We start from the raw sequence: 72,089 nt of genomic DNA, 5'->3' as shown, positions 1-72,089 counted from the left end.
AAGTAACATATTTTAAATAAACAAGTGTTATGTTATAAATTTTTTTATTTTAATGCCTATCTACAATACTTTTTGTATTTTTTTTTACATCTGTCCAATAGCCTACTACTCTCCATTATCAGAAGTTATATATTTGAGGAAAATATGTGTATGTTATTATAATTAAAACAAATTAAATCCAGTGCACGAAACATACTGAAATATTACTTTATACATAAATTTATTAGTTCTCGTAATCTTTATCTCAGATAAATAAAAGAAACCTTAGGTGTCTGATATCAGCCGATCTTCCCCTCCTACATACAGTCACACGGCTGATTATAATGTACACACACACACACATATATTTATATATGTATATCTTTATCTTATATACAAAATTCTCGTGTAACAAAGCTAGTTACCTAGGAGTTACCTTACTCCTCTGAAACGGCTTTACCGAATTTTACCAAATTTTATATGCATATTCAGTAGGTCTGAGAATCGGCTACTATCAATTTTTCATACCTCGAAGTGTTCAGGGCGGTCCACCAATTAAATTTAGATCACAGTTTTCTAAGCGCCTGCATATTGGAAACTGCAAATACGGACAGTTACGTTTGTTATATAGCCATACAATATTTGAAGGCGCTAAGTTAAGATGTGTTATATTTGTGTTTAAAATAAATTGTCTATGGTTGTACTTAAAGCTTGAATTTTAGACCACTTTATAATAAAGTACATGGACATGTACCTTGTGTCTTTTAAATTTTGTTGTTTTTTGCAGGACACCTCAGCCTAAAAAAAAATTAATTCTTCTATCATTCAATTTTTAAATATGAGCAGTAGTTACCATTATTAAGTAATTTTAATTATTTATTAAACGTTACTTGAATTATTATGTGTCTGTAAAATTAACTTGATTTTTTATTCAACCATAAACTATTCAAACAACTGCGCTGAAATTTGACATGGAGATTCTTAAGGTCCCTGGGATGAATATATGCATATTCTTATTTCTAAAAGCCCTCCGGGTTACGCCCCACTAGTCTTTAGTCTAGTCACTAGTCTTATAAAGTAGCAACATAATCCCTCTAAAGTTCTGAAATATTAACTAAAAGAACATTTTTAATCAAATATTAAGTATTAGATCTAAAATATAATGTTACTATCTAACAAAGTAAATTAGAATAGCCATAAATATAAACGTTTAACACCTTTCCTTGATAGTGGCAACAAGGTAAACTGAAAATTGGCGTCAGAAATAAAATTCACTCAAACCAGTAGTGGTCATACACGTGCAACGCCTACTAAATTACATGCAAAGGAGCAGGTAACTACTATAAGTGCAGATATAAGAGACATTGTAGTCTGACATTTACTTTACATTTAAAAACTGTTATTAAACCGAAATTATTTGTCTTTTTTACAAAAGTGGGGTTATCAGAGCTGTGTATGTATATTTTTTTTTTTATCAGAAAAGAGGCAAATTCAACACTGGAAAAAAACACTAATATCAAATTACAATGACCATAAATAAACTAGGTTTAACATTTTTTCTTGGTCTTGGGAAGAAGGGAAACTCAACATTAGCATCAGAAATATAATTCACATGAACCAGAAGTCTTCATACAGGTTTGCATCGTAGGTTATAGAAAAGCATCCATGTAGAAGTATTGCTTTTCACACGGGCAATTATATGTGGCATGCTCTCGAGTGGGCAAACCATTTAGTTTGTTTGTGTTAGCTAAAGATTGGCTAGCATAAAACATTGTAGAATCCATTGCGTTATGGGATTGATGTTGTAATTAGTAATATTATCATATATGATAATTATCTCTACAGATTAAATTATATTAAATGAGAAAATATGATTGTTTAATGGTTTGTAATTTTTATATTCCGTCATTGTTTACACCGCATTTGCACATACTAGTAAGGATTTATATGGCAAAACGACATTTGCCGGGTCAGCTAGTCACCATATAAATTTTGAATCATCAAGTGTAGTTTATAAAGCATTTTCTGGGCTAAAAGAAACAAAATTGAAAGTGCATGTATGACAGACAGGTCTTGAAGTTTCTTTAAGTTTATTTTTTATTGACTAACTAAGACCTTTAAAATTATATGTTACAAGACTTTAAGTGCTATTTAAAATTTGGTGTTACCCCTCACCCCAATTTCCCCTGAGGCTAAAAAATTTGAAAACTATCATTACTAGTGTAGCCCTTTGTAGCTAGTAAGATTGCTGTAAACAGATTTCAAATATATAAAATAATAAAAAAGTTAAGATAGGGGTGCAACTTACTTTTAGAATTATACGTTTGGGGTGCAATATTTCTTTTAGAGAGTGTCTGATTGCAATTCTTTAAGTGTATTTTTTATTGACTAGCCAATATCTTTAAAATTATATGTTACAAGACTATAAATACTATTTGAAAATCTTGAGTTGTCCCCCACCCCCGTGGGTCAAAAATTATTTGAAAGCTATCATTATTAGTGTAGCCCTTTGTAGCCAGTAAAATTGCGGCAAACAGATTTTATATATCTAAAATAACAAAAAAGTTAAGAGGGGGTGCAACTTTTTTTCTATCACCCTGTGTGTGTGTGTGTGTGTGTGTGTGTATATATATATATATATATATATATATATATATATATATAAAGATATTCAAAGTTTAAAAGTTTTAATGGCCAAAGATAATTTCATGATAATCTTTTCAGTAACTGGCCTTGTTATCATAAACATTTGAGTCAAATTTGGTATATTTTAATTTATTACTTTTAAGATATTATTTTTTTTATAAAAAACACATACAGACAGACAAATGGAAACTAATCTCTCTCTCTCTCTCTCTCTCTATATATATATATATATATATATATATATATATATATATATATATATATATACATATACCTCAGTAACTCTCTGCACAAAGATATACCACATTATAGCTTAACTCAAGCCAAACATATTTCACCATATGAACATGGGTCTCTGATGCTTAGTTTCCCATCTGTCTCAAGGCGTTTTTATAAAAAAACTAAATATTTTAAAATCTAATGAATTAAATTGTACCAAATTTTGGCTCAAATATTTATGATAACAAGGCCAGTTACTGAAAAATATATCATGTAATCATTTCTAGTATTTTCCAAATGGCGGTCATTCAAACTTTTAATATCTTAAGGATCTATACATTTTCTCAATAATTACAAAAATAACAGTTTTTAGAGGATTTTATCACAAATCTAATGACTCTGAAATTATTTAAATCTAATAATAAATAACTGATTTAGAGCAGATTTTTGTGACAAAACATGACCCACATTTTTGTTCTCAGTGAATAGCCAATCTTGTGAACTACAACAGTTGCCCCATAGAGTTATTCCATATCTTATAATAACTGATTTAGACCAGATTTACTGTGACAACACATGGCCAACATTGAGAGCTGATGTTAATTCAGTGTTTGTATTGTTGGCTATTCACTGAGAACAAAAATGTGGGTCATGTTTTGTCACAATAAATCTGCTCTAAATCAGTTATTTATTATTAGATTTAAATAATTTCGGAGTCATTAGATTTGTGATCAAATCCTCTAAAAACTGTAATTCTTGAGAAAAATTGTAGGTTCTTAAGATATTCAAAGTTTAAAAGTTTTAATGGCCACCATTTTGAAAATACTAAAGATAATTTCATGATAATATTTTCAGTAACTGGCCTTGTTATCATAAACATTTAAGTCAAATTTGGTATAGTTTAATTTATTACTTTTTAAGATATTAATTTTTTTATAAAAAAACACATACAGACAGACAGATGGAAAACTAAGCATTGGAGACCCATGTTCATGTGGTGAAATATTTTTGTCTTAACCTGAGCAATAAAGTGGTGTATACCTTTGTCCAGAGAGAGTTGGACTATTTTGTACTCAAGGATGAAATAAAATGCCAAGGTTAAGGAATGCTATTCAGTGGTGCATAACCATAGGAGGTAGAAATTGAAAACCTTTTGACGCCCATAAGACAACAATTAAAAAAAACACACAATCGCCTGAATTTAATATAAAAATGTTCAACCAAACCATCAAACATTTGTTAGAGAAGGAATGCTTATTTTTGACATTCAAGACACCCTGTATTTACGTTAAACATATTCTTATGGTAAGAAGTACATAATAATTAATGTAAGAGTTACAGAACTAAAGATAATACTGTATCGACTCTCCCCCTTATACTGTTTATAAGTCCTTGCCATACGAACAGACAGATAAGACTTAAAAGCAGATCGGTTCTCGTTTTTTGAAAAGAAAGAAATAAAGAAAAGAATTAGTACATTTTAAAAATTATTTAACATTGCTGATTTAAAAATAGCATATTAAAAGTGATCAAGAAAACGTAATACAACCACCATAAACAAAATTTTTACGACGACAACTAATTATGTAAACTAAACATGACTAGCACTTACATAAAATAGCAAACAACTACTAATTCAACATTCTGTAGTAGTCAGGCCATTTTGGCTACAAACAATAAGAAAAGAATTAATTATGAAACCTAATGGAACGATTAAAACTATATCAATTTACATCTCCTACTGGCATTAAAATTCATTAGGATTATTAGAACAAATGGAAATTTTAAGCGACTAAAATTTATTGCTGTATTTCAAAAAACTTACCTCAAAACTATCATGTACAAATTGAAAAATTGTGAAAAGGATTACATTATTATCCTCTTTATAGTAGTTACTGTGATAGATTTTGGATAAAATGTAGTCCCCTAAATATGATTAGATATATAAAAATCAATTATAACTAAACAATATCTATTTAGTATTTGTTCTTTTAGCTATTTATTATTAGCCATTTTATTCATGTATTAGTTTTATTTTTCATCCAATTTATCAATAATTATTTGAGTTTTTGAATTGTTGTTCATGTTCTTTGTATTTAATTGTATGATCTTTGTATGATCAATCGTAGTAATTGTATTTAATAATGCTAAATCCAATAACGTTTTAATTTGTTTTCAAAACTATATGTATTAGAATATCTACATATTAAAATTATTATTTTGAACCATTTCTAAACATAATATATTCGTCTGTGTTTAAAATATATATTAAAATTTATTAATATATTAAAATTACTTCAATTGTTATTTTGAACCCGTTCTAAACATATTATATTTGTTTGTGTTTATACATAAATATTATATATTATATTATATATTATGCTCATATACACACATGGTTTTATATACATTTTCTACAAAGAACTTTCATATTCATTAATAGTATGTATTTAGTAAATTTTCTTTTAGTAATTTATTACTTATTATTAGTAATTTAATTCATGCATTAGTTAATTTTTTATTCAATTTAATAATCATTGAGTTTTGGAATTTTTTGAATTGTTGTTCATGCTCATTGTAATTAATTTTATGGTCTTAAATAATGCCAAATCCAATAATGTTTTAATATTTTTTAAAAAACTATATGTATTAAAATATCTATATATTAAAATTACTTCAATTATTATTTTGAAACCGTTCTAAACACATTACATTTATCTGTGTTTATACATAAATATTATATATTATATTATATATACATGCTCATATACATACTTACACACAGACACAGACGATCTTCTATATATTTTTCTACAGAGAACTTTCCATATTTATTAATGGTAAGTATTTAGTATTTATTCTTCTAGTAAATCATTATTCATTACTGGTAATTTAATTTAGGTATTAGTTTATTTTCTATCCAATTTAATAATTTTGGAGTTTTAAAATGTTTTGAATTGTTGTCCATGTTCATACACAAAAATATATACATAATAATCTTCTATAGAAAACTTTCTATATTCACAAAACTAAAACAGTTTAACATACGTAACAAGTTGATCCATATGGGACTTCATATCCATCAAGTTTCCACTGCTTCCTTGTTTCACATTGTAAACAACTGATTTCTCACAAGTGTAGCTGTGATTAAAAAAGAGGAAGAGTGTTTGAAAGGATGTGGTTCTATGATACCATTGATAATAATAAAGCATGGGCTTCACAACCGTACATTCAAACAGTCACATCTAGATTCAAGCTGGCGGTCATATCCAGTATTGAAGCTGGCATGGGCCCAGCGAATCCATAATTGATCATTCCATTTATTTCAAATCAAAATCACATTAATTTCCTTTAATATGAGGTGATATTTTCTAAGAATATTATTTCTTATTCATATGTTCATACTGGTAAAAGATGACAATCATACAAACAGTACAAAATCAATTCCATAATTAATGGTCAAATAAACCTGTGCGTGTGACGAATCTTAATTTTGAAAGGTGTATCCACGGATTATTTAAAAAATTATACTTTGTAAACGTTGAAATAAAATTCTAAAAAACATTTACCCTGAGACTAAAGTAGCAATAAACAATTATAATACATCACCTACAGACTTTAAATTACTTTTTTTACTATTTTTCAAAATATGGTAAAATAAAAAAGAATGTTTTTGACGGATTGAAAATGAACTAGATACAAAAAATATAATAGTAAATAAGTTGGGATTATTTTTAAGGTTATTTATAACAATCCGGAAGAGGGGATGATTAATCACGGCAATGTAATAGGTAAATTGTGCAGTCATAGAGAACACAGAAGTGACATATACATTACTCTATGGTACAACAAACACAGTGAGTTTAGGGTCAACCTCCTGAATAAGACAAGAATTGTGTAAGTGGACATCGTGTTCAGGGTCAACCCCCTGAATAAGACAAGAATTGTGTAAGTGGACATCGTGTTCAGGGTCAACCCCCTGAATAAGACAAGAATTGTGTAAGTGGACATCGTGTTCAGGGTCAACCCCCTGAATAAGACAAGAATTGTGTAAGTGGACATCGTGTTCAGGGTCAACCTCCTGAATAAGACAAGAATTGTGTAAGTGGACATCGTGTTCAGGGTCAACCTCCTGAATAAGACAAGAATTGTGTAAGTGGACATCGTGTTCAGGGTCAACCTCCTGAATAAGACAAGAATTGTGTAAGTGGACATCGTGTTCAGGGTCAACCTCCTGAATAAGACAAGAATTGTGTAAGTGGACATTGTGTTCAGGGTCAACCCCCTGAATAAGATAAGAATTGTGTAAGTGGACATCGGAACCTACAAGTCCCTTAACTGATAAAAAGTTGTCCAGAGTTGTGTTTCTTCTTAGGGAATTAAGAAACTGTATTTCTGCAGATAAGTTGTTAATGGCTTATTATGCATTTTCCATTCCCACATAAGATATGGAATAACTCTATGGGGCAGCTGTTGTAGTGCACAAAATGATTTCACATGGCAAAAAAGGATTTAAGAGCAATCAAAAATGTTTCTGATAGAGAGTCATGTTTATCAATTTTCAAGGAATTTAAAATAATGACTCTTCCATACGTCTTGTTTATTTATTGCTGTTTGATCGATGTTAAGGAATCTTTAAATACTCTTCCTACAAGAAAACAAACTCATGATTATTTTACTAAGAAAAACCATCTTCTTGACTTAGCATTAGTAAGATTAGAAAAAAAACCAGAAGTAGTGATATATGTATGTATGAAGATTAAATTATTCAATAAACTGCCTAAGAATGCATGGAATGTGCCCTTGAAACAGTTAAAAAAAGTAGTAGATAGATGGTTGAAGGATAATATTTGTTTACTCCATTGACAAATTTTTGGCTTGTGATATTAGTACAATAAGTTTTTAACGTCTGAATTGTAATTATGTGTTTGTCTCATTTTAATATCCATTATATTATATGTCTTTGTTGTTATTGTAACTTTTATTTTAGTATTAGTATTTTAATCTAAAATCACTTTGTTGTCATTGTGTGTGTGTGTGATCAATGTGTTATCTGTAGAACAAAGTCTATAAAATATTTTAATTAGGCCATTGTTATTTTTAAACCACATTTTATTGTTAACTTGTGATTATTATATTGTATGTTAAAACAATATATCATTGTACGTTTTAGTAAATATGAACAAAATAATTATGAGCCTATGACTTTTTCAATTAAACTGTTTGCGTTTAAAGACAATAAAAAACTTTTCTTAATTCTGATGCAGAATATTTCTGAGCAAAAATGTTCGGTGTATCAATACGATTTAAGTTTGTGATTTTACTACTTTGGGAGCCCACAGACGCAGAACTACTATCAATATAATAAATTAAAAAATATTATACAGGGTGTCCACAAATTACTCTATCAAACTTTACCATTTCATTTGTCAGGTCCAAATATGTAAGAAATGTCATATACAACTTGTTTAGTTTATCGTCTGTCTGTCTGTTTGTGTTTTTATGAAAAATATTATATTTAAACTGAATAAAGATATGAAGTTCAAACTTTATAAAACGTTTATTCTAATTAAGACTGGTTTTTTAAGTTAAAAAATCATATCAGGTTTCAAAATGGCGGCCATACACAATTTTCACACTGTTAAAACACAAACACGGGGGGGGGGGGGGGAGTTTTTATGAAAAATTTACAAGACCACTAATTTGTTAAGACAATTGAATAGGAAAGTTAATTTTCATAAAAATGTATATAGGTACTTGTTTATTTTTGGTCTGGCTCTTACTCTTAAAAAAGTACACGATCTTATCACTTTTATAGTTGCATCGATCATAGGACTACCAAATCCCAAAGTAATATAAAATGTTATTGTAACAACACCATTTTACTAAAGTTCTCCCTGTGATGTGTAGTGTGAATGTTTACTCTAAAGAATTACCAGGATGTTTAATCTTGGGTTCTTCATAACTCAATAGAAGGAGTTATTCTGAAAGCTTTAAACTAACAAGGCAGGCAGTTTTTACAACTCAGAGCCGAAACATAGAAAAAAAATCTCTCATTCATAACATAACAAGAGTACAGATACAATGCAGTACGGGCACTGTGATTCTTCTTAAAACTCAATTCAAAGTTGGCTATCCATATAATATAGTTGATGTGACAGATTTTATAATACGTGTAGTTATTTATTGGATGCATTTTTATTATTATTAATATTATTATTACTTATTTGAAATGTTTATTTAATTTTAAATGTTTTATACGTGACAAAGCTTATTGGCTGAAAAATAGGATTAGTGACGCGTGTCATACAATTTTGTATAATTGTTAAATAATATGGCCAGTATTTTACAAATAGTCGTTACTGATTTTAGCTCGGTTTCGACGACAGCGTTTCAAGGTTTATGAAAACTTCACAGTACTCGATGATTTGTCAGGAAGTGAATAATAGCTGTGGTGACACACTGCTTATATCATGCCAATGCTTATTGTCTGACATTTCCCATTCTTGTATCATTCAATGCAGGCTTGATTGTCTTTATCTGTTACATTTTCTATCACAAACAATATGGTGTGTAATGCCTAGACTGTAAAAGTACTAGGATGATGCTTTCAGCTTACCAGCTGGTGAGGTAATAATATAACGATAGTTCAGAGTACACTCCAGACGGGTGAACTCACATTCTATACTTGAAGGGTTTCAACAACACCGGGATATCGGAATAATTTTAAGAAATCACTTAAGTCATCATTTAAGTATCACATACTTAAATGATACTATCTGATAGTCAGGCTGCACTAAAGGCACTTGATACCTGTTCGTTTGACTCGAAAGCAGTCTGGGAATGTAAGAATGCCCTAGCTGAGCTGGCAACGAATTACAGAGTTAACACTCAGTTGGGTGCCTGGCCATGAGGGCATTCATGGAAATGAAAAAGCAGACATCCTCGCCAAAAAGGGGCTGGAGTCCACAATGGTGGGGCCTGAGCCAGGTTGCGGGATAGCTTTCTCCAACAGCAAAGCTCTTGTAAAAGACTGGGAAAAGAATATAAGAAACATTAATTGGAGTAGAATCTCAGGATTAAGACTATCCAAAATGTTTATCTCTCCTTACGCTAAAAGGTGGGCAGCTCTCCTAGATCAGAGTAAGGAGGATATAAGACTGATATTAGGGATGTTGACAGGACATGGCCCCCTAAGGAAACATCTTATGAGAGTAAGCCTTAGCCAGACTGAAAAATGTAGACTCTGTGGAGAAGAGGAGGAATCAGCAGGGCATATTTGGTTAAATTGTCCTGCTATTTCAAAAATTTGGAAAAGATTCCTGGGAGCATATCTCCTCAGCCCCAAGGATATCAGAGAACAGGAGCCATCAAATCTGACAGGCTTCTGTAAAAAGTCTCGAACTTTGAGGACTCAAATTTAAGTAAAGGAGGCGCAAAGGTCCTTTTAGGACTAATCACGGGGACAAACCGTCCTTTCCCTCAGGACAAAAAAAAATCACATGGTGTAGCAGATGTTCTAAAACTGAAACCAAAGTCTGGGATATTGGCTTACGGGATGTAAAATAAATAAATCTGCGGATGACCAAATCTGGCACAGGTGGTTACCAGCCATTGACCGCTAAGGCTGAAAGTTTATTAGGAACCAGTAGAGGTCTACAAGCCCACCAACAGCCAATGAACATCGAAGTTAGGATCTAGGAAGGGAAGTTCTGCCCCTAGCCCTCGGAGAGAAGGATGGCCACACCCCAGTATTTGACTTCGAGATTCAAGATGCCTTTATTAGTCAATAAGCAACATAATAAGTTACAATAGACTTCGTCAAACTATTGGGCAGTAGTAATTAAAAAATAATAATTTTAGAACTAGAGACTTATTTTAAAATTAACAGGAACGTTGTAAAAGACATAAGAACTTACAAAACTACTAACTGGTGTAAATAGAGAGTGGTTGTAGGAAATTATTAAAAAATAATGAAAGCATTGAATGGTAAAAAAACTAAAAATACAAATTGAACAAGAAACACAAAGAACATATACAATTAAAACTCAATTCAAAATGTAACTATACTATATTTAAAATATGTAAATCAGGTGGTTAAAACTTAAAATCTTAAACTATACAACAACAGTTAACAGTTGAATAGATAAAATTAAAAACTTAAAAAGCTAATATCACAGGCCAAATATTCATTCACCTTTTCTTTAAGCCATTTGCTTACAACTCTTTTAAACCAATTTATATTTACAATCCACCCTCCTTTTGGTAATTTATTAAATAGTTTTATTTTCATATAGATATGACTACCTTTTGTTTTTTCAAGCTTCGTCCTTGGCAGCTCTAACATGTACTTTTTCTAGTTTTATAAGTGTGTATGGTTTCTCTGTTATGATTCTGATTTGAGTTTGTTTTGGTTCCGAGCTTTAATTTTGAGTCTTAGTTGTCCTGAGTAAGCGGACTAAGACGGTGTCTGGTAGTTCAGGTTTTATTTTAAGATAACCGTGTTCAAGTCAAATATGGGCATTGTCGATACATTGCTCATGTTGAGTAAGTCAGACAATTGCTCCTCATAAGGTATATTCCAATCGAAAGAGAAACCTCAACTTCCATTAATTAAAACTAAACATTAAGATTTATAATCAACTCACTAAATTTTGTAATGTTTTCTTTTGTTCACTAATAAACGAGTGCTCTTCATACGCGGGTAGTTGCTCACATTATTTTGCCATCCTGATGTTGTAAGACTCTTGATACATGCTAGCCGTACTTAACAAATATTTGAAAAACCAGGACTCAGGAAGAGCAATAGCTATTTCGTAATAAAACTATAAAGCACTTGAGTGCTTTGTAAAATGCTCTTTTGTTACTAGTATAAACATTTAATTCTGTAATTTATTTTGTCCTGATGCAGTTGGCCAACCTTTTCCTTCTATATATTACTCTGTCTAAGACATCAAAACTCTATACATCAAAGATATGGAGATCTGGAACATCAAAGTTAGTCTGTCTTCTAAAACTGTCTTTTCATGTTTGCAATCTATGTGCAAAATAATAAATAAAGAAGTAACTCTGAACATGGAATTTGACTGGTTGTATAATGTCAAATAAGCTCTGATCCCAAAAAGTGTGTGAAATATTTAATAATTATTTTATAAATATTGCAAAAAATCCTGTTGTTCAAAATTTTCAAACTGTAAACTACAAGGTATGAGTACACCATGTGTTGTGTAATAGGCTTCATTGAGGCTGCATGTAAAATTTCTCAACTTCTATTTTATAATTAAAAAGCTACATGTATTACTGTCACATAATAAAGCTCAATTTATTTATTGTGCAATTTTCTCATTACTATCACGGTTACCCATAAGATTAATGTAAAAGTGTTCACTAATGTTCAGCTAAATATAATAGAGTGATACCATTATCAAACTTGTTGTCTAAATAGAAATTTCAAGTATATAAGTCAATTTGTTTTTCTGAAATCATACGGACAGACAGACAGAAGTGGAAAATTGTTCAGTATTCGCTAACGCTCAGCCAATAATAGTAATAACTCTATTGCTTGATATCCACCTAATCAGCAGTTTCATATAAATCTTTAAAAGAAATTGAACTTGATAAAGTCAAACCATCTTTCAAAAAATAAATGTTTTACTAAGTATTACAAAGTCCCTAAGCCTATAATTACAAATGCAAAGTACCACTTGATTAAACAATTAATGCATATTAACACTTCTTTTGTAATAGGAATGCCTCCAAATAGACTAAACACTTTCTAAAATAAAAAGTCTTTAAGAAAGGTAGTACAAGGATCATTCAATAATTAAAGAGACAAACAGATACGGAAAGAAAACTGTTGGTAGGGTAATTTTGGTACTAACTTATAACTTTAATTTCGAATCACTGGGATAAGCCCTGATTGATTAACATTGTTGTTTTTGTAAACTGAAAAATATATTTAATTATGGCAAGTCGACTTGAAAATTCCACTTTAGTTGAAAAACGCTCTGTTATTAGATTTTTACTTGCTGAAGGTGAAAACCACTGAAAACTCTAGAATGACTAAAGTGTACAGTGAAAATTGTTTAAATCGTACAAATTTTTACAAGTGGGTAGAGCAGTTCCAGGATAACGAGGATGTCAACAAGTTTGTGGGAAATTGGCTCAAACACCAAGATAAAAAGTTCTTTGCAGCTGGTATAAAAAAACTTGTGGTCCGTTGGAACAAGTGCATAAATGTTCCAGAGAATTGTGTTGAAAAGTAATAAAAATGTGGTTTTGTAAAAATAAATTGTTTCCTCTCTAGACCTGTTTGTTTCTTCAATTATTGCATGATCCTCGTACAATTGAACCTATTAATCACTGCCCTTTGTCTACACTACATTCATTCTCTAAAATATGTGAGCGTATAATGTATTCTGGTTAGTTGACTTTTTGGAAACTACAGATCTTTTTGATGGTGAACAGCACAGATTAAGTTTAGGCAGGTCTCTCACCACTGTATGGTTTCTAGAGTCAATTTTGGATGTAATAGACCAAGGTGATTATGCTATGGACCTTTTAGACCTCAGCTAGGGATTTGACAGTGTCTATTATAGTAACTTAGTATCCAATTTAGGGTTGAACTGGTTTACATCGTACCATAAAGACAGAAAACAATATATAGAACCACTCCACTCAGATAATGAATGTGGATAACTAATCTTTGCTAAATCAATAATGAAAATTACGGATGAGTTGATTCCGATTATTGATTCTTTGAATCTTAGTAGCATCAAGGTATCAACAATTCTTGATACCACAGCTCTTTTCACTCAATCCAATTCCAACATTTTAAAATGATTTTGTTACAAAATATTAAAATTATTTTGTTACAAAATAATAAAATTATTTTGTTATGAGTATTAAAATTATTTTGTTACGAAGTATTAAAATTATTTTGTTACGAAATATTAAAATTATTTTGTTAAAAAATATTACAATTATTTTGTTACAAAATAATGAATAAAATTAACAGAAAAGCTTAAAATACGAATACTACTATTAGTGTAATGTCAGTATAATTATCTCTTGGGTTGTGTCAAATGATTACACTCAATTAATTTACAAATTTATTCATTCTGCGATTTTCTTATGCCGTCACGGTTAACCATAAGATCATTGCAAAAATGTTCACTAATATTTAGTAAAATTCTATGGAGTGACATGCACCGTAATCATACTTGATATGAAATGCCTATTTATCGTTAATATACTGCTCATGTTGAGTAAGTCACTCAATTGCTCCTCATAAGGTATCTTCCAATCATAAGAGAATAACTTAACTTCCATTCGTTAAAACTAAACATAAAGATTTGTAATCAACTCTCTAAATTTTGTAATGTTTTCTTTTGTTCACTAAATAAACAAATCAATATTGTGCACAATTTCAAGTCTATACCTCAAGTAGGTTTTGCATTATTGTTTGGACAGACAGACAGACAAAGGTGAAATTTTTCAGTCCTTCCAGAGTCGTAGCTTAGCTAACGGTTAACCAATTACTCTTTACTACACAGATTACAATAACAATAACTAATTATTTTATAAAAGAACTAATAACTATGGAAACCATAATTTTGGAACATGATTGAACTGGTCAAAAAAAATCAGGAAATTAATAATAAATGTATTTATTTACAAACAATTCTATAAAAATAGAATAAGTAATAACAAAACAACAATTCTAAAAAATATCCAAAAATAAAACCAACAAACGAAAAATTAAAAAATACATACGTAAAGTTAAAACCTGTACAGTTCTATTAAATTTGTTTTCCAAACTCTACGAAAACATTTTTTCATACATCGTTCATATTGAAATCTTCATGAAGCAAGTTTACCACATCATGATGAATAATGAGAGGATTTCCATGTGAAATTTTAAGTTCGGAAATAATATTAACCCTTTAAGGAGTATGGACGTCATATGACGTCTTCTTTTGATAAGCTAAAATGAGTAAAGGATGGAATCCAAAAAATTACCAATAGAAGTAAAAAAATAAAAAACTTTAAAATCTCTTAAAAAATGTTTATTTACATTTTAAACTTTAATAAAAAAGGACTACATGTTCCACAAGTCAATATTTCAGTACTTTTTTAAAATCAAATGTCTTATTTCCTCACTACGATAGCCTCGATCAATATTGTCTGCCATTTGGACTACAGTAACAAGCTAGATGGTTGAATATAAGTCAATCTCACAAGATAAATATGGCCACAGTATGCAGTATACAAGGAATGGCTATTATAATGTGGCGGCATATACTGATAGCAAAGTAATGCGCACTCAACGCGACCTTGAGTCGGTGGCTTCTATCAGGTGGCTACTGCAATCTGGTGGTAAAATCAGATTACAAGTGAATGCGAGCACAAACATGGAAGTTAAGTATGTTGCCGATAGATGGAACCACTTTACAGACAAATATAGTTCAGTAATCAGTAATAGCATTGCATTTACAATAATACAAAAATACCGAGGATAAACGTCATATGACGTCCGTACTCTTTTGGGCCACTATAAGAATATAAATCATATGATGTCCTTACTCATTATGTAGAGTTTACACAGACTCCTGAAAGGGTTAATTTTCTTTGCGTACAAGTCTCTCAAATGAACAGTGCCGTTGGAAGAAAAACCAACGGATCACCATTCTCTCTTTCCATTTTCTTTCATGAAGAAAGAAGGATCCCAACTCTAGCTATGATCTTCAATGTTTTGTACAATCTTCATGAAAATGCTTATTTAATTTGAACAATGCTGTTTTTATTGCATCATATCAGAATGATATCTAAAGGTATAGGATTTCAGGTGGTAGTTTATCAAGGAAAATACAAATTCTGTCAGTCGTAGGTGGTTGATTGACGAATGCAGACGTATTGTGACCTGTATTCTGCAGTTCAGTTTTAATAATTAGTGTTGTGTTTAGTTTTTTGTTAAGTGCATGTTTTAGAGTTAGTGAAGTTGACACACAACATGGTGTTGTGATTCCTGACAGGCGTGTCACAACGCTCTGGTATGATTTGTTTTGTTTAGCCTAGTTTGTAATTATGTGTTAGGTTAGTTATTTACCTGAAGAAGAGATCAGATTGCATATCTCGAAACGTAGTGTTATTGATTTTTTGTTTCACTGTATGATGGCAAATGTCCGGAAAAATCCTGTTTCCTTCACAATCCTTCCATTGCCATAAATGAACTTAAAACAAAGAATAAATGTTGATCTTGGCATCTTGCTCTAAATGCACCAAAACAAAATCTGACAAAGATCCATACATTTTTGAAAAAAAAAAAAAAAAAAAAAAAAAAAAAAAAAAAAAAAAAAAAAAAAAAAAACTTACATCTCTGAAATGGAGTAACAGAGAGAACATTTTTGTTCACTGAACCTTTGCTCGAATACAAGTGAAGATACCAGGAACTAGTTGACTTAACCTCTAAAAACCACATGAAAGACATTCACTTCACAATATGTTAAAATTACCCTCCAAATTAGCACATTATTTTGCCAAACCCTTAAGTCTTGTGGAAATCATTTACACCAAAATGCCTGTTTACCTTCCAAAACAAATTTTAGAATGTCATAAAAAACATTAAAGTGATAAGCAATAATTAAAAATAAAGAACTAAATGTTACTAATAATAATAATAATAAATTTATTTCCAAATAACAACAAATAATTACAATAAATCCAACAGTAATACAATAATTCAAAATAAGGTAAACATTACATAGCATATATAAAAAACATAAAATAGCATATACAAAACAAAAATGATTTGCTCAGGCTGACCAATTAATTTTACACTTACCAGTTAGTTAAAAGGAAAATACAATGAACATTATTTTTGTTGGTTGTTTTTGGAAAATGAAACCTCCAAGGCAAAGCCTGATTGGAGGAAATAACGTGTACTTATTGGATAAGAAATTGCCGTCAAGTAATACAGGGCTCTATATTCCAGTATCATTGACCCAACTCCCTAAGAATTAAAATAGTATATGAAATTTGAATTCTTATAAAAGACATTATTATGAATTATATAAACAATTTAATAAGTAGGCCTCATTGAACAATATAATATGAGAGACCTAGCAAAAAAAGTTGTATCTTGAGTTAACAAAATTAACCGCTTTAACTAAACGTAAATATCTAGAATATTAACATTAATAAATAAAAAATCCGACCTATACTCAAGCACAAGAATTCCTTCACAAATCTCACAATAGAATATCATCAATATGTATCCTTATATTCACTAATACAACTATGAACATGTACACATACATATTCTCAATACACACATACATTCACATTACACTTGCATATTCACAAAAATACATGCACACACACACCCTTGCATACAAATAGTATAGAATAATTTATAAAAATCACAGTAATTGTAGAAGTAATTTTTCAACTTTGGATTTCAAATAGCAATTCATTTATATCTTGCACTGTGATTAGCCAATCTTTGAGTTTTCTAATAAATTTGTGTGAAGTATCTAAAATTTTTATTTCATTAGGCAATCTATTGAATATCAGAGGGGCTAAAAAGTTATATGTTTTAGTGAAAAAGGTTTTTGATGGTCTAGGTACAGCTACATTATCAGAATTTCTTAATTTTCCTTTATATGCATTATAACAATCATGACTATTCCTACTTCTGTTAAAAAAAACCTTCATAACTTTATAAACATACATATTTCTTATTGGTAATACCTTTAATGATCTAAATATTGGCCAAGAGGAGTCATATTTATTTCCTTTAGCTACTATTCTTACAAAATACTTCTGCATTGTTATGAGTGGTTTTAAATTGGTTATGTAAGTTCCACCCCAGCACTCTATACCATAACTTATTCGACTGTGAACTAAAGAAAAATAAAGTGTCCTCATTAGGCCATTTTTACTTAAAACGTTGATGGAATGGAGAGCTGGAATAATTTTTAACGTCTAGCAGTAGACATTAGAGTTTGCAGTCTGGCAATGCCCATTCCATTTTCACAGTAGTGTTGTTCACTGAAAGTGACTGCAGACAAGAAGGATCTGAAAAAAAAAACACGTTAAAATACAGTGGTAAATAGTCATTTAAATGAAAATATACTTGCTATTTAAGATTTTATATACATTACCATAAACATACATGGAAATCAGTGAAAAACAAATAGATGATAAGAAAAATCAGAAAAAGAACAACCAGCAAGTAGCAATGGTGTTGTTGATGCTCTAATACTTCCCACAATTAATCATCCAACACTCAAATGGGCGGGCAGCAGACAGCAGCCTGCAAGTAGGAATAGTGATGATGCCTGTAATACTTTCCATGAAAAAAATCATCCAAGCTTTTCACATGGGTGGGCAGCAGCAGCAGCCTGCCAGTAGGAATAGTGATGATGCCTGTAATACTTTCCATGAAAAAAATCATCCAAGCTTTTCACATGGGCGGGCAGCAGACAGCAGCCTGCAAGTAGGAATAGTGATGATGCCTGTAATACTTTCCATGAAAAAAATCATCCAAGCTTTTCACATGGGTGGGCAGCAGCAGCAGCCTGCCAGTAGGAATAGTGATGATGCCTGTAATACTTTCCATGAAAAAAATCATCCAAGCTTTTCACATGGGCGGGCAGCAGACAGCAGCCTGCAAGTAGGAATAGTGATGATGCCTGTAATACTTTCCATGAAAAAAATCATCCAAGCTTTTCACATGGGTGGGCAGCAGCAGCAGCCTGCCAGTAGGAATAGTGATGATGCCTGTAATACTTTCCATGAAAAAAAAAATCATCCAAGCTTTTCAAATGTGTAGGCAGCAGAGCAGCCTGTATGTAGGAATGGTGATGATGCTGTAATACTGTTCATGATAAAATCATCCAACCGTCTCATATAAGAATAATTTATTCACACAATAGAACTCAAAGGTTTTTCTGTGTAAGTCAAAATATAAGTATTAAAAGTAATTTTAAAAAAGCAACAGAACAGCATACAATTTAAAGGTACAATACAATAAATTCTTGTAAAATTTTAAAGTTATTCCTACTAAAAAAAGATCGGTCTAATCAAGACATGGGTATCACGAGAGCCTCATGGAGTCTGTAGAAAGCCTTCACAATAAAGTAAGTCTTTAAATAATTTTTGAAACCGTTTACATTAGTTTGAATTTTGATTACATTTGGAAGTAAATTGTACAGTTTAGGACCAAAACAAAAAATTGAGTTTTTGAAAGGTTGATTCTGAAACGGTCTGAATTAGGTAATTTATGTGCTATGTGTTATGATCATGATTTAAATGTGGAAAGATTTTTATTTTGATAAAAAAACATCGTCGAATGAAAAATGAGAAGAGAGGCCAAGATAAGGATCTCACTAGATTGGAAACGCTCTCTACAGCTCTCATCTGGTCCCATTACCCAGACGACCCTCAACGCTCTCTTTTGAAGAGTGAATACTCTATTAAAGTTGATGACACTAGAAAATCCCCAAAATATTATTCCGTAGCTCAGCTTTGACTCAAATAAGCCTAAGTAACCCAGTTCAAGAACTTGTTCTGAGGCAAATGTAGTAAAAAATACTGCTGGTAATTATTGCGGATTTCAACACATTGAACGCGCCCCAATAAGTAAGTTTTAAATCACTGAAGTACCAATCCTCGAAATCCATATCTTTTAAGTTTATCAAGAAGTATATAATGATCTACAATATCATAGGCACGCAGAGAGCAGTCATCAAGTAGCAATGGTGTTGATGGCTGTAATATAGTCCATAATAAAATCATACTTTCCATATATAAAAAGAATAGAAACCGTTACTATATTACACAAACAATACAAATCCTTGAATTTAAATAAATAATACCATATAAGACCAAATTGAAAAGACCAAGTTAAAAAAAAAAATAATAGAGCCGTTCTTAAACATAATTAAGAGTACTTTGAAAAAACTTCATATGCAAGAACCAGATTTTAAAATTTTGTCCTTCAAGGGATGAAAAATATAACCAATAATAAAAAGTTTAGAGTTCTTATACTGAAGTAATAATAAATGAATCTTAGCCTTAAGAGCTGATAATAGTAATTTGTTATAAAACTCTGACCTTGTACCTTTGTTGAAACATATTGTTATGACAGATCACTATGTAATATCCTACTACTATACACTTTAAATAAATAGTTAAACTTAATTTGTATTCTGATGATTACAGCTAGAAATAATAAATAACTCAGTATGATACAAATGTGAACTTTAATGACGATAAATTGACATACAGTTTTGAATTTTGAAACAAGATGGAGGATACAATAATGGTAAATTTTTTAAAAATACAGTTCTTAAATTTTAGGGCAGGGTGGTCGTGCTGGCTTAATGAAATAGAAATATTAGGTATTGTTTTTAATAAAAGATATTGTAATTTTGAAAAATAATTTTGTTAAATTTTAATTATATTAATTTTGAATTGTTAGCCAAATCGAATGTTCCTGGGTTTTATGTTCTTCCAATGGATCACTGTAAAATTTAAAAGGAATTTTCTCACCCAATGTCTGTCTTCTGCTTCTCTGTACTTCCGTGATAATATGAATTTAATAAATTAACCTTTCTTTGAATCAAATACTGCTGAATAAAATGTAACCAGTTTCTTTATTTAAAATAATAATCTTGCTTCACTTCTTCTATATCCCTCCCTCCTCCAAACTTTTAAACCTCTGCTCTCTTCATTCAACAATCATCCCTGCACACTGTATCACTGACTTTAGTTTACTTTATAACTTTTGAGTTTTATATGTAATAAGGTAAATTTAGATTAATTTTGATATATTTAATTTTGTATTTATTATTGTTTGTATTAAAATTTGAGACAATTTATAATTAATTATTCCTTAATTGTTTAATTATTATTACTAATAAATTTCTAAATTAAAATAAGTATTGAAATGAATGTGAGATGGGTATATGAAATGAGTCCTTACAACTAACTGACTTTTAAATTCCACAGCATTAAAAACATACTTCTATAGCTAATAACACTTCCTTTATATCAACACAAAGATCCTAAATTAATAAATGTCCTAGTAAGAACACCCCTCTTTAACTGGGCGACCACAAATCTGGTTCCACGAACCACGGACATTGCTCATGGAAATTTCGCTTTGTGGTTGAGACAGACCAATTTGTCTAATAGATATCACCACGCTGGAAGTTTATCATACTATTCTACAATCAAAATATTCTGTTGAAAGAGTATCTAATAAATGGAGCTATTTATTTGATTAAATGATTTTACCTATGTAGTAGAGCAGGGTGCATTTTGAAATGTACATTAGTAATTAAACATTAGTAATTAGTCATTTGTAATTAAACTGACACTATTTAATATGTAATTGCACATAAGATGAATAAAGATGGTTTGATTCTTATCTTTCATTTATATTTAACCAATTTCAAACATGTAATTTATGGTTAAGCATAGTCTAAAAAAATTAAGCTCAACTTTTACAAAACCATTGGAAGAATACCCAACCATGATTTAAATGAAAATATGATTGTTGTTCATAATTTATTTACATTGTTTTTTTTTTGTTCTCTTAGGTCAAGAAACTTATAAATTGCACTTAGTCCTGTAAGAACCTTAGCGCTGCTTCTGGAGTGACAGGATATTCGGGATGGGTAAGGTTGGGAGTAGGGGCCGCCTCCTCTCGAGATCCATGAGGAAGAATTAGGGCACTAATCTCAAAGTCATGTCCTCCCGGAAGAAGGGGAGGCCAGCTCTGAACCAACCTCTCCAGTCAAAGCAGGCAGGGGGTGGCACATCCATGTTGAGGCTAGCAAGAACCTCTGATAGTTAGGGAACAAACCCCACCAAACTCCAACAGTCATCTCCCACAGTAAACTAGATCTATCGAACTACCTTGCACTCCAGAATCTCTACATTTGAGGTTAGTGATGTGTTGCTTCTGGACATCCATCATAAGGTTGCCTGATTTAAGTGACACATCAGTTTTTGCTGTGCCCAGTGGTAGGTTCAAGAGGAAGGTATAAACCAGACAGAAGTGATCCATGCTGGGTAAACTGATTTACATGCTAGACTTACCTTTTGTTACAAGGTATTCACGGAATGGCGTGCGGAAATGCTCTACAGAAATAGCGAAGTTGAACGACGACATGATGACTTTGTTACACTGGAGGTTACTGACGACTATGCCCAGTAGTTGGCTCGGAGGCCGTAGGAGAGCGCCCCCACTGACTCCACTATGAGTGCAACATGTGGTCTGGATGGGGCCTCCCCGCTGTGACAACTTGGCTACGCAGCCCGCAGTCAGAGTCGGCGTACAGTTAGCGGCTACTAGGTTCTCAGTAGACAACGGGTATCCCACCGTCAGAACTTTTTCACCTTAACATGCATGCAGGCATAACTCATTTGAATACAGAAATAATTTTTGAATGATATTTCTTTTTTATTCAGAATTGGTTGCAGCAAATCAGTTTTTAATTCTGGTTAATTACCCATTGTTGTTGTGTCATATGTTGCAAATCAGTGTGTATGTTTATGTTTCCATGTTGCTATATCATAATGAAAAAGATCAAAAGTTAATTGTCATTTAGGTGTGTTGGTCAAATTTTAATTCACTATCTGTATTATGAACACTTTATCTTAGGTGTATAACACTCACCTGTAGTTTCCGACTGTTGCAGCACTCTGTTTTGTAATAGTACGTCATTATATTAGTTGATTTTCATAGAACTGATTTCACTCACTGGGAAATTAAACAATTCACAATTCCTTTAAATCAGCATTCAAATCATCAATTTATTAATTGAATATTCAAAAATCTTCCGATATCCTCTATATACACACTTAGCACGTGCACACCAAACTTAGATTCGGGAGTCTCATTTGAAATTATCTAAAAATGTTGGTATTTAACTTATTCAATCACACCAGATTACAATCAAACAGTCAATTATCATTGTTCAAGATTTTATCAATTGAACCTAGATATCACATGTGGAGTAACAGAAAGAATTTCAACACATGCTTCCCTTACGGCCTCGGTATTAAGAAGAAGGAGTCAGGCCGAGATCTTTCTTACAACGTGATAATTAACACAATGGGGTCCACAAACCAGAAATGAATGGAAACCGGTAGCTCTTTACCCTGATATGTTCAATTTGAATGACAAACATCCTTCTTTGCGTTTATTTTCAATATCCACTTACCGTTTTGACGGTAACAGGATTTTTCAAGATCGCCAAATCACTGAGTAAATGTTCACAGATGTTTTTTTTAAATCAAGGGTACACACATTTTTAACAAAGAATATTGGTTTGAAAACTCTCTGAAAAAATCGCCTCCAATTTGCTGAAGGAAATAGGATTTTTCCGGACATTTGCCATGGTTCAGAGAAAAAAGTGTTAATTTTTTGTTTCACTGAACGATGGCAAATGTCTGGAAAAATCCTGTTTCCTTCACAATCCTTCCATCGTCTAAAATAAACTTCAATTTGCTGACACTGAACCAAAAGTTTAGTTCAGTTAAAGGTGTTGCCGACTAGAAAAATCAGTTGAAAAGACATTAAACTAAAATCGCTAAACCAAGAGTGAAAAGGAAAAAAATGAGCCATGAGCGAAAAAAAAATTAAGAAATATAGATTGAATATAAAAGTCATGCTTCTAGATTTGTTTGATATGAAAGGCGTTATTAACTGTAAACCCTGAAGAAAAAATTGTAATTACTGCCTTCTAAATCACAGTTCCTGCATACTTAACAAAGTTTCTGGCCAAAATATTATATCACTATTCTTGACAAGCCTATTTATTCCCCAGATCTCACCTTCAGTGAGTTTTCCTCTCTCCAAAATATAAAGTAGTGATAATAGGATGGCACTAGGAAGATGTATGTAAACAATGAAACAAGAAAAAATAAGGAAACTGAAAACTCTAGTTGCTAAGGAACTCTAGGGATGTTTAGAGCAATGAAAAAGAAGACGAGGAAGCGCATAGGATGCACAAAATATAATGGAGAGTATACTGGAGGAGATAAAATAGATGTAGCAAAAATTTTGTAAAATAAAGGATTTATGGCCTAAATTCATGTTTACCGCACCATTCTCAAGTGGACAGATCTCATATAAATTAGAAACTCTAAACCATTTTTTCTGAAAGATAAAACAGGCTTTTTACTTGCAAAACATTTATATCTCTTTAATTCGATTTGTTATAGTAAAATAATTAATAGTAAAACTCTGCAAATACTGATTTTGTTGGCATTATGAATACAAGGAGCTCTGTTATCTATAGAAAACGAGTACAGCATGCCTTTAAAGTTTTGCCAAGTCAATAATGTTTCCTAGCCTCTATAGAGGTTATTTCCACACAATCTTGATGTTTATTTCTCAAAACTGACAAATAAAAATGATTTGGATCCTACATATACAGGACAAAATCTAGACAGCTCAAAATAAGCCTCGAGCTTGTGACAATAATAAACTGTTGCAGTTTAAAAAGGTTAAATGTAAAAAAATGTATGTGTTCTTCATAAATAGTACTTAAATCAGGGAGAAAATTTTAACTGCTATCAACTTTTTAAATATTTGTACACCTTTTAAAATATTTACTAGAGTTTATACTACAAAGTCTACAATATTGAATTAAAATGTAAAACATTAATTTCTATTCAGAACCATGCTGCTTTTTTCTGACAGCATAATTGGACCAAACACAACTGAATGAGTATATAAAACATTTTCAACAGATGCACGAAATAAAAAATGTATGCATACAACTCAAAGTTTATCCCTATGGATATTTTCATTGCAGCCTAGATGAAATAAGTTGTCGGAACACCATTCTTACCAAGAACAGGTGGAGAGTCAGCTAACTGAAGCTGTTTAAGTCCCTTCACTTCTCCCACAGAGAGCAGTGCCAAGTCGTACGGGGTGGAGGGGGGAGAGGCGTAAATGACGCGGGCCTCGACCTTACCATTCTTAAAGAGCACCTTCACTGAGTCGTGTGCCTGGGAAAGAATTGGTTGTTGTTAATATCACAATTAGGTGACACATTAGAAATTAACTTGGGCCTACAAAAAATATTTTAACAACAGGATTACTAGGGTACCTAACAAAACTCTAATACCACACAATCTCATAGACATGCATAATTTATTTGCACATAACATTATTAAATTGCATTATCATAACATTAAAATAACAATTGTTATCAGCATAAAACATTAGGTGACAAAGCAATTCTTCCCATAGATTCTATCATCAAAATGAAATAAATATATGGAACGAACATATCACCCCCCACCCCCCAATTTATATGAAACCCACAGCATAAGTAACAGAGCAATGAAATTCTTTATTAGCCCAAGAAAATATGTTAGAGAGTTATAAGGCTTGTCAAATAGATAAGAAACCTAAATACTAACATAAATTAATTTAATCTTACAATTATACTAACATTTTACAATAATTTTAAGTATGGTACATCATGGATTCAATATGTACGACACTGTTATTAAATATTATTCTGGTGAATCCGGTTTAAAATCATTAAATGTATACATTTCATTTTCCAGCAAAAATTCTTTAATGACTTTTTTGAACAAATTTAATGATGGAATCTGCTTCCACGCTATTGGTACTTTATTTAAAAAATATTGGCTGTTATAGGAAAATGACTTTTTAAACTGAGTAGTTTTGTGTATTGGGACTGAAATAGCATTAATGTTCCATGTATACAAACTTTTCAAGTACACAATGTATACAATAATTATGTTGGGAAATGAGAGGTCTGGTTTGCACACGTTTGTAACTTTGAATCAGGATTTAAATTATATATAAGCCTCTCACTGTCAAAATTCGAAGATCTTTATAATGGTTCCTGCATGATTGGTTACAGTCTAAATAGTTTAATATCATGATTGCTTTTTTCTGAATTTTGAAAGCAATATTACTTTTTTTAAGCAATATTAACTACTTCCTACCTCAAGGCTCTAGCACACTTTTAATGATAAGAATCTACTCTGTAGAGGCTGGCCAGAAATTAGACTTACTACACAAAAAGACTGGGCTCATTTCATACATTTTGCTTAGTTTTACAAAGACTGTAACTGTGTAATACTAAAATTATTAAATTTATTTATTCCTCATGGAATTCTCTTTCATTTCATACAAGTACAAAATGTTTCTATAGAATTGTATTTAATTATTTTACTGTAGGAGATAAAATAAACATTTTTAGATAATTATGAAAATATAAATATTAAAATTAATTAACTTAATTAGTGATTTTTTTTCGTTTTATTTGGCTATATTGTTTCAAAATTTCAGTCCAATACCCAAATTTATAACATTTTTCACTGTAATTCACAAATAGTAAAATTACAGTTTCTTGCAAATGTAAAAACTACAGACTGTACAAAATTTATATTTTTACCTTAATGTTTTCTTGTTATTATTGTTCAAAATTTTATTTTTATAATAAGATAACAAAATGAATTAATTGTTGTGTTATTTAATATTTTGGTACAAAATATTTACAGGTTAATTAAGAAATACATGGCTGAAGTAAGTTGTAGATTAACCAAATTTTGCTTAATCATTGTAAAGTGAAAAACAATAGAAGTATTGAAATAAAGGCAAAACCTTTCAATAAATATCCCTTATTTAAGGAATGTATGAGGAAACATTTAAAATAGCAATTGGCTACGATGTTTGTGATACACTGTGAGAAAATGTGTTGGAAGCCGCAGGTAACAGTTAGTGTAATGTAAAATGGTCTACATGTTAACGATGGTTTATTGGCATAATTTATAGTTCTATTAGAGACTACAATTTTCAGAATAGTGACAAGTCTTACTCAATACCAACATCAACTTTCCCTTACATTAAAACTTACTAACACTTATTCAACTTTGCCTCTTTTTCCTGTGAGAACATCACTTTTTTAGACCGAGAGATTCCATGTAGCTGGCAAGGATGGGGAGGGGTTTGTGACTTCCCCCCCACTCCACATTTCACATGACTAGTAGGCTATTGTGCATCATTGAACCGTATGGAATATCTCGTCCTTTTTATTATAATGTATTTCCTTTCCCAAGACAGAGTATGTATAGCTATAAGAAATATAAAATGTGTTTGTGAGTGCCATCTTGAACATTCTTATTATATAAATACTTTTATGAAATTTTTGAGGGTAAAAATATTTCCCTCCCCCTTTTTGCAAGGGGGGAAGAGGGGGTTACTTTAAAATTTCAAACCCTATCGTGTGGTGTGTCATTTGAAAGGTAAATTAAAAAACACACACAATGACATGGACAAAACGTCTCTACGATGATCCTAGCAAAAGTTATGGGCTAACAATCCTTACATACTTATTAATCCATAGGTCTTGTATCACGGAACGGTTCCGTGACAGCTAGTCTGGGCTCAAAATTTATATCACGGAACGGTTTCGTGACAAGTACAACGCCATCAAAATAATTTTTTAAACTCCTTTTTCAACCAAATGTTAGTATAAATTAGACTAATATTGTTGTAACACATAAGAAAAACTGCAATACTACAGTTAATTGAAATTTAAATGTATAATAAGTTACTATAAGAATATTAGTGTACTACAAGAGAAAAAAAATCAATATTCTTGGAATTTTCAGTATTTAGAAAAAACATTTATTCTGACAAACTATGCATATATATACACATATTCTAGTATTGCTAGGTAGAGAAATACATTTCAAATAAAATAAAACCAACAATGGGGTATTTTATTTTATATTATTTGAGTAAAAAAATTTAAAAATATCAAGAATTCCAAAACTTTTTTTAATTTGTACAGCATTATAATTTTTAAATTATGACCAAATATATCACTATCTATTTATTATTAAAGCCCATTTCATGTTAATCCAAAAGGATATAAAATATAACCAAATAACTTGAAAAATAAATATTTTATAAACATATAACAAAACTCTTACGTTTTTAGCATTTTTAATAGGATAACTCCAGTTGAGCTGATAGTGAAAATATGTATAAGCCAATGGGTTAAATTACTATTTTGGATTTTGTTAGGGAAACACAAATTTCACCCTCTTTCAAAGAGGGGTAGAAGGGGATAACAAAATATCTTCAAGAAAGTAATTTTATACACCCCAATATTTCTACCTGAAACCAAAGTTCAAATTCCAATCAGTCAAAGTGAAATAAACTTCCTGTGACAAATAATTTTAGGATCAAATAAAATTATACAATTAATACATTTTTTGTCTTAAAAACTTAAATACAACAATAAAAACAAGTTCTAACATCAGTTGTTAATAAATTTTACCCTCGATTTAAAATAAATATTTTTCCACGTAAAACTTTTTCACAACAATGTGAAATAATTTCCTATTTCATTTTATTACCAATCATGCCTAATGGTAGTTTTTGAATTACATGGATATGTTATTATAGTATGTTTACAGAATATATCCCTGATGTTGGCAGTATACAGCTGATTGACATCAGAGCAGCATCTTACATGGTTAACAATGTGAGAACAGGTAAGGATGAGACCAGAGGCAGCATCGATGACAACACCAGAGCCCCACTTGTTTTGACATCGCACAAAAACTACAGCATCAGAAAGATCATCTGTAAAAAAACCAATAAATAATGAATTAAAAACAATAACAAGAGGAATATTTTTCTATATCGATAGCATGTAAAAATTAAGTTATCTATCTCAGTCGTAGGCAATACCTTACTTCAGACATGATGATACCACACTAAATACATGCGAATGTTGAGTTTAGCTCCAGTTCACCTTCCTCTTAAGTTCAGCATCTGAAATCTGATGCTGTTGCAGACTTAACTCCTGAAATCTGGAGTCATGTTCGTCTGAAGGGATCCAAAAACAGTCGGTGACGAAGAACGAAGAAGCTCAAAACGAAACCCCCTGTATTGTTTTGACATCAGAGACACCCAGATTACAAAAAGTAGTGTAATCTAGGTGAAGTGGTATTCTCGTTGTCTCATCAGGTGCACAATTGTGAACTGACAATATTATGTGAACTGGAGCTAAACTCAACATTAGCATTGAATCAACCCTTCCCACCATAGCTGCGTTATGTATAGAAGACTTGGTTGCTCCACCATGCTTTGGGATCGTCATCGTAGTGGTGCACCTGATGAGACAATGAGAATACTTTTTCACCTAGATTGCACTACTTTTAGCAGTCTGGGTGTCTCTGATGTTGAAACGATACGGGGTGTTTCATTTCGAGCTTCTTCGTTGCTGACTGTTTTTGGATCTCTTCAGACGAACTTGACTTTAGATTTCAAGAGTCAAGTCTGCAACAGCATCAAATTACAGATTTACAAAACACATCATATGTTTACCTAAGCTAAAGCTTCTCATAATGTAATCTAAAATGAATAACGAAAAAATAATTTTTTAAATTGTAGGGATGTTGACAGGACATGGCCCCCTTAGAAAACACCTTATGAAGGTGAGTCTTAGTCAGACTGATGAATGCAGACTCTGTGACACACATATGGCTAGTTGTCCTGCCATATCTACTATTAGGAAATAATTCCTAGGAGCATATCTTCGCAGCCTCAAGGATATCAGAGAACAGAAGCCCTCAAATTTGATTAGGTTCTGTAAAATTCTCAGATTCTGAGGGCACAAATATAAGTAAGGGAGGCGCAAGGGTCCTTTTAGGACTAAGTGCGGAGGCAACTCTCTTTTTCCCTCAGGAAAAAAGTCACTGATATTAAGTCATCACTATTGCACGGAAAGGTTGTATGCTGATGACACGACTATCTTTTTCAGTGAAAAATCAAAATCTTTCCAGGAAGAACGTTCTTTTTTGAAATCAGCAATTGCATTCAACACTTCCAACAGCCTCAATCTCAAAGCGAACACATCAATGACCGATTTCATCAACTTCACTCTTCAATCTGTGGACTTTTAATGTGGTCTTGCTGCTATGTTGGCAGACTCCATACTTAGAGTCTACAGATTGAAATTCCTTGGAATACACCTTGATCTAGGGTTGCCATGGAATGAAATGTTGACCATGTTTGTGCCAAAATATCCTCACACATGTATGTTTTGAGGAATCTAGCCAAATATTGCCCTACTCAGGTACAGATGATGGCGTATTATGGTTTAATTTACCCGCGTCTTACCTACGGAGTAGTACTATGGGGTGCCTGTGCAAACAACCAGTTGACGAGAGTGTCCAGATTGCAAAAACAATCAATTTGAATAATCGCAAATTTGAATTTCAGAGAGTCATGCAGAGAGTCCTTAAAACATTCGCAGCTGTTCACCCTGCCGAGTCTTTACATTTGTGACAACTCTGTTGTATGTCCAAATATGTCAAGACAAGTAGCTAAGACATACATTCATATGAGACCATACATAGGTAGGGGAAACTACCGAATTGGCCAACACAGAACTGTGGTTTATGAACGCCTGCTGTCACAGGCGGGTGGGTGTTCATTTTATCAACAAGCTGCCAACTGCATCTAAAATGCCCGAAAGCCTCAAAACTCGTCTAAAACGCTTTGTAGCATCACAGGCATTTTATAATGTGAATATGTTTTTGGTATAAAACTGGGAGACCAGCCAATCAGGATATCACTCTGGTACTGGAGGTGGGAAAATTAGCAGATGAAAGGAAAACGTGTGAATGAAATATTCTGTTTCAATATCTATTCACATATTTTTTACCTTATCTTTAATTATGGTTAGTTCCATACACAGTAATTGATATGCAGATATATTCTTAGAAAAATGTTATGTACTATCTAATATTCAATATTATGAGAATAAAAATATTTTCAACGTTTCAAGCTTTTCAATTTCGGATGATTGCCATCGTTATTTGTTAAAAAAAAGATGGCAAATGTCTGAAATCCTACTTGTGTTATAAAAAGTACTTTTTTGTAACATATAACGGTGGCAAATGTCTGAAATTCTACTATCCTTTTCAATAACAAACTTTAAAAAAGAACATTCGTTTTGCTTGGACCTACAGCTGCAGGTGTTCCGCTGATTCTTTTGGCTATTATAGTTAGTGACTTGTGCGATTAATATTTTTTTATTATTCTGCAAGTAAATTTTTTGTTCTTACTACAATAAAGACTATGAAAATTCATTCAAGCAAGTAACGAAAGTTTCATTTTTTTTACTTTGTTAGGCTTGGAATTGTTTCTTCAAGAATAGTTTTTAGTAAAAATATTGTAACAAATTTTTCATCCACATTTTATAGATTTCAGAACATAGTAAACATCTGAAATTTAGAGCAACATAATTTAAACATTATTAAAAATATTACCTGTGTATTAATATTGCCAAGCAACAAAACACAACACATTTGTTTTAACCTCTAAAATTAAAATTTTTCACAAAAATGTAAATATAATTATACTTGTATACATTTTTCTGCTTAACTGTGAAAATTCAGGAGGAAGTTAAAAAAATTCATAGATACATTACTATAATAGCAAGTCATAACTTTAGTTTCTCTGTTTTAATTAGATTCGCACCATATCTATTTTATACACAACATTGTAAGAATTTAAATCCCAGTGTATTCAATACAACATTGTAAACATTTTGTAATATGCTGGAAAATAAAAATACCATAAAAATTTACCTACAACTGTACATTTTACAAGAGAATGGCACGGCATTTTCTACAAAGGAATTCATAAAATGAAAGCACTAAAAGGGTTAAAGTAGGTTTTTTTATTATATAATAAGGAGCTCTAATTACTTTTTTAAATTAACCAATATATAAAAGACACACTTACCCATATTCACCAGAGCATTTGATATTTCTAGCTTCGGCTTGCTGAAAGAAATGTAGTCTGTGATCGCTTGTAATCCGAGGATATCTTTTAGAAGCTGCTGGGCACTTAACCCAAGAGAAAAACCAACCCGTTCTCCACTGCACCATGACAATGTTTGAATCACTATCCCAACTAAAGGGCCTTTTACTCCGTTCTCAAAGCTGAAAAAGCAAGTACCCTTTGAATAGAAAATTATTGAAATAAACTTTGTTTCTGTACATACACATGTAACTTACACACAGAAAAACTGTATGATTATACTGATAAGCAACAAGATTAATTTAGAAATGGCAATGCATACTCTCGTTGGGTGCCATATGGGAGAGTATGGAGTTTACAGCCTAGTCTTCAAAAGCACAGTGCAATGCATACTCCCATTGAGTGCTAAATGGGAAAAATGGAGTTTACAGCCTAGTCTTCAAAAGCACAGTGCAATGCATACTCTTATTGAGTGCCACACAAAAAAGTATGAAGTTTACAGCTTAATCTTCAAAAGCACAGTGCAATGCATACTCCCATTGAGTGCTAAATGGGAAAAATGGAGTTTACAGCCTAATCTTCAAAAGCACAGTGCAATGCATACTCCCATTGAGTGCTAAATGGGAAAAAAGGAGTTTACAGCCTAGTTTTAAAAAGCACAGTGCAATGCATACTCCCATTGAGTGCTAAATGGGAAAATGGAGTTTACAGCCTAGTCTTCAAAAGCACAGTGCAATGCATACTCCCATTGAGTGCTAAATGGGAAAAAAAGGAGTTTACAACCTAATCTTCAAAAGCACAACACAATGCATACTCCCATTGAGTGCTAAATGGGAAAAAAGGAGTTTACAGCCTAATTTTCAAAAGCACAGTGCAATGCATACTCCCATTGAGTGCTAAATGGGAAAAAAGGAGTTTACAGCCTAGTCTTCAAAAGCACAACGCAATGCATACTCTCGTTGAGTGCTACATGAAAAAGTATGAAGTTTACAGCCTAATCTTCAAAATCACAGTGTAATGAATACTCTCATTGAGTGTCATATGGGAAAGTATGGATTTTACTTTATAATTTAGTACAAACTTAGAATTTAGGACGATTTCATGTAAGCTTAAAGCGTTCAAAACCCTGGAACGACTGCTACGAACAATGAACTTCACCTCCAAATGTTTTTACTCTTGGGGTAATTTCCCCAGAGTGGCACGGCTACCTCAGCAGATTCAGCACATTCCTACATGTTCATTGCGACTTAAATGTGCAGCTGCTCTACGTATGGAAAGTTTTCATGCATACTGGTGACAGACCTGGTCTTATAATTCATATACTACTCGTATATTAAATTATATATCTAATCCTCCTGAATTGCTTAACCTAATACGACTGACTACATTAATTCATTGTTCATTATAACACTTGAACCATTAAATGTTATGTTGAATAAAAATAAAATATTTTATTGATAATTTAACCTTTTAAATTGGCTGATTGAGACCGTATAATATGTTACCGATCTGGCCTTACAACTATATGCTGAGGGTCGTCACAAATTAGCCTATCTAAAACACTAAACAACAATCTGAAGATGAGTTTTCAAAATTTAATGTTGTCAAGCATAAAAAACTAATCTATAGCCTAGAAAGGGTTATCAACTAACCAACAAAAAAGACTTTTAAAACATTTGTCATCATACTTATTGATAAGATGTTTCAAATGATTATAAATCTTTAAACTTAACACTGTATAAGTATTTAGGAATTTTGTTATCCTACAATAGTTAATAGCTAATAGTTAAATAATTACTTTTGTGTCTTGTATTGTAAGAGTAAATATTGTGCACAAATTTCAAAAATTTACAATTTTGAATTAAATATTCAATTAGATTATACACAGAAATATTGATGATAGTTGATATTTTAATTCTTAAGGAGAAGTCTATAGTGGTCTAATTATCCTGATATTGAAATTACTCTTTCTGCTCATTTTTGTTCACAAAAAAACCATTAGATTGAAAAATTTGATGCTTACAGTATGGTGCGTTGTGTTAGTAACTAAATATCTTTTATACTGTCAGTTGTACAAATAAAAGTTGTATAATCAGCATATAATAAAGTTGAGGCTGAAATAGAACATGGCAAGTCATTCAAACTTACTAGAAAAAGAAATGGTCCAAGGACAGAGTCCTGTGGAATACCATATTTGACATTTGCTTCATCAGACCATAAATCATCAATGCAACCTTTTTACCTTTTATTCAACACATATGATTTAAAATATGAAAGAGGTTATCCATTAATACCATAATATGATAATTTTAGCAAAATGCCATTGTGATTTACGCAATCAAATGCTAAAATTATACTTACTAAGGTCACAAAACGTAACTTGAGCAAAGGCTTTGTTTTCAAATGATGGAGAATATCTTGGATAAGAGTGACAATGGCATGACTAGTACTTTTTCTCTTTCTTTTTTATAGATAAAAACACGTCACCTTTCTTCAACTATCTTTCATACATAAACTCTGCACATTTCATATTCTTAACATCAGCTTTCTATGAGCCTTATTAAAAAATTCCCCCAAATAATACTTTAAAAGTTTAAAATTCCTTGTGGAATGACCAAACAATTTTTTTCTAATTTTCTTGCTTTCAGGAAAGGTAACAGACCAGCAAAATTTCAGAGCAATAATTCATTTCAACTCCACAAAATAGATGGGTCACTTCAGAAATTTAGATTTTAATGTCTCAATGCTAATTAATTGTTAAAAATTTGTTAATACCGATGGTTTATAATTTATATTCAATGGAGTTTCTTGTGGGAAATAGCTATACTGAATATGTGTTATAAACAATTATCATTATCAGATAATCATATTTTTAATAATTGAAAGTTTGCGAGGTGAAACATTCATGGATTAGCAATTCCTTTGAATCTAACGGGAGTGTCATAGCCTTTCAAAAAATATATCCATGCATTTGAATGGCGTTTCAACTGAGTTTGCACAAAATAATAACTATTGGTTCAGTAGTTTTTGCATGGTTTAAGGTAAACATACATACATCTAAATTTTCACGTTATACGAGCATTATTAAGATACAGAAATTGTGTTGGTACATAAACGTACCTATAAATAGGCGCTCCTTCACAGCCAGGTACAAGCCTAGCATCTGTAATGATGCCATCACTTCTAGAACCAATCACCTTGCTAACAATACCTTGGGACCAAGAATTTAATAATGATAAGTTTCCAAAAGGAGTTGACTCAATTAGTAATGGTAAACCTGGATAAAAGTTAAAATTTCTAATTTCTGAATATTGAGCATATAAAGTTTTTTCAAATCCAACAAATTTTGAAGGTTTATTGACCATCATGATAATAAAAACTGGTAAAATACGATCAACTAACTTGATGTCAAGGCTTGTGACAGTATTATCAGTATTATTATAAGTCCAATTACAAATTTCATTAGTAATGTCCTGCAATCCTCTGTATGTGTATAAAGAGCAAACTTTAGCCTCTTCAACGCTCTCTGAAGAACTGCAACAATCGGGGGTGGATCCAATTTTATTTTTAGACAAGCATGAACAAGTTTTCGTTAAAACTGTAAATTTAATAGGAATAGATCTTAAATTTCTAGACTGAGTACAGGATTGTATGTCCAATATATCCTTCATGATAATACCTAATTTTTGAATGGGATCCTTGTCATCATTCTTAGCAACGCACAAGGGTGTTAAAATCATCCCATGAACTATGACTACATCATTTATTTGTAATCCGGAACCTTTGGTTGATCCAAAACTAGCGTGTTCAACTTGAACACATATACCGTGAGGATTCATATTGCTTATTATTTTTTGAAATTAAGTAAATTTACTACTATATTCCTACCATTAATAAAGTAAATTTACTACTATAATTTGCTACTAATTTCTAAATTTAATAGAAAGATTAAATTGCCTTTTGCCTATTGCCTTTTTTTAAGACTGAACTTGCTTTGAACATTTCGTAAATTCATTGATGTACATTAAGAAGAACTGTGTCCATAATACATGAAATGCTCTTTTCCACTAAAGAAATAGCATTTCAGTAATTCAATTTTCACTAACAAAATAAATTCGTTTTGTGACCGTGGTAGTTCTTTTCAATTTTATTCTTGCTTGTTTTTTCTGGTTACTTGATGAGAACATTCAATGACGGTGTCCAGCCTCGTTCTGTAACAATAAAAAAGAAAATAGTTGTTTTCTGCTGAACATAACATCGGTTGTATTTAATCGTTAGTCACTGAAAACATGTACTGGGATTTCATTAATTGTGGGATGGTTAAGACCAGAAGATATTTATACAAGTATATTATAAAGGTTGGTTTTTCTTTAACATGGGTTGTATTGGTATCTTTAACCGTAAGTCTGGCAAAAAAACTTAACTTTGACTTTAAACTGGGACACTATATTGGTTTACTTTCAAAATCAATTTTGAAAAATCTTTGCCATTTTTCAACATGGCGGCCAACTTTAATTTTTGTAATGAAACACCCTGTATTTTATGATTAATTTAGATTTAAAATGCAATTTTGGGACTGCTCAATTCTTGGGTATTAAAAAAAATCTATGTTTGTTTAGGAGCCTGTAGCGTTTTTAAAGCTACATTGGTTGATTTTTTTTATTAAAACTTAAATTAAATGAAATTTTTGGGAAAGAAATATTATTAGGAAAATTATTAGGAAGGCGGTTCACTGCCTTGAATTGATGAGAACTTGTCTTGTGTACTGCATTTACGTCAGATCTGAGAGGGCTATTGTTTCTCAAGTTGGACATGGTTGGGCCAATGAGAAAATGCCACAGATGTCTATCAGAAGGAGGTGGAAGGGGAACTATAATTTAAATAATTTAACTTCCTAATAATTTAAAGTTACCAGCACAAACTTACCAAAGGATTACAAATTCGTATTCATCCTAACTTCTCACAATCTAATTAAAAGTAAATCCCAATATTTCTTTCCCAAAAATGTAATTTAATTTAAGTTTTAATAAAAAAAAATCAACCAATGTAGCTTTAAAAACGCTACAGAGCCGTAGGCATTTAAGTCTTGTAATTCACTCTTTGAAGTGATTGTGTACAGAGGCTATTTTCCAAACATTCAATCATTAAATCAAAATGAAAATTAAATTAAGAGAAACTTGTAAATTCTAGGACAAAAATAACCTATTAAAAAAAGTAACATGCTAAAGTATAAAAACTTACTTTTAAAGGGTGTAGTGTTTATAACAGATGCTTGAATACACTATTATCATTCACCATACAAGCATGTGATCTTAACAAAAATATTTTTTATTGATTTATGAATTGAACAGTTGTTAATGTCCATTAAAATTTGTTTATCTGTTCCATTATATCTTTTACAGTTCCACATAAATATTGTCCTTAAAATATCCCAATAAGAAAAAGTCGAAAAGTGAAAAACAGGTGATCTTGGGAACCACTCTACATATAAGGTCCATGTGTGCGAATCATTTTTATGGAAAATGGGTGTTTAAAACGTCTCAATTTCTCAAAGTAATAACAGTTATTGTTGTCTATAACCTAATGGAAATAAATAGATATAATTTTAAATATACCAATTTTTATTTGCATGTAGAATTGTTTTCCTTTAGGCGAAGTAGCTGAGAGAAACCGTCTTCACGCTGAGTTTGGCTTGTTACCACAGTGACAGGGTACATATTTAAGATATTTTTGTGACATGATTCAGTATAGCACTATTCAGTGATATATAATTTTGGTGAAAGGGGCTGCCTTGTGTTGGGATGTAATGAAGAGAGATAGCGGTCTCTATGTATGTCATGTCACATTGGAAGTAGAAAAGACAAGCTTGTTTTAATATCTTCTAGTCAAAGTGGTAGGGGACAGTACTCTCTCATGTCTAGGTTGCCAACAGACTTTGACACTAAAGGATCTCTACCCTTGTGTTCCAAGGGTCATACTCTGCAGTAAACTAAAACATCCATCGATCAACCCTTTTTTTTATATTTCAACATTTTCAATTAGCAATGTGCTACTTTTGGGCATCCATTGGGTTATCCAAACGTGACACTTCGATATTGTGCTATATCCAGTCAAGTGGAAGGTTTAAACAAGTCAGAAGTGAACCCACCTGGAACAGATTTATTCAGATGCACCTGTTCCTCGTAGGTCCTGTGAGGAAGGCATCATCACATATTCTGGTTTTCCAGCTGGTCATATGGCTAAGGAAAGCAACAATAATATTGCTTTACCGGATTGATATATGGTTTTTCATTAAGCATCATGATCAATCAATTTAAAATTGAATATAAAGGTTACAAACTATAGAGCCCTGGAACTAGTTTTTTAAATCAATATAATTAACAATATAATTTTAAATATAATAAAGTAACAATATAATTTTTTTTTATTTGTATGTAAAATATATACAAAACAAATAGGCCTATGGTGAGGTGGGTTTGAAAATCTGCCATCCCCATGGGCTATTGTAATGTGCCTAGTTTTCATGATGTTTTGTTGTATTGTACAGCGTTTTGATTCAAACCTACCTCAATATTGAAATGTGCCATAAGTTATTGGCGTTTAAATTTTTTTTAACTTAAGATGATGTAATTTTAAAAACCCGACACTGGTGGCAAAAAAAACTTCCCTCAAGATAGTACCCAAATTCAAGCTCAAATCACGTAAGCGCTTATCAAGGTTAGGCCTATGTTTAACTTTGATACTAATTACAAGTAATATATTTATGATAACTTAATCTAAACCTACTTATATCGCATAATAACATTGCATAGTGTAGTAATATTTCCATTCCTAGCCTCATTGCTTGAACCAATTGGCCTCAGCTGTTACTTTACAATGTAATTGTAATTCAAATATAACGTAATTTGGTTTAAGTAGTTGTAGTGAAGATTCTTTGGTTGCAGTATAATAAGCAGCCACCAAAACAATCGAATCATGATTATCAAATGATATATAATCATAATCATCAGTATTCATGACAATCTAATAATACAGAAAACAAGATGGCAGGCTAAATAGATATTTCAAAGAACAATATAGTTCTACTGGTTTTTAATCTTAAAATTTAATATGTTAAAAATAAGTTTAAAAACATCTATATATCTAAAATATTTCTATGCTATCAATATTTATAAAATTTTAAAAACAACACAGTAAGATTTACTTACCTGTAACTAAAAAAGTAACTAAATGTTAAACTGTTTTTTTTTTTGTTACATTTTATAGATACACATAACATAGATAGTTTTTATACAGGGTGATTCAAAACTAAACGGCAATCTCTCGGGAGCTTATTCTATAGCTAAAAACAAGTAAAAAAAGTTCATATAACCATATGCCCGGAAACGCTTCGTTAGCGAGTTACGCCTAGCGAAAGATTTCGCCCGGATTTCAGAACCCTTGGTGAAGTCAGGCCGTATAAAATGGTAATAGGTAGTTACAAAAGATACAAATACGATTGTTTTTTATGTTTTTATATCTGACAAATTTATTAAAATTCGTCCCAGAGCTGTAAATGCAATACTTTCAGAGATATCTTACGTAAAACACAAGAATTGGTGCAAAGAAATAACACATTTTTGTGTTTAACGTAAGATTACTTCCATAAATGTTAAATAAAGGTCATTTTTTTCTTAAACAGATTTGTAGAACATTTAATTCTGAAAAGATTCATTGTGAATTACTTAGGAAAAAAATTAATAATAGGTATTGAAATTTAGCTTTATTTAAAAATAAAACAGACGCACAAAAATGCATATTCTTATCTGCATAAAAATATTAACTAATGTTTAGGTTGTGAGTAACAGCTGATCATTTATTCTAGACTGAACATTAACATAAAATGTATTTACCTTTATAAAACTGTAATAATTACCTATAATAGTTGCTCAAAGTGTCCTCCGTTGTTAGCAATGCACGTTTTCGTCGAACGACGAATCCACTCTTTTCTAGCGCGTTTCATAACGTTTGGAGCATTCTTGATAGTTTCTGCCGCCTCTGTAATGCGATTACGTAACTCCTCTATGGTGTTAATCCGTTTTGAATAAACAATTGACTTCATCCAACCCCATAAGAAAAAGTCTGCTCGCGTGAGGTCAGGAGAATGTGGTGGCCATTTTACTGGTCCATTTCGACCAATCCATTGTCTACCGTTATGTATCATTTAAATAATTTTTCACATCATTAGAAAAATGTGGAGGTGCTCCGTCATGCATAAACCATGCATTTATTCTGTTTTGAACAGGAATATCTTCCAAGAGGGTAGGCAGGTTTGTTCTAAAAAAATTTAAGTACGCTACTCCATTAAGTCGATTAGGGAGGAAAAATGGACCAATCAAATTATCACCCAGAACACCAAGACATACATTGACTGAAAATGTATGTTGAAAAATGCCTCGTCGCAGTTTCATGTGGGTTGTCGTACGCCCAAGTATGGGTATTACGATAATTTACAATTCCATTTCTAGTAAAACAGGATTCATCAGTAACGAGAATACGCCGAAGAAAATACTGATGTCGTAAACAATTTCTTCTTAACCAGCGGCAGAAACATCTTCCGTTTTATTAAGATCTTGCGGTAATAAGTCTTGAACACGTGTTATATGGAATGGGTACAACTGTGCTTCATGAAGTGTCCGCCATACGCTTGACTGGCAAATATTTAACTGACGTGATAATCGTCTGGTGCTTGTGGTTGGTGATAATTCTACAGCATTTATTATTGCTTGTTCATTATCATAGTTCTTGCGCTACGTTGACGACCAGTATCTATTCGCTTCGGTTTAAAGCTACCAGTTTCCCTAAGTCGTCTCTCCACAGCTTCAAATGATTTGCGATCAGGTGTTCTTCGATGTGGAAAAAGTATCACGATATTCCTGAACTGCAGCTAAACCATTCTTGTTAACTTTGCCGTAAATCAGTATCATGTCCGTATACTCTTCAAACGAATACATACCATTTACATTATCTGCCATTATTTACTAAGATAATAACATACCACTTTTATAAAAAATATTTAATAAAAATATTTTAAAAATAAATATTTAATAAAATATTTAAAAATAAATATTTAATAAAATATTTTAAAAATAAATATTTAATTAAATATTTTAAAAATAAATATTTAATAAAATATTTTAAAAAATAAATATTTAATAAAATATTTTATACACTTGTATAAAATATTTCCAAATAATCACAGGGTCTCACAAAATACAATCTTCACACGCCCCAATACAAAAACCTCCATAAGGGTTATTCAAATATTACTTCATGAACTTAATTGTTGATCAGCTGATATTGCCAACCTTTGCAAAGAAAATATGACGATAAAAAGTGTTGAATAAATGATCAGCTGTTACTCACAACCTAAACATTAGTTAATATTTTATGCAGATAAGAATATGCATTTTTGTGCGTCTGTTTTATTTTTAAATAAAGCTAAATTTTCAATACCTATTATTAATTTTTTTCTAAGTAATTCACATGAATCTTTTCAGAATTAAATGTTCTACAAATCTGTTTAAGAGAAAAATGACCTTTATTTAACATTTATGGAAGTAATCTTACGTTAAACACAAAAATGTGTTTTTCTTTGCACCAATTCTTGTGTTTTACGTAAGATATCTCTGAAAGTATTGCATTTACAGCTCTGGGACAAATTTTAATAAATTTGTCAGATATAAAAACATAAAGAACAATCGTATTTGTATCTTTGTAACTACCTTTACCATTTTTTTTTATACGGCCTGACTTCACCAAGGGTTCTGAAATCCGGGGCGAAATCTTTCGCTAGGCGTAACTCGCTAACGAAGCGTTTCCGGGCATATGGTTATATGAACTTTTTTACTTGTTTTTTAGCTATAGAATAAGCTCCCGAGAGATTGCCGTTTAGTTTTGAATCACCCTGTATAACGCAATTCGTGTCAACATTTTTATTTCTATAGTTTAGATAGTCATAAAGATGATTCTATTGTGGTGGTGGCCTCTTATTTTACTGCAGCAAACGATATTACTTAATTATAACTTTCATTAGCCAACCGATACTGATTTTTGAACAATAACTAACTTGTACAAACTATAAACATTTTTTCATATAATTATCTATTTTCTTTTATAGGTAATAATAGACAGTCAAAAGCTCGTGGAGGACCGTGAAAGAAAGTTTAAAAAGTGGCATATCAGTGACCTCCTTGCAGATCATCTCTGTGAGTATTTGTACAGAAGAGAAGTACGGTTTTCTAGAGAAGAAGCTTCAATAACTTAACTTCTCAAAACCTGTTAATCATTGATACCCAAGAGAAAACATATGACTAATTACACCTGTTACAAATGATTATGTTGTTATAATTTCATTATTATGTATGAGTTTTTCCTATATCCAGTTCTAATCGTTTGTTTGATCGTTATTTATTATTATTTATTGAGCTTATTATTATTTATAAGATTATCACTATGATGATTAAATTAATTATTTTAATTGAAAATATGATTGTTATGACTATATATATATATGTTAATATGATTTATAAACGCGTATTTGATAAATGAATATTAAGTATTGATGATTGTACTAATTAATATAAGAACAGGGTCCTCTTATCGTACTCTACCCGATTTGATTGCCTTGGTGGCTGCTTATTGTACTAAAGCCAATTCTTTACTGAATATCGATAATTCTATATTATTGATCACTGGTGTTGCAACGCTCAACATACTATACCCTCATATATTTCTGAATTTTTTTCCCCACAATTTGCCAACCCCCTTCCCCCTCTACCTGAATTCTGCTACCCTACACTAAAACCCCTCTCTAATGTAAATGCAGCCCTGAAGGACAATACTTATCAAAATTTAATCATTGATATTGGTTGAAGTACAGCCTATTTTAACAGTAAAACTTATATTAACATAAAATAATATATTTACACTCTAGGCCTAGTCGAAGTGTCCCCATTTCCTCTTCAATATCAGTAATCTCGGTGTCAGGATCAGCATTATTTTCAATTTCCTCTACTGATTTTAACAGTCACTTTCCAATAAACTTACTTAAATAAAATCTGTCAATTCATCTTTGTTTGTGTACAAATATTACCAGTTGCTCACACTGTTATAAACATTTATGAATATAACAGCTGTTTTGTAGAGGTTATGAATAACTACCAACCGTCGCCATAAAGAAAAATATAATGTTCCAAGTCAAGGAGAACGGAACCAAACACAATAATAATGTATTTCGATCTGGAAATAAAGTATTCAAATAAATTAACACATCACTTTGCACAGTTTGTTGAAACTACTCAATAGCTGGAAAAAATAAAAAAAAATTACTTACGCTTGTAGAAAATTTAAAACCAGAACTATCCTTAACAGTAGACGTCCTCGCACACTTTTCCGACTCTTGGAATTAAAAATTCTGTTTACTTTCGTTTCAGGGCTCTCTTGAAATCAGTATAAGAGTACATCTGAAGAATTCGGTAAAAAGTATTTCAAAATTTAAATCTATCTCGTTTTAACAGTACATAAGATAACAATTTTAATTTCACATTTATTTATTCTTTAGGTACGTCAAAGTTTACTTCAATCAATAAATTAAATATTAGGAACTCTTTAGCGGGTTTTAAATTATTTACTAAGTTAGTCTTCGACACTTAGTTCAGTAAATATATCTCATTTCTAATGAGGGGTTTAGTTGGTCGCTCCACGCCATGAAGGTATCATCCATGAAGGTATGTTGAAGTAGAGGTATTTCGTTGTTATTATTAACAGTTTTTAAAATTTACAGATTAGCTAAAAAACAGTTATTGGTTAAAAGAAATTGCATGTCATACATAAAGATATTGGTAATATTTAGTGCAGAAAATCATAAATTAAAACAATGATGTAAAAAGGTTATATTGCATAAAGCAAAATGAAATTGATACATTAAAACAAATTGCTTGTGTTGCATCTTTTTAAAGTGGCAAAAGGCATCATTGTTGCTGCTACGTACGAGCCATATTGAGAAAATGAAAGAGGCACTAGAAACGACGAATAAAGATTTCATGTGGTAATAGGTAGGTAGATACATTCTCCAGGAGGGGTTCATGGATGCAATTTTATACAGACGTTTTTTATGTGATGCTAGTGACATCAAACCCCTCTTCTTAGTACGGCAATGTACTCAATACACATCGTATATATTTTTCTAAAATTTTCAAGCTCTCTAAAGGATCCTGGTTGAATGTGAATTGTCAAGATAGAATTGATGGAGATAGAGACAAAAATATTAAAGCAACGTAAGGTAAGTGGTAGTTTAATTTCGAGTAGTTTTTATCAGTGTATAAATATATTTATACTTCTTTATGAAGAAAAGTATTAAGATTGATACGATACAACTGTAGGTTCTCATGAAATCAATGTTAGTTAATATCGGTAAAATAACTGTAATGCCTTTTCCTTATGTAGCAAAATTCTAATTAAATGTTCTTAATTAAAAACAATAATGAAGAACTATTTATAACAATATATCATTAGCTCCATAGTTCTGCCGAATTTTAGGGCGATTTACCACTCTGTACGTCGCGTCGTCCGAGGATAAACAATGACTTTGATGCACGTCTCTCGTGTTTGTGAGGTACAAACCGATGGACGGGCAGCACCTCCTTTAGCCTTAAACGGAGGAAGTTTGATTGACGTGGGAAGTACAAGGTTCATTCGAATTGGCGTTGTTAAAAAGAACGTTATTAAAAGCTCATGGATTTCAACCTTACAGTTCCTCAAAGCAGTTTCCTCCTGAAGCCACAGATTTAAAAAATGCATAGGTTGTTTTCAATGCACGAAGCAGAGATTGAATTAGCTCTTTGGAACGTCGAAAGGTTTCTGCATCGCATTTCGTTGTAAATCCAATACGTCTTGAAATTGGTCGGTTATATCCGTAAAAGCATATGGGTTTAAAAGGGTTTCTCGTTCTCAAAGCACTGATTGAAGTTATTAACAGCTTAGATGGAGGGTTTCTTGTTGCTGAGGTGAAAGGTATTTATTTGCTTTCGTATGAAAACGTTTAGCTACTCGAGTTTGAACGTTAACCACAAACTAACTATAACGGGAATTACACTAAGATTTAGTTTGTTTATTCTTCGTTTAGTCATATAAAGCAAATTATTTACAAATAATAACTTCTAGTTTTGATGTCTGTAGGAACGAAAAAATGAAACCGATTTTGCCACTCTTCAATCAAATTGCAAACCCAGGGTTCACTTCTGGCTGGCTTTTACCCCCCAGTTGAACTTACCACTGGGCACAGCAAAAACCAATGTGTCACTTAAATATGGGCAACCTTATGGATTTCCAGGAGCGGCACACCACTAACCGCAAATGTCTAGATTCTGGGGTGCAAGGGTGGTTCGATAGGTCTAGTCTACTGCGGGAGATGACGGTTGGAGTTGGTGGGGTTCGTTCCCTAAGTATCAGAGTTCTTGCTAGCCTCAACAGGAGTGTGCCACCCGATGCCTGCTTTGACTAGAGAGGCTGGTTCAGAGCTGGCTTCCCCTTCTTCCAAGGTGACATGACTTTGTGATTAGTGCCTTAATTCTTCCTCATGGATCTCGATAGGAGGCGGCCCCTACTCCCTAACCTTACCCATCCTGAATATCCTGTCAATCCGGAAGCAGCGCTAAGGTTCTTACATGACTAAGTGCAATTTATAAGCTTCTTGTCATAAGAGAACAACAAAATCAAGTTGCAACGTTGAGAATTCAAAACTCAACTTGTTGCATTAAGGCTAAATTGTTATACGAATATAGATACAAGTGTAATGTTTTGTGTATGTACTTTTAGAATGTAATGATAAAATTCTTGGACATGTAATTTTACTAACCACTATTTAAAATGTTAAATTTAATTGAGCAGGTTTTGTTAATGTGCCGCGGCCGGCACCTGCTCGTTTGAACGAGTAAACCGCCAGATTGCCCAGGGCGGTGTTACTCTATAACGAGATCAATGCCGTATTTTAACCGCCAAGTCAAGAATAAAAGTAAAAATGGTAATTTAATAACAACTATATATCAAATAATTCTAAAATGTCATACTACGTAAAATCAATGCACCTGTGCCATTCTTGCATAATAATTTGGTCTTTGTCGGATCACAAATTTCCGAGTTATGAATGTTCAAAGTTGAAATGTGCCAGAAATCAGTACCTCTCATCTTTTTAACCGAGATAATAACTAGAAGTTACTGTTCGTAATTGCTTCATATGTCTAAACGTAGAAATAAACAATCATAATTTTTAATTTAATCATAGGCGTATCTAGGATGACCAAAGGAGAGGGGTTACCACTACAAAATTTCCGACCTTCCTGTCAAACTGTGATATGCGAGCACTGTTCTATAATATGTGAAATGCTAATAATATATAACATTGTAAGTTTAACAGCCGTCTGAGAGCATATTATACTCTATTTTACTTATTTTATGCTCTACAAAAAACCGGTTATATATATATATTTTATAATCGATCGAAAATATAAACTTTGGAGACCGCCCAATAACACAAAAGAATTTCAAGAAAACGACGTTAGAGTTAAGAGAATAACCGAGGCTCGGAAAATAGCTATATCTTAAGAGCTACAAGGCACATTCTCCACCTTTACCTAGAAAGTAGGTAAGCATGATTAAATGGGCTTCAAGGATGAATATTTGTACTTGTAAATACGAGCGTGTGTATTTGTATTACTGAAATAATATGCATTTAAAATTTAAATGTTTTTAAATGACAAACCATATCGTCGCTGATAAAAAATAGTGGGGTATTAATTGACATGTATTTTTACAGAAGATATATTTACTGTTATACAATTATACAAATTTTGACACATGAAATTAGTAATTTGTCTGTTTTTGTCGCCAATGAGCGGTTGACATCCACTACGTGCATTGTGCATAGACGCGGCAGACGCTCTGCGATGAAGAAATATAGACATAGAAAATATGAACTTCAAATTAAATATTATTTACTAAGAACGCTATTTTGTTACTTTGACTATCTATATTTTTGTTATCAAACACAAAGTGTGACCAGTACCACGTTATAGTGATTAGTACATAAGTATTGTAATAATTCATGAACGTAAACAAAATATTAATCGACGAAAAAATATAATTTATTTGTTGGCGATTTTCATACAAGCACGAATATTTGTCTTTTACTATATGTCAGCTATTATGCTTAAAAATATTAAAACAAAGAAAAATACAACAAAAGTATGATACGTTGTTCGACTACGAGAATACTTTCAGCTTAACGTAAGTTAAAAGCTACCTTTAATATTTGTGTCAATGGGGGGGGGGGGTTACAACTCCTAAAAATCTCCTCTTGGATACTTTAAGATCGCCAAGTTTTCGAAAGCTAAATGGAGGTCAGAAGCTTCTACAGCTCTAGACGTTCCACTAGGAGCTCTGACAAAGGAGATGGATACTATAGAACGGGAGCATTAACAAGAAGGCTCTAAGAGGTCCAGTGGAACCAAATAAAGATATTCTTTGCCAGTTTTCCAGAGACTGAGTTAAGAAATATACATGCTAATCAATACATATGCAGGCATTATACTAGGTGCTTCTAGAACATACGTTTAGTGAAAACTGGATGATCATAAATGTAATATATAACCCGGGCTTTCAAAGACTAGATATTTCGAAAGACATTGTGTATATTTTACAGGCTTACAAACGGAGTCTGTTGGTTCAGTACCCGTGAGTTTCAAAATGCGAAGTCTTATGCATATATTTCATAATCTACCTAAGTCCTTCGGGCTACGATCCTTATCTAAGTAAATATAGAATTTCGACTATTAATATATCTAAAATGTGTCTTTAAATTGTAATTTATCTCATAGTAGTAACCACAATTACAAATAGACAGAGCTATTTTCAGACTGGTTTATCTACGAGTATTTGGGCTACTAACAGCACAATCCTCACTCTTTGTCCTCTGATTAAAGATTTTGTGACTTGTGAATCCTACACCACTGTGTGGTGTTGCTGAGAGGTTAAAAAAGGAGCACGAGATAGCAGCTGATCAACTGTTGGCGGATTATTGTTGGGCAAAGCATAATTATGTAAAGAGGACGCTGAAAACCAAGAAGAATAAAAAATTAATGTGGCATCGGTGTTGCCCGATCCGGTCGACCAAGTCGCATAGGGAATATTATGATCTCTTTAGGGACACCGTAAACTTGATATATGGTCTGCAAAGAGTTAACAACTTGTATATTGGCCGAGGTTGATATAATGAATGGGTTTCAAGCCACGAAGGTGGCTACGATTTGGGAAATCCAGTTTCTGAGGTTTGAAAATTTAATAGATGGTAACAATCATCTTTTCGTTGTGCACGGACGCTTATTGTGGAATTGGGTCGTCTCAGGACACCGAGTTCTGAATGACGTTAGATAACACGTCTTTGCTGCTTGGGAAAAGGGTCTTCAGGAGAGCTATATGATTTTTCGTGGTAGAAGATTATCATTGGAACTTTGTGAGCATTACGGGATAGGTTACCCTTTACTCATTCCTCGTGTGGTCGTAAGGGGTCAGTATTTTGTGTACCAGCGATCTTCCTATCTTTTCTAAATTCATAACTTCACGTGGATTTCTATCATTTTCTGGAATGGCGCAGTGTAGCGGGTACGAATGTTATCGCGAGATAACAGAATCAAGCAACGTCAAGCTTGGCTGCTGCTTGGATGGTTGACCGCTGAGCGATCCTGTCCTTGCAAGCAGCCCGCCTGCCCGGCCATTGGTGGTGGTTCGGAAGTCACCTTTAAACCGTTGGTCCCCAGGTTAAGTGTTAGAGAATGCTTCTAAAACCTAACTTTGCCTGGTAAAATAAGACATTCTTTGGCTTTATCTTTGACTCCTTTCTTCTCTTCTTATTCGTCCCTTCTCCTATTTTTCTAATTTTATTCATGTTCCTAGAATTAATACTTGCAATCAGCGGTAAACATAAATAAACAATAAAGAAAATCAATGTAACGTTTCATGAATAAGTGTTTTACCTATATTGTTTCTTCGATATTTCCACGAAAAACATTTGTTAATATTGGAATGATGTTCATTGTTAAAATTTGATTAAAAACTCCCGTTTTATTATATAATCTCCAAAAGATATCACGTTGAAAAGAAAACTATGCACTTGATTGCTTTTTACTATTCATTGAAGTACTTTTTAGTATTCATGTAAATACACCAAATAAGTCCCTTGTTTTATTTGAATTCTAGTTTTTAAACATGTTATTTTCTATTTAATTGCGAATGGTAAGAGTGAGAAATGCAGAATGTATGTTGTTTTATTATTTTTTGATGTAGCCAACAAAAAGAGGGAAAACAGTTTAAGGACAGGACATTGTGTAATTGGTAATGAAATACACATGAGGATAACAGCTATCAAGGAAATGTGATTCGACCAATTATAATCTCAACTTCAGTGTAATAAAAATGCGCAAATGAAGCCCAGAGGACGGAGCTAGGGGAGGCCCGGAAGCACGATCGCAGGTGGGCCGAAGGTGTTAATCAAATTCGCAACTGACTCCAGGGTGTATTTAAATTGAGATCAAACGAGTTAGCGGAATGGAAAGTTGCGGTGTGAAGGTTAGTGAGGTTGTGTGGTCGGTCATCAGAGACCCCGGGCAGGCAATCATGGGAGACTGTTATCAAGCAGGACCCTGCGGCCTCGCTCTCCCAGACTGCTCGGCTCCGGCCAGCAACTGGTTTTGCCCGGTCCAATCAGGACGTTCGAGCTGTCAGCTGATTGGCTCGACCAATAATAGCAGGAATTTCTTAAGAAAAGTCTCTTTCATTGGTCGACCCGCGTGTCGCCGACTTTTAAATATAGACTGGAAAGAAGGTTACAAGAAGTAGAACCAGATGGTCTGACATGTTCTCTTATTAGAAGGATTTGCGCTCCGGTCTAGTTTAATCTTTAGGTATCAAAAGGTAGAACGCTTTAGCCAAACTCCGGAGAATGACTTATTATTACTGCAGTACTTTTAGTAAACTACACTGCTTTATTTCAGCCTTGATTATGAACCAATTCCACAACCCTGTTATGAACTCATCAGATAACAAAGAATGTAGGTAAAGCTTGGTGATTAGGCAAAGATGACAATAGAGAACAGCAAATTTGACATAGACCTTTCTATCTGGTCAGATCGTACTCCATTGCGAAATAAATTGTAATAACGATTTTATACATTACGCAATGCACGAGTTGTGGAAAATGAATAAATTTCATGAATCAGCTTCGAGCCTTTCTGTAACTTTTAATAGGAAAATTCGATATACTGAGTTGTTCATACTGTGTTCTCATTAATAATAAAAGAGTGCTAGTTAACTTTTATGACTAGTTCGTTTTACATAACTTTTGGAAGTAAAATCGGGTAAATTCACTTTCATTACAGAATTGAATTTTTATTTTGATAATTGCTTTATTGTTTGGTTTAATAATCTTTGGTTGCATTAGTAGCTCTATATTTTTAGTTCATAAAAATAAAAGACAAGATTAGGCCTAAACAATTGATTTTCTATGAGTTATAGCTGTATAATGATTAGTAAATCATTTGTGATAGTGTGTAAATAGTCTAAAACAAGTTGTGTTATTTTCGAAAATTAATTACATATGCGACTTTACCCGGACATTGTTCAAGCACATGTCGACAGATCTGACACATATCCCTAAGGCCTATATGGCCCAGGGAGGCTAGGTCGCATTATAACAAAATTTGATATAACCAAATTCTTTTCTGGACAAGGCAGCTTTTGCAAGAAACATCAGCGGACGCGATAAATTTGGAGATTGGTTAGCAAAACTCAACTTTCTGTAAGTTCTTTTCATTGCATTAACAATATTTCCTTTTACAGCTGGGCGTGAAATTTGTTATTAATTCCAGTTTCGGGCATCTAGTAAATAGAATGAACTTTTTAGTCACTGATACAACTTTGCCCATTTACCCATTAAGCGACATCTCATATGATAGGTGTTGATAAAAGAAGAACAGTGGAAACTACAGCTTTCTTTCTCAACACAGTGCAAAATGGCAGCTCAGTGAAATTAATTAAAAATTAAATGAGGCAAAACATCCACGTTCAGAAGGCAAATAACTTCAATAGACAACTACTTTCCTTACAAACTCAAACCTGTTTTACAGTTATTAGGACCTGCTGCAGGCAGGCCTACCTTATCTTATCAGTTTTGAGAAGTCCACTGCCATGTTCAGTTTCTGGTTGGAATTATTAAAGTTAAAACGTGTTTTTGTGATACTTTACGTTGAAATGGAGTGTTTAAGTGAACAAGAGCGTATTATGATCCTGATGATCTGAGGCTACGGAGGCCGGGTGAGATCTTATGATGAAGTAAGGAATTTATTTAATGATACTTATCCGAACCGAAACCCCGTGTTTCGAAAGGGTACCCAATCGAAACCCCTGTAATCAGGAGTTCAAAAAAACAATTCAACGTTTCCAGGAAACAGGCAGCGTTAAAGACCACCCCTAAGCTTGGACGATCAAAATTTTTTAACTCACACTGTATATCAAATAACACCATATCACAAAGGATGAGATTAGAAACTATCAATAAGTACGATGGAGGCCACACTACCACATAGTAAATGTACGCTATCAATCTAGCTACCACTTTATATCTAGGGGCAGTAGGCCTAACACATATCACTCTGCAATTGCACGCCCACCTGCACTTAATAGTAATTTATAGGAGAGTTATCCTTGTTTTGTGGCGTAATTATCGCTTTGATGAGGCCACCAATGACGTCAGAGTGACTGGCAGAAACCCGCTAACACACTATAATAATGGAGTAGTCCCTCCTGCTGGCCTAACAACTGGGGACCGTGACTTCATCGAGGAATCGAGAATGAGGTTTCAGGAATAAATTCACCGCCTTGTTCGTAGAATTATATGTAAATCTTCCGGAAGCCTTTTGGCACATTGATGTGAGGAATGAAATAAAAAAAGTTATGAGGTAGGAAGGAATATGAAAATAGCAATGGATGTGAAATAGAGGAAGGAATGTAGGAATGTATTGGATTCTATTTTTGCGTGATAAATAATAACGCCAGGAATAAATTTACCTCTCCAGTTCCAGTCGATTCCTTCAGGACTCATAAAAAACTAACAACCGAATCGATACAACACAACGTCCACTTATGGTCACAGCTGATACCAATCTTAAAATTATCTTAAATTTATCACTCTATGTGAGCAATACTGTAATTTGATAATGAAAGAACTTTTTAAGGCTATCTTCTGTGTTTTCCGTTTTACACAACGTCACAAAATTGCTAACTTTATTAGAATCTTGAGATATTTCGGCCTCAGTAGATATTAAACTGTAACATCGGTTTATACAACAGCTTCAGTTTAACATTTATTGTTTGAAAATGGCTGTCTTCAGCGAGGCTGAAAAAGATGTTTTAGCAGTTTTTTATGCAATGTGAGCCGTATATGTAGAATATAACCATTCATTACACCGATAGCTTAAAACCAAGATTAAAAATGTACGTTTTGTTCCTAGGATATGTTTTTACTAGGATTTTGATTTTTCTTTTCTGTTACATAATAAGCTCTGGCAGGTTAGGTTAAATGCAATTTGAAATTTCCACTACCTATTCCACGTACACAGATGATTTGCAGAATTCTATCCGTTGTGGAATATTTCATTTCTAAAATTGGAGGCTTGACATTCTGTGATGAGGAAGATAATCAAAGGGCACTTCATAAGTAAGACGGTAAAAAACTAGTAGAAGCTAATTATATGAATGGCACCGACTATGTTTCAGCCTGAAGACTAGCCTATTAAATTAAAATTGCAAAGAGCACCAGTTAGAGATTAAGTCGGCGAGCGACAATAACTCAAGCCGTACCTGGTTACACGGCTACTGGCATAGCCTCGAGGGAGGCCAGATGTGGCGGAACAGGCAGTTAGCCAGGTGGTACGTTTTGCATATCGAATGAATTGTGCGAAAATTGAGTGGTTATTATCGGCCTAGCCTAACCTAACCTCCCAAGTGGACGTGAAAGTAACGGCGGCGGCTGATGAAACACTTCACTTCTTCGCGTCAGGCTGGCTTGATCTCGTTGTAAATTCCTCTGCGAAGTCAATTAATTGAATTACCAACTATTTTCTCCAGGTAGACTATCAGTGTTGACCCTTCGTGGAAATTTCATCAGACGGCACGTAGCCTAGGCCGAACGTTACATAACGATATCCGTGCCGTTTTTAAAACGTTCATTATTTCCTGCACATACCTTATTTTATCTTAAGACTTTAATAAAATCTTGGTTTTGGCTCAACCCGCCAAGATTTTTATTCGTCTATTTGGCCGTTTTGCAGAAGAAGAATTTTTGCCTTGCAATCTTACAGTTATTGTGGTACAATAATGGGTTCACTGCTATAAAATAAGTCGACTTTGCCTCCCTGCAATAAATAGTGAAAGCTTCCTTTAAATTCAGATTGAAGCGTTTTGATACAATGTAGCCTAATTAGTTGATGGGGTTTTTACGCTGCTCTTCCCCATTATGAATCCTTTTCCTTAATATATTTTTAGGTTTTTAAAATCATAGGTCAGTATCTCAAATGAATTATGGTGGTATGATTTTCCCCCAATTCTAAGTAGGCGACATTCCGACACGTGTTTATATATCAGACGAACATCTTAACGGTTGATCCAACAAAAGAATGTGATAGAATGAACAGCCTAAGGGCAGAATGGTCTTTGATTACAGTTTTCATAGACTAATGTTGTTTTATATAACACTGTTAGAGACTATGATTGTGGAGGAGCCAATTAAATTTTGAACCACGACGTAAATAAATGTCCTTTGTGATCGATCAGTTAAGGGTCTCATTAATAAAGCCTTTCTTTGGGGAAAACTTGTAATAAACGGATATAAGGTTAAAAGTAGAACATTAAAATATTTAAATTTAGAAAAGTATTACAAGATACTTAGTGCAATTGCAATGGTCATTAGGCATAATTGGATGTGACCAAATCAATGTAAAGTAAATTAAACACAATTGTCCAACTCATACGTCAACTCTATCTATATCATGGACGAGTACTTAAAATATACTGGGAGAGCAGATATCCACTAGATCTAAGACGCCAGACTTTGGCCTTGAGTTAAAAATAGCGCAGGTTCTAATCCTGCCTGTGACCTTAGCAATTTTTATCAGTACCATTGACGTTGTACTGTACCGACTCTATTCCTTATTCTGTTTAATTAGATGGTAGCTCAGGCCAGTGGCACATGAGAACGGGCAGAATAAGGCTTAAAAACTGATCTGTCTCTCTTTAAGAAACTATAGAAGATACTACCAGAAGTTTTGTTGTTTCTTGTGGTATCATTTTCTTTTATGCTGTACTGTATTCCCGTGAACATGTTTCTATTCACGTATCATCGTGATGCTCATAATTTTTAACCAAATTGGTATAGACGTTTTGTGCTTCGTGCATCCTCATTAAAAATACACAACTAACCTTGTTGTCTTGTGGTAGCATCAATGTTAACAAATACTGGCACGGCCAGTCTATGGAACAACAATACCAACACAAAAATAGGCTTAGGTGGTCTTGGATTCAAGGCTGAATCCGGGCCATAAATGCTATAGGTACTCGACGTCAGGTATGTGCATGGATTTCAATGAAACCTGACACGGCCATTGTATGGAAAACTAAAGATTGTTGTTTAGAGTAAGTGCCATTTTGTTATTGGCTTCTGGTCAGTCGTAGGTGGTTGGTCGGCAAATGCAGACCTGTTGTGACCTGTATTCTGAAGTTCAGTTTTAATAATTAGTCTTGTCTTAATAAAAAATCCTGTTTCCTTCACAATCCTTCAATCGTCTATAACAAACTTCAAACATAGAAGTGTCATTACCACTTTGAAAACACAAAGGATTTCACTGATAGAAGTGGAGAATTGTGTTTGGTGCACGCACCAAAGCACAATCTGTATAACAGTCAATATTCCACACAATTCAAAAGACAGATAGACAATCCCTTGCTCATTTGAATCTTTCGTCAATATTTTTTGTCTGGTACTTCACTGTCAGTATTTCAAAGAATTACAGTATGGATGATCGTCTGGATTCTACTAACCGTAAAGTATTCGAAGAAAATTACTATTTTGAATTTCAAATAGTTCTCTTCTTGCTCAAAGAACTTCTAAAATGCTCCCAAGACGCATATTGTTACTGCGGCCCTACAGACTCCTCCACATAATGTTGATAACCTACCTACACTTCCTGTTTGGACCAGATCAACCCACTCTCGACCGCCCACCGAACCACTGTGACATATTGTTACATCGGTGACGTAGACTTCCTTGAGTCTACCAAGGCGCTCAGATTGCTCGATGATCTCACCCTCTCGTCCATAACGTCTTCAGGATCCCACGACCTCCACCTCCTCCTCCCTGCTTCCTACATTGTGTGATAAACTGAGCTATCTTTGGGTTGGCAGACAGTAAAACTGAGACGTTATTTAGGAGCACATCTTGAAGTCTGGCCATCTGATCCCAAGATTCAAAGATTAAACGGAATTCAAAATCGTGCAAGATGTAACATTTACAGTACCTAATCAAATGATTCTACAGTTACATATTACCAGTAGAATTTCGATACAGTTATGTAAATGCCCATCAAACAAAGTGAACAATCTACAATAATTGTAAAAAGTACTAAGGACTTTATAGTTTATTACAGAGACTCAAAACTGTATTAAAATTTTTCGTAAATTTTAATTTAAAATCTACTTTGATCCGCTGGTTATCGGGATCACTGTGCTCCAAGTTTTTAGATACTTGGGATCCAGACTGTTTTCGTGTACTACTTAAATCTCGTGTAGTACCACCATCTTGCCTAGAGTTTTATTTTAAATAGTATTTATTAATTTTAGGCCAATGACGTAATCTATCCAGCTAGTCTGGTCAAAAATGCAGTATTCAAGTATCAAGTAAGTAAGTAACGTTATGACGTGTTAATGTAAAAACGTAAAAACGTCATACTGACAATTTTAAGATTGTGTCTGATTTTGATAAACTTTTCTACAGCAAAATATACTCGCTGCAGATTTTTTCTTGACGACTTTAAAGGAATAAAGACTATTAAAATCTGTTAATTCTGCTCCAGCATCCTCATTAGGTCACTGATCATAACGGATACATCTCAAAAACATAAAAAATGAATGCAAGCTTTCGTCAGCGTCAAAAGCCGTTACTTACATAACTTTAGTATAGAGTGAAACTAAATATTTTCTACGATTAGGTAACAACCGAAGTGTTTCTAATACTGACCATTAAACACATAATCCATTAGCTGTGTTTTTTACCCTAGGCGTTGTTATCTATTGTTGGCGCTAAACGGCTCGGACTCCGCGAAATAGGCAAGGAAGACAGATTTCTACAAGGCAGACAGCATGGCTCTGGACTGTCTGACCATGGCCTCCCTCGACCTTCAAGACACTCCAACTGCCGTCGCTGACTCTGTCACGTCGCTGAACGACAGTCGTCGTTTCTATTGCAACAATTACGATGATGAAATATTTCTTTCTTAAAGACCAATAATTGAGTCTCCTGTTTCAAAGTTTATCGAGTGTTATGTCAATTACTGGCCGTAGGAAATTGAATGAGAGGATACGTAACAATGCAGGACACCGTATAATTCTGAACGATTTAACGCATTACCTACAATTACCAGATTATTATCAGTAACTAGCTGTTTCCCTTGCTTTTCATAAGCTTTTCCCGTGTATGAGCACTTCTGTTTCAAGCGAATTATATTTCCAACGCCGATGTAGAGTTTACCTTGTTGCCGATCAGGAAAATCTATCAAAAGTGTATGTTTATAGCCATTGTACACGTACATGTACTTTATTATAAAGTGGTCTAACACTCAAACTTTAAGTTCAACCAGAAATTTATTTTAAAAACAAATATACACAAAAACTTAGTGCCTTCAAATAGTGTTTGGCTATTTAATATACGTAACTGTCTCGTAATTGCAGTTTTAATGCGCAGGTGCTTTGATAACTTATATATTTTGCAGCGCCGCCTGGTGGTGAGTTAAATCATGGGCATAGCATATAAACCTTCTACGTGGAAAAATACATATACAATATATATATATATATATATATATATATATATATATATATATATATAGATTCTGTATATTAACATAAGAGGCATAACAAACTGTTTTGGCATATAAGGCATGTATCTTGAGTTTTTTCCGATAAGAATGAGCTAACAAATTGTCCTTCACAAGGTGGGGGATCTTACAAACCGTTTACATGGTTTTAGTAAAGAGAGATACATGGAGGTAAAGAATGGAGGTTTCGTCCTGTCCGTATCAAAAAGTAAGTTTAAAGGTTTTAGCGACGTGTGCTTGAAAATAGTATAAGCTTCTCGTATTTAGTATTTAATATTGAAAACCATAGATATAATTAATTATTATCTACAAGGAAGTGAAGGGTTGCTGCGTACATAATATGTCGCCTTTGTTGATTTTCAGTTTCATTTTGAAGTGAAATGAAATGAAATGAAATATGCCTTTATTTAAGAGGCGGAGTTAGGGCTATTTAGCCCTCTCTACCACTCAACCTCACATAATATACAGATATATGTACAGTGAATGATCTTAACTAATAACAAATTTTAAATTAAAATAAATGCTTAAAAATTAACCAAAATATATACATACTATTTAATAATTAAAAATAAAATTTATCAGCTTAATATGTAGAAAAATTCAAACAAACTTAAATTAAAACTTAAATTAACAGATTATTTTTTAAAAAATTTCTCGTTATTACTACATTCATTCTCTCAAACACACAGCCCGACCACAAGCACGCCACGAGCACCGCCACCCGTCACCCCCACAGACCGGCCAGCAACAAGTCCTTGACCTTTGCCCCAAAACGAGCTCGGCCCTCTATAATACGTATATCATCAGGAAGAGAGTTCCAGAGGCGACATGCCTGAACAGTGAACGACTTACTGAAGAAGTTCGATCGATGAACAGGAATTGACAGTAAGGTGGATCCTCTTCTCGTAGGTCGCTCACTTATATCGGAAATAAATTTGAAATGTTCGGACAGGTAAACAGGTGACTTGTTTTTGATAACTGAATGTAGAGTTGAAAGAATGTGAAGTTGGCGAAGTTGTTGAAGTTTCAGAAGCGATAGCTGTTTGAAAAATGGAGTCACATGCTCATGAGTAACGTCTGAGATTGAAAATAAATCTGATACAATAGTTTTGAGCACGTTGAAGCCTGTCCGAAAGCTCAACAGTCATGTCACTGATCACAGCGTCACAGTAGTTGAAGTGTGGCAGTATGAGAGTTTTAACCAGCATAACCTTGACACTGAACGGTAGATATAAAGCAAAACGCTTTAAACTGTGAATGCCAGCAAATATTCTATTACACGTTACCGTAACCTGGTCACTCCACTTAAGACCTGAGCTCATAGTAAGACCAAGGTTTTTCAGTTTGTTTTGAAAATTTAGTACGTGGTTATTGAGTTTCAGTTTTGGTGCAACGTTGAAGTCCAAACGGTCGATCAGTCTTGGGTTTCCCAATACCATTGCCTGCGTTTTGTCTTCATTTAATTTCAGCCCATGTTTATTTGCCCAACAAGCAATTGATTCAATGTCGTGATTGAGCAGAACCATAAACGTGTTCAGTTCATCAGGCGAACAGTGTACGTAAATTTGTAAATCATCGGCATAAAGATGAAACTTAGAGTGCCTTATAATAGATGTGACGTCATTAATGTAAAGTGAGAACAATAGGGGCCCAAGAGCAGAGCCCTGTGGAACACCCCGTGTTACGGTTTTCCATTAATTTTCTTTGGTACAAGTTACAAACACTGTAAACGGATCATAAAAACAAACGTAACAAGTTGTTCACTAATTTTAACCCTCTTAGCCACAGTTTTATGTTGGATTATGCATTCTTCCTATTCTTCACGTAAAGATATTTGTCTAAAACACCATAGTAAACCAAACACAAAACAATTGTTCACATAGCATTTAGCTGTTATAACCAATCAGCTGATAATTAGTTGGTCACTGCCTGAGCAACACGTTTGTTCCATTGATCAGCTGTTGTAACAGAACAAAATATACTCTTATAACATTAACATTGGAACTTTGGTAAGCTGTAAAGAAAATCCCTACAGTCAGATTAATTTATAATCCCCATAACGCACATCTAGAGTGTGTTGATATCGAAAGCGGTGATGTAATTGGTTTTCGGATGGGTAATTTTTTTAACATTACATAATAAAGGAAAACTGATAAAGACTTTCTCACTAACTACACAAGGGCTCATGTCATTTAAAGGTTAAACACATGAATAATTTTATAGTACAAATATGAAATATGGCAGGAGAAATTGAAATGATTTTTATATGAAATCATATACTTTCTCGTTAGAAAAGTAATTTTTGAAGTTAAATTTTATTTAATACATGTGATTTCTAAAGGGCATACTTCACTGAATATAAGTCATCCCCCTTAAGTTGTGATTCATATACATACTTTAAAAGTTTAAAATCATATGCAAGGCCTGGTTAGAAATCTTTCCAAAACGACTTCTATAAATGCCTATTTTTCCTTTTAGAGTGATTAAGCATGTTTTGTTTATATTTATGCCTTAAAAGAAGGCACATTAAAGAGTTGAGGCTATAAACCCAAATTACTAAGCCGCTTGTATTAAGGTTGGCTATCTAAATATTGCTCTTAAGTAGTGCTCCCTTACATATTATTAAATCTTAAAAGGCAATTTTTGTATTAAAACTTGCCTTTAACATATTTCACACAAGGGTACCAACTGGATAAAGTGTTTAAAGGAATTTCCCTTCCAATACGAGACGAATAAAAGGATATCGGACATTTACCATCGTTATCGTAGGTTATAAAAGGTATAACACAACGTTTCGAGGATTGGAATCTATCCTCTTCGTCAGGTGGGGGAGGTATTAGTACATATAAAAATAACGAACAGAAAGAAGTGAAGGAAATTCTGTTCATTACTTTTTTATCCATTAATAACTCTTCCACCTGACGAAGAGGATAGATTCCAATCCTCGAAACGTTGTGTTATACCTTTTATAACCTATAACGATGGCAAATTTCCGAAATCCTGTTATCCTCGTCAATAACAAACTTTAAACAAGGGACGAGATAAATCTTATAAACTGGTTTTTTATATTTTTTATTTACTTTTTTGTTTACTTACCCACCAACAAATGGCTCAAGCACAATTAGGTTCCGTACGGTACTGACAACTTCAGTATCAATGGCCCATTAGCTGTAATCCCTCTACGACTATATCTCTAACGGCTCCTCCTCAATAATATGAAATATCTCCTTCCGAGGCAGATTAAGGTCCCGTAAGACAGATAGACGTTTATTGTCCTAGGGAAGTTAAGTGGAATCGTCTGCCACTTCCAGGCGGTACAATGAGATTCAACTTCCGTTTATGTTTAATGTCGCCTAGCGACTATCGTATGTTTAGGAACAGAGATCATTTGCAATTAATGTCAACGTTCCGTACTACTAACATGTATTTACTGGTATAAACACAGACTATTATCTTTGATTGTATTAGTTACGCAAGAGATAACTTACCCAATACTATAAACTGTCGTATCGGCAACAGTGAGAGCTCAGACTAGTGATGGCAGAATCGAATAAGAATTCGATTCGAATATCAGCTCGGATATTCACATATTCGAATACTTTAAAATTAATTCGAATACTTTTGAAATGAATACACTTTCTCCGGAAGAATCGATTTCAAACTTATAATATTCATTTTGTTTGGACTAATAGTATTGAAATAAAATATTTAAGAGCTGTATCCGTATTCGTATACAATTATCCATCGGATGGGTTTAGATGAATATATATATCTGGACTATGAAAAGAATAATTTAAGGGAAGATTAATAATTATTTGGAATAAGTAATTAAAAGCATTCAAACCTGACAAAATGTATAACTGTACAAATGTTTAATTAATAAATACATTTGTAAATAATAAAGACAAAAATTAATGTTTAGCCTATTTCATGTTGTTATGGAAAAACAAAATATGATTTGAGGTTTTTGGCTTCAATCTATTTCTATTATAATCGATGACAAAACCTGCAGTAGAAAAGAATCTTTCAGACGGGACTGAAGTAGCAGATAAACAAAAATTAAATTTTGTCTGATGTTCATAAATTATGGTATGACATGTTTGTAGGAGGCACAATAAGGCAAAGGATTTTCCCACCATTATTACCTTAATTACCTTGCCATTCCATATAACCAAGAAAAAAATGGATTGCGTGAAGGAAGTAAGATAAGTTCAGAATTATTCAACGCAGATAAAATATTCGAATACTTGTATCAGAAAACACATTCAAATACTCGTATTGGGATACATATTCGAGAACAAGGGTGCTTTTGATTACACTATATTCGATTCTTTTAAGTAATCGATTCTCACATCACTAGCTCGGACTACCATCTATGGAGTGAGAAGCTCAACTAGCTCAGAATATCTGCACCTCAGAGCACCTCGTCCGTACAAATGACTTATCTACATTGGAACTAATACAAACAAATCTATTATTTTGATTTCTTAAGTAAACTGTAAATCAACTAATGTAGTCTTAAACAATATAAAATCATAATTTGTATATTTACAAACAAAGTTGTTTGTATAAAATATAAACAAGTAGCTAGTACATCGATGTAAAAACTTATTTTAAATGTGTTAATACCAATTAAAATTATATATTTTTAATTAAATTCCCATCAACGACCAGCTTTGAACTATGCAATAGAAGATTCTCGTAATGAATGCAGCAAGAAAACACTTTGAGTGTGTTCTCAAAATACGGTTTTGTTTGACGTTCTTCAGAGCCTTCCGTCACTTCCAAATGGAAATTGCGTTTGTCAATGGTGCAGTGTAGCGGGTACAACGGTTATTGCAAGATAACCAGATCAAGCAACGTCGAGCGTGGCTGCTGCTTGGATGGGTGACCGCTGATCAATCCTGTCCTTGCAAGCAGCCCGCCTGCCCGGCCATTGGTGGTGGTTCGGAAAGTCACCTTTAAGCCGTTGGTCCCCAGGTTAAGAGTTAGAGAGGGCTTCTTTGCCCTAACTTCGCCTGGTAAAATAAGACATCTTTACTTTACTTCCAAAAGACTCTAGATCCCACATCGTGGGGGACAGTATAGAGACCGCACCTACCGCAACGGACGCGCGCCGCTGCGGTTAGAACAATCTGCCGCAGATCCACGTGGATGTGGTTTTATTACTGTACCGCATGACCTTCCATTATTTGCTAACAAATAATTGGTTTATGCATGTAGCAGTAAAGGGAACAGTTTCAGCTCCTTCAAGTCCGATATAAAAGGGTCTGTTTTTTTTTTTAAGAAATTGAATAGTTAAGAGGGTTTACTACTGAATAAGGTGATTTTTTTTAATTGAGCGTGGAAAGTGGTTACAGTTGGTTTTTCATATTAGGCTGTAATTGAAAAAAAAAACCAAAAATATTAAGTTGGCCCAAAAATATTTATTTTGGTGGGAATAAAAAATAAAATGGTGTTTTTTTTAATAAATCGCAAAGGTTTTAAAAATATATGTTCTACAAAAAGTACTAAGTAGAATTTTATAGTTTGGTATTATTTTAAAGGCAATAACATAAACTTCACATTTATAACATATAGTTAATAACATAACTTTATTAGTTTATAAGCTATTCAATCTTAATAATTTTATACGTGGTAAATTTTTCTGCTTATTTAATTTTTTTGATGAGCAACAAATCTGCATACATATCCAAATCTACCAAAATATTTAAATATATATGTGCAGAATAAGTGGCAAAACTTTGGATAATGTAGTTAAAATGGAATTGGATTTAGGCTATATAGATTTTTGTCTTGAAAATTATGATAATCCGAAAATTCGGAAAACAGTGTTTGAATGTGAACATGATCGGTTACCTGGAATAATACAAAATAAATCTATCTGTGTTATTTTATTTATTTATTTTATTAATGATATCCGTTTGCATTGTAGGGCACATGTTGTTCATACTACATTATAACATAATTAGTGCGTAAAATAAAATAAATACTTGCATGTAAAGCGGCGTCTGCTTTAAAGTTGAAATTTTTTCGAAGTAATCATTCGTAGTAGCCTTTTCCAAACGTATTTGTTTTCACCATGATGCTTAAAGAGTGATTTGAATAAAAGTTAGTACAGTACAAGATATAAATAATAAATGTATAAAATAATGTTATAATAATCATGTATACTAGGTATTCCATTAATAGCTACATAAACAGATTTTTTGTACACAATTTATTTCCTAATTCCTCTTATATACAAATTCTGAGTTATCTCATTCATGACACCTCAAAATTATTAGATTTCGAGTAAGATAGTTACTCGGAGGCACAAGTAAAAAAATACAATATTTAGAAATCCGTTTTCCAATTTTGAAACATTTTTTTCGAAGACACTAAAACTTATTTGAACAAAAATGTAACCATATATATGAAAATGAATGTTTATCTGAATGTCCTTTATAGATTCAGAAACTATTTAACCGAGTATTATGCAAGTTTGTACGTAAATGTATTTTTCCACGTAGAAGGTTTATATGCTATGTCCATTGATGTAACTCACCACCAAGCGGTGCAGCAAAATATCAAAGTTATCAAAGCGCCTGCACTTTATCAACTGCAATTACAAGACGTTACGTATATTAAATAGCCAAACACTATTTGAAGGCGCTAAGTTTTTATGTATATTTGGCTTTAAAATAAATTTATGGTTGAAATTAAACCTTGAGTGTTAGACTACTTTATAATAAAGTGTATGTACGTGTGCAATGGCTATAAACATACACTTTTGTCATATGTTCTTGATTGTGGCAACACGGTAAACTTTACATCGGCATTGGAAATATAATTCACTTAAACCAGAAGTGCTCATACACGGGCAAAGCTTTAAAAAAACCTGCGAAACCGCGGGAAACAGCAAGCTAGTACCGAATAAAGGTTTAAAGGTTTAGGGGTTATAGAGGGGGGTTAACTTTCGAAAACTCTACTTTTTTATATATTACAAAAGGTTTCTACTCGGAGGATACTTGTGGTGTGTGTGTGTGTGTGTGTGTGTGTGTGTGTGTGTGTGTGTGTGTGTGTGTGTGTGTGTGTTGCTTGCTTCACCTAGCTTTTGAATCAAGACTATTGTCATTGACAAATTTCACATTCTAATAGCCTATGTCAGATTTTAAAAGCTTATCTTATAAAAGTTATAACTACTCCTAGTAACCAAGTGTGATGCAGTTGCACCTTGTCATTGAATTGATTAATGGTTAATTGGCAAATTCTTTAAAAACTCGTCGCATGCTGAAAGTCAAACTGTACAATTGTGTTACAGAATGCATTAACACTGTAAAAAGGGTTGAATAGTGACAGTTAAAATAATTAAAAACATTAATTAGTGGTGTGTTCCATGCAGACTCAGGAAGCTTGTTAATACATTGTACTGTTGATTTTGAAAGAGGTGCCTGTTACCGCCAATCAGTATTGTGGGATGTCAAGGATGTGTAGCCTTCCCTCGCGTATTGTGTTCATGAAAATCCAAAGATTGAAAGTTTAAGATTAGATATTTTGTGTAATAAAACATGCAATTTGTATAAGTTAACAACTGTACACATTTTAAGATAAATGAACAGTGACCCAATGGTCCATCCCTGGGCACGATTTTACACATATTCTTTTGTAACAAAATAATTTCTTGTACATGAGTTGAATTTTCCCAAAAAATGAATACATTCAAAGTGCGAGAGACGTAAAGGTCAACTATACCACTCTTAGATAATATTCAAAAGAAATGTTTTCAAGTTCCAAAATTAAAAAAGCAACTCTTGATACTTTTACAGACATTATTAATATGTTTTTTGCATTTCATTTTCAATTAATCTAAATTTATAATAACTTCATTGACACATTTTCAATATATTGATTTGGACTTTAGTAAAATCAAATGTTGAGCTTTTTATTAAGATTGCAATTTAATTTATTACTAGCAAACCACTATAATATCGGTTTTTTGCCTCTTTCATTTATTTTGTACACAAATAAAATTTTTTCTGCTTCCAAAATAGTGGTGTCATCAGCATGTATAACTGTTTTCACTATGTTGTTAAAAGTGAGGTCATCAATCGCTAGTATGAACAGTGGGCCAAGAACTGAACCCTGAGGCACGCCTGCTTCGACTAACCTCATTGCAGAAGCTCTACTTTTTACTGCTACATATTGCAGTCTCTTTTTAAGATAAGATTGAAGTATCCTTAATGAGTTACTACTAATTCCATAATTGTTGCTGTAAAATGTCATACTGTTTACAATCTAAGCTTTTTTAAAAGCTTAAAGTGTAAGTGAAACTAGTTTTATGTCTTTAAATACATTAAGACTGAATCTGCAATGTTTTTACGACGGTAATGGTAGATATTGATTTTAATCTCATTTAAAACAAGAACCCAACAGTCTAACTTCTGATTGATGTATCAGTTAAGCACTTTTTGCGAAGATGTGTAACCTTGACGGTGATGATGTTCTAGTGTCATCATTCAGTGATCCACAATAATCAAAAGTAGATTGTGAGGAATTCACCAACGTCAGTGGAACAAAGAAAGAAAAAGTGTGTCAATAGCTTAGGCTTTCATGGAACAAATGAACAAGTACAATTTCATGCAACTTCACAAAAACAAGTTTGATTTTTTACTCTGATTAGTTCTAACTATATATTGAGTAAAATTAGAATAGAATAGAATAGAATAGAATAGAATAGAATTTATTTTTGAAAATATTACAATAACACATTATATACATTGGTATACACAATGTAATACATCAATAAAGTAAGTAAACAACCAAATGCATACACAATGTACAAACCTAATGAGCAAACTTAAATAAAAATGTAACATTCTTGTAAATAAAATTAAAAACAAAAACACTCGTAAATTAAAAGAAATATTTTCAAAAATAACTAGGGCCTCTAGAGGCAAGTGCCTGTGGAGAGGTTCCTTTTATTACAAAAATATTTTTTAGCTCAAAGAAAATTTCAATAAAACTTTGATTTTTTTTATAAGCTCCTAAAAAAATTTATTAAAAGTGTGCTGTTGCAGTTACAAAGCAAATGAAAATCCACTTAAATAAATTCAAACTAAAATTTACTGTTACTTTCTTTAATTAACTAGGAATCTATGCAGAGAAGAAAATCTAATTTATCAAAACCCAATAACCACTTCTTTAATGTTTTTGAAAATAACTTTATATTCTCACAACTAATAATTGAAGAAATTATACTAAACATTTTAGGTCCCAAAAAACAATAACTATTTGAAAAAAATGCTAGGTTAGGCTTTGGAACTGGTATTGGTTCTTGCTTTCTTAATTTGTTTTTGTAATTATTTTTTAATTCTGGTAAATTGCCACTTATGACATAAAATATTTTTAAAACTTTATAAACAAACATATATTTAAGGGGAAGAATATTTAAATCAACAAAAAGAGGAAAAGATTTCTCCATTCTTCGTTTTCGTTTAATCAACCTTATGAATTTCTTTTGTTGAGTTAGAAGTGGCTTTAGATTTGTTTCATAGGCTCCACCCCAACAAAATATTCCATAGTCAAGCCTACTATTGACCAAAGAGAAGTACAGCATTCTTAACACTTCTTCAGTGCAAATGTATTGTAAAAAATAAAAAAATCTTAAAATATTGTTTAGTTTGCGTTTTAAAATTTCAATATGTGTCTTCCAGTTGATTTCTCTATCTAGCATGACTCCTAAATATTTTAAATTTTCGCACTGGGATACTACAGCACAGTTCTGTTGGCACTGACTGTTACTACACAAACAATTGACACATCGATACAAAATTGAATTACTAAAAATTTGCTGATCTGTTTTTAAACTAAAATTGATGTACTTAGTTTTTCTCTGGGCTTAATAACATGTTATTTTTTGAAAACCACCACTGCAGTGCTTTAAGGTCTGAATTCATCTCTTGCTCTATATCATCCCAATTATTTTTTACATACGATAAAGCTGTATCGTCTGCAAAAGATGTAATATTTCCATTTAAATTTGAATCACAAAGATCATTTATGTAGATTATAAAAAGTACTGGGCCTAAAACTGACCCTTGAGGTACGCCACATTGTATAAACCCAAAGTCACTAAAAGAATTATTAATTTTGACGCATTGTTTTCTTTTTGTTAAATAGCTAACAAACCAAGAATAAATATTCCCCAATTATATAATATTCACTTATCCGATACTAAAACTGTTATAAAAACATATAATTTGGTAATCCAGTATTTCATTAATTTAGGGTAAAATAATATTGGTATTTCGACGTGCACCTAAAGTTTGGAACGCATTGAATAAGCGTGTCTAAAGTAAATAACAGTTACTAATTAAAGTAATTAAGGTTACAAACGGGAGTAATAGGGAAATACGAGATTTGAAGGGTATTTATTAATTTAAGGCGATAAGGGAATGGAACAATAACCTTTTCATAATGGGAGAAAAGAGATTGGAAGGATCTATGGTTTATATTCGGATGCTAAGAGATTGGAAGGATAAAATAATGGAGAGTTCATAATGGAAAGATAAGAGATAGGAAGTATCTATGGTTTATATTCAGACCATAAGAGATTGGAAGGATAAATAGTTCATAATGAGGAGATAAGAGTCAGGAAGGGTCTATGGTCTTTTTTATATTCGGAAGGTAAGAGATGGGAAGGATATATAGTTCATAGTGAAAAAGTAAGAGATTGGAAGGATAATAATTTAACTACCATAATAAAAAAACGGGAAATTATTAAAGCTCTTAAAATGATTGAGAAGTGATACAAAAATTAATTAGCTTAAATTTCATTATTCCAATGAGAACAGCACTAGAACATCGATATTTTTTTACGCTCTAGATGTTGTCTTGTAGGACTCATGTTAGATTACAACTAACTTCTTTTTGTAAAAATAGCTCTTCAGATTGAATTAGGGAAACCAAGCAGTCAAATAAAACAGTATTACTTTTATGGAAAAAACTTTTATAAAACGTATTCTGACGCGACAGTGGTGTCATCGGTACTAACGGTATAAACACATATATCACCGACCAAATATTTGTTCATGTAATACATACAGGCTTATATAGTGCTAAAATTACTAAATGTATATTTTTGTAGATGAAATCTTCTACCTTTAACTTAATGGTTGTTTAGAAAAAGTTTCAATGCAAAAAATATAAACAGACGGACAGATGGAAAACAATGCATTTTAGGACATACATTTATAGGAACTTTTTGGATTGTTTTGACCCCAGGAACAACCTCCTGTTGTCGGTATGTTTCTGTAGCACCCTGTGTATCAATTTACAAAATTATTGTTTTTTATAAGAGTGGTTAAGTGTAAGAAACGTGTTTTAATTTTCAGCTATATGTGATTTATGAGTCACAGGAACGTTAAAAACATATTATTATGATTAATATTTAACGTCTTAGACAATAAATTAGAAGAAGAAACGCGCTGAAAACATTCCATCATTTCTCCAACCCTCGAGCTACTGTAATTCGCACGTGTGAAGTAAGTTCTCTTCTAAGTGCTTCCTCATATCTCTTTATTGAAATGCCTTAGTATTTTATACTTGCGGCCTTATTTCATTATAATCCAATATTGTATAGTCGTCGACTGTTACTGAGACTTAATAAGTCGGTTAGAGTGAGATAATTTTCTCCAGTTGCTAAGTAATTAATTTACTAATGCAGATCCTAATTAATTTCTAAACAAAGCTCAAAATAAACTCTTTACGTAGTTTCAACATCACAGGTACCTATATTATGTAATCTAGGTTACAAAGTATTCACATTGTCTCATCAGATGCACAACTGAGTGCACTAAGATGTTTTAGACATGATCTCTAAGCAAGGTGAAGTAACCGATTTTTATTTACACATAACGTAGCTACGGTTGTGGTTTGATTCAATGTGAATGTTGAGTTTAGCTCCGATTCACCTTCATTTTAGTGCATACATGCCATAACTAAATGAGCATGAATGAATGCTTTTGTTTCGTTTAGTTCCAAAAGGGAGTAAATAATTTTTTAAACATTTATATTTAACGATTTGAATACATTGCAAATGTACTAGCGACACATATTTGTTCAAAATACCAACATTATAAAACGAAAACATAATATGAACTGGATATAGAAAATGGTTTTACTAAACTATTAATAGATGTAATAAAATACACATTTTATTTCTAAGCAATCAACGGAACCTTAATACGCCGTGGAGCTAAATGCAGTCTTGTGTTTCTCTCAAATAAAAAAAGTCAATAAATTAATATCGTTGTTTCAGTTTAAACACCTGACTGTAATACTATCTCGTAATTGCAACAGACTGTAATTACGTGCCAGAAAGAGAGCAAGGTTAGTAATTACTGCGTTATTTTTTTTCTCAATTCTGAACGACGAACAATTTATTAAGCGCTGCTTTAAACTCAACCTATCAAAAACTGTAGATCGTTTAATTGAGTCACACAGTTCCGTATCCTCAAGTAAGATCGTCAACAAGCAAACTCGTCCAACTTGTCAAACTGTCAAACTCAGTGTGTCTAACTAAGATGTAGGGAAATCCAACTTTGTTACTAATTTTTTATAAAAGCGAGTTTTATTTTTTAAATTTTTTTACGCTTTATAGTAAACAAAGTGAATAAATTAATTTTCAATACATTAAATAAAAACTAAATGAAACGGATTACAATGTGATTTGGTGTATAGTAAATATCTAACCCAATCCATATTCGCTATGATCATTTCATTCCTTGAATCTGGTATTCAAATGGTGTTGCATATTGAAAGCCAAGTATACCATTTGTTATTTTGCCCTCCTGATAGTCAAGTTTTAACGTCATGTTTCATAACTTTGATAAGGGCCACCTCTAGGGTCAGAATACAGCATCGAATATCGCATTTATGGACCATTAGATTTAGATTAGGTTAGGAGTCTCTAACTTAGATGTCAAGGGATTCATTTCTCGAGGGGTGGAATACCCAAATTTGCAAATGATTTTGGGCAATTTTTGATTCAAAACATTTAGTTTAACCAATCCCACCACCGTAGAAAGAATTAAAAAAATGATTCTTCAAAATAATAATATTAGTCCAGTCTCAAGTAATTTGATAATGGTTTGATACTAAAGTTTCAGATAACTGATAAAAAATGTTTTTTTTTTTACTATGTTCTTGAAACGGCTGAAACGAAGAGGTGTGATTAGGTATATTTTTTAATCATTCCCAGTCTTGTGATTGATAGTAAAAACCAGAGATCGATATCTCTTTCCGATCAAAAACAATAGCCAGTGTTACCAACACAATATTTTTAATAACCCACCACGTTAAGTTAAATCAAATGTTCAAACTGAAGCCCTCCTACTATTTGGCAGTGAGACAGGCGTAGGGTAAGCTCCACTCTCACGTTTTGAAAAGCCTGAAGTGATATTTGTTTCAGGCCTTAACAATCCTGTTTCTTAAATCTTCAAAGTTTTCTACTGTTCTTGTGTAAATGTAAGTGTAAAGACTTCATTAAAATTTTGGCGACATTCATTTAGATGGGGAAAATATACCGATCTCTGGTGTTCATCATTCCGTAAGTTGTTTTATGCTCTTCAAAATGAGGGGTAACTTGAGAAGAGTTAAGATTTTTGAGCTGCCCCCAAGATCCCACATTTTGTGCGGGACACAATAATGTTCAAAATCATCAAATGAAACTCTCTTTCCACATTGCACCACTACCCAAAGGATTCTCTTTACAGAAAAAGTAGAGGGGTTCTCATATTTTATTCGCCCTGATATACTCGTATGTTTTATGACATGCATGGTTTGAAGCCTACACAAGATGTGTAACTACCAGAAAAAAATAAAAGAGAAAGTTTTTTTTGACTAAGATTACAAAATCCAGTGCAGTCGGAGACGAGTTCTAATTTCCATTGTGTAAGTATACAACTTGGGTTTTCTTGATATCGATAGATACATTTCCTCTGAGAAATAAACCAATCGGCCACCGCGCTAGTTTTGGTGGAGGTCAAGATAGGAGGGTATCGAAAAGGTTAAAAATACATGATACTTGTTTCTCAGTTCACATTCTTCTTAACTTGACACACTTATAACCACCAGTCAGGCACGTAAATAAATTTTGATTCTACGTCAGTGAAACACAAGCGGACCCATTATTTGGCTGTAAGTGGCGGATATCAATCCCTTTATATACCGAGCGATTCTGATAAAAGTGCGGATTTTTTCAGGGTTAACAGAGGATGTGAATGTAAATATTTTTGTTCAATACACATGGGGTCACAAATGTCTCATTCCCGAGGAAATTGAGAATTTGTGAAACGCCTTCTTGTAGGCAACACGTAGTGTCCCTTTGAGATTCAGCCTGATAATTGTGTATATTGTTTGATTGCCGACCATCAAAACTGTGTAGGATGGGAGAGTATATTCCTACCATTATATGATGCATGAAGTGTAATGTTGCAGAAGGAATAAAGATATTTTCATTTTATTTTTTTATTTTAAACGCAAAGCTACTGAAACTAATTGTGTGTTTCTTGTTAATAGCAAATAAAAGAACCGCTTCATACAAGCAAGAAAGTAAAACAATTAATAAGCAGCAGAAGTGAGAGAAAAACTCCGAGTCTTTAAAAATGTAAGACAGTAGTTGTTACGAAGAGCTTAGCTTTGCATCGACACAAACGGAAGAAATGTTGAAAATTTGCTGTAATAATAATCTTTTTACACTCTTGTTCATTTTATGTGGTTATTTTATGTGTTATTGTGAAGGAAATAAAGTTTTGCCTACAAGTAGCTGTTACACAAATTCTCAATTGTCTCGGAAACGAAATATTTGCGACCCTATGTTTATTGGACAAAGAATTTTCAACCTTGAAAAGTGGGCACTTTGATCAAAATCACCCTGTACAGATATGTCTGATGATTGGCTTTGAGTCTGTCAAGCTAAGATAATTATTATCTCGGTAAAGGAGTTTTAAAAATTTTCAACACTCTACACCCTCAACCTCCAGCCAAACTAGCGCGGCGTACAATAAAGTAGTCTTATTTTACCAGGGGAATTTAGGGCTAAGAAACCCTCTCTAACACTTGTTAACCTGGGGACCAACGGCTTAAAGGTGACTTCCGAACCACCACCAACGGCC

At 32.6% G+C, this 72,089-nt stretch overlaps 2 protein-coding genes across 5 annotated transcripts in view; both read right to left on the bottom strand.

Moving 5' to 3' along the window:
* The window catches only part of LOC124355352, a 27,126-nt gene extending 21,049 nt beyond the window's left edge, over nucleotides 1-6,077 (bottom strand). The window contains exon 1 of the mRNA XM_046806462.1: nucleotides 5,624-6,077. The gene's annotated coding sequence lies outside the window, so the exon portion shown is untranslated. The remainder of the gene's footprint in view (nucleotides 1-5,623) is intronic.
* A 10,487-nt stretch (nucleotides 6,078-16,564) lies between these two features.
* Nucleotides 16,565-42,879, bottom strand: LOC124355353 (peroxisomal leader peptide-processing protease-like). 4 transcript variants are annotated; one of them, XM_046806464.1, is made up of 7 exons: nucleotides 42,665-42,879; nucleotides 34,817-35,907; nucleotides 31,679-31,878; nucleotides 28,392-28,504; nucleotides 24,717-24,876; nucleotides 21,955-22,254; nucleotides 16,565-17,922 (listed from the first exon to the last, which is right to left on the bottom strand). In XM_046806464.1, the coding sequence occupies exons 2-7, from the start codon at nucleotides 35,533-35,535 to the stop codon at nucleotides 17,843-17,845; spliced, it is 1,572 nt and encodes a 523-aa protein (XP_046662420.1). In that variant the 5' UTR covers nucleotides 35,536-35,907; nucleotides 42,665-42,879; the 3' UTR covers nucleotides 16,565-17,842. The 4 variants fall into 4 exon arrangements, with proteins under 4 accessions (XP_046662420.1, XP_046662421.1, XP_046662422.1 ...); XM_046806465.1 differs by having other exon boundaries at nucleotides 35,803-35,907; nucleotides 42,665-42,877; XM_046806466.1 differs by lacking the exon at nucleotides 34,817-35,907 and having other exon boundaries at nucleotides 42,665-42,877.
* Between the last annotated feature and the right edge of the window lie 29,210 nt (nucleotides 42,880-72,089).

This window comes from Homalodisca vitripennis, chromosome 2 (genome assembly GCF_021130785.1).
Source record: "Homalodisca vitripennis isolate AUS2020 chromosome 2, UT_GWSS_2.1, whole genome shotgun sequence".
Classification (NCBI taxonomy): domain Eukaryota; kingdom Metazoa; phylum Arthropoda; class Insecta; order Hemiptera; family Cicadellidae; genus Homalodisca; species Homalodisca vitripennis.
Note: the sequence above shows the minus strand (reverse complement) of the source record. Positions and strands in the feature narration are given on the sequence as shown.

What these genes read in the sequence shown, in the direction of transcription:
- LOC124355353 (XM_046806464.1), bottom strand. Translation starts at nt 35,535, where the DNA reads ATGAATCCTCACGGTATATGTGTTCAAGTTGAACACGCTAGTTTTGGA. An exon ending in GTTCTCACATTGTTAACCAT is followed by an intron (nt 24,877 to 28,391) that starts GTAAGATGCTGC and finishes ATTCTTTCCCAG; the next exon opens with GCACACGACTCAGTGAAGGT. An exon ending in TGACTCTCCACCTGTTCTTG is followed by an intron (nt 22,255 to 24,716) that starts GTAAGAATGGTG and finishes ATGCATGTTAAG; the next exon opens with GTGAAAAAGTTCTGACGGTG.